A 72,089-nucleotide genomic window follows, 5' to 3' on the forward strand; every position below is an offset into this window, starting at 1 on the left:
TTAATTTTTATTGATTTTGACTTTGAAACTAAAAACAAAAAGTTTGGCCGGTTTGGGCAGGTTAATCCGACCAAACCGCTCAAACCATTGGTCGGTTTATAGATTTTTTTTTTAAAAAAAAAAAAATATTGGGCGGGTTGCACTTAAATTTTAGCAACCCGAACTTTAGATTGGCTTAGAAAATATGTAGAATAAACTGTCCAAACCGACCGATGTACAGCCCTACAGTCCTCCTTACTGATGCAGCCACAAGTTGTTGAGGAATATAACCCTTCCTACTCTATTAAAGACTCACGATCAAGGCTCACAATCACAATTCACAAGTTATGAACATGTTGCAATTTTACAGAAAAAAAATATGAGATTGGTCTGGAAGCTAGAGAGATTGGAGAGAGTGGAGAAACCGAAAAAAGCATATATCACATATATATGGAACAATTATTTAGGGTAAATCTTAATACTTAATACTCTTTAAAAGATTTTTCATATTCATATAAAACAGCTAGCAATTAACAATAGCAAAAGCATAATTGGTGGTGCTAGTGCCTATTCATATTCTATAACAACTAGAGTATTTAATATATATATATATAGAAAATAGTATAATTTGAATTAATATGTTAATATTTTTAAGGGAAAAAAACAAAAAAATACAAAAAAGGAAAAAAAATTACAAAAATACTTTGGGCCGGCCCATTAAACATTTATACAGTCCACATACAAATATTTACAAAAATACCATATGCACTAAGCCTTCAGCTGTACAGAACGAACCATGAAGATGAAAATACGCGCTCGTTTCAAAACCGCAAAACAACCAAAATGAAACCAAAACGAGAAAAATACAACTATTAATTCTGGCAAAAACAACTGGAAAAAAATACCTGCAATGATCTAAACTGAAAATGACGAAAAAAAAAATCAGAAAAACTGTGAAGAAACTGAAATTACACATTTGTTTTCTGTTTTATTCGATCAAAACAACTCCCCCTAATATCGAAATCCAGATTCATGAAATATAGATCTGTAACAAACAGATCTGGACCTCCCACCAAATTCAAAACAATGTATGATGTGAAAGTTTTAAAAAAACCTCATGAATAATACATCTACGTTATATACAGTTACATTTTGATTTATTTTTTGTTTTGGTTGCCTTATAGTTGCATTATCGTTTTATGATAGTTTATATATTATGCAAGAATTTAATTTGATGGGGACTAAGAAATAGTAGTTATACATAGTAAGTTTTGTGCAAATAGTTGCATATTAATTTTATAGTGAAATAACATATGCCAGTAGCAAAACTATAATAAAACTACAAAACAACTGTATGCAAGTGCAAATAGTTGCATTATCGTTTTATGATAGTTTATATATTATGCAAGAATTTAATTTGATGAGGACTAAAAAATAGGAGTTATACATAGTAAGTTTTGTGCAAACAGTTGCATATTAATTTTATAGTGAAATAACATATGCAAGTAGCAAAACTATAATAAAACTACAAAACAACTGTATACAAACTAAAATACAGGAAAAACTCTTTGAACATCAACATCCATGATAAATCTCATTGTTACCCATTGATGATATAAAAATGGACAGGAAACAACTAGATAAAAAATATATTAAAAAATACATATAGAAGGTGTAAAATTTCAAATATGGGAGAAAACCAAAAAGAAACCGAAAACAAACCTCGGTTCGAACATCAGCACCAACATTAGCTTTTTTCCCAGAAACGTTGACAATGAAATCTCTGCATTATTTGTTGAGCAAACATACATAAGAAGCACAATGATTTCTATACTCTTTCTGGCTTTATTCTCTACACAGTCGCTCCATATGTTATCAAGGTCCGTTTCTTCGTAAGAATATATAAGAAACTAGCTTTACAATTAAAAATAAAAAGAAAAGAAGAATTGTTATGTAAAAAAAATTAAAATTAAAAACTGAAATAAAATTAAAAATTAAAAATTAAAAACTCGAAATAAAATTAAAAATAAAAAGAAAAGAAAGAAAAAAAGAGAGTGAAATGATGGATTGATTGATAGAAGTCAATCCTAGACCTAAGCAACAATATATAAGAAACTAGCTTTACAATTAAAAATTAAAAATAAAACGAAAAGAAGAATAGTTATGGAAAAAAATTAAAAATTAAAAACTGAAAATAAAATTAAAAATAAAAAATTAAAAACTGAAATAAAATTAAAAATAAAAAATTAAAAACTAAAATAACATTAAAAATAAAAAGAAAAGAAAAAAAAAAGAGAGTGAAATGATGGATTGATTGATAGAAAATGAAAAAAGAGAGGGAAGAGAGTAGGATTTGATTGATGATGGATGGAATGATGACTAAGTGGTATTTGTGTAATAAAAACAACTTTGTAAGTAAAAATATAGTCATAGGCGTGTGTGAGTAATTTTGTAATAAATTGTGTAAAATGGATTTTTCATGTAAAAATTTCTATTTTTAAACCAAAAATTTACTTCATTATTTGATATTATCAAAAAATTAGCATAATTATAATTAATATTATATATATGGAAACAAACTTAATATAATTCTTAATACTATATATATATACATAATCAGAGACTAAATGGGGCGGGGAGTACTATTCCCGACTCCGCCCCGTCCCCGAATCGGGTAAAAAATATTAGCCTCATCCCTGCCCCAATCCCCGTCCCATTAGAGGCGGATCCTCGCGGGTCCCCGTCCCCGTGGAGTTTTTGTGCATCCCTAATTATAATACTACGGAGAGTGCTAGACACTAGTAGTGCCTTTTAGCAATTTTCTTCTTTAAAACATTCCCATTGGATATGCTCTTAGGCACTAGTAGTGCTTAACACCACTCAGAGGTGATATCTTACGATTGGTTAGTGACACTCCATAAAAATTATTACATTAAATTATTTAAAACTCAATACTTAATTTCACCAATAACAATATTACATCTTAAAAAATACTAAACACCATTAATATTTTTTAGCATTTATCCACCATAAACGCTACAAAATACTTAACAATAACACTTTCGATTTATTTAATCAAATATTATTTTAAATAACATAATCACAAAGCCAATAGTAATATTTTTCCAACCCTTTTGGAGAGCATAATCACAAAGCCAATAGTAAAAATAATATGTGGCACTATGGCATCATTTTAGAGGGAATTAAATCTTTGCAATAGATTATCATGACTAGCCTCTTCAATGCTAAGCTTATGTGCCTTAAATATAAAAGAGATTCTCCTAAATTATTCCATCTTGTAATCTCCTGTATATTATTCCCAGAATTGGACATGAATAATAGACCAAAAGCATTTTGCAAATTAATTCTTTAATGAGTGAAAATAGGTGATTATGGTTATGGAGTTAAAAGATGAATCCTAGTATCAAAATGAAATTTTGAAGCCATCCTTTAAGGGAATAGTTTTGATGGTATAATGTTAGGGAAATTTACATGGTATACTAACTTTTGCTATTTTTTTACAAAAATACTGCCAGACGGTATTTTTTACCTTTTTACTGTGTTTTTTTATAAGTTTCATCTCTTATGGTTATCTTTTGTGTTAAGTTTTCACTGGTGTTCTACTGGTGTTTTACTAGTGTTCTACTGTTGTTTTGAGTTGTTCTGCTTTGTGTTTTACTGGTGTTTTATAAAAACACAGTATTTTTGAAAAAATTTCCGTGTGATAGTATTTTTGTAAAAATTAACCTAAATTTCAATATTTTTGTAAATTTCCCTAATGTTACACTAAGGAGTACTTATTAGCTGGGCCGGTCCTCACTATTAATGGGTCCAAGAATATTTTGTGTGAATGTGTATGTTGTATTTAAAGTTGAGTGGAGTATTATTGGGTCTATTTCATAAAATTTTATAAAACTCCTACTTTTTCTTACTACATATGGTATAAAAATTTTGAGTGCAGAGTACGATAATAGGCGAAGCCAGAAATAAAATTTAAGTTGAGCAATTATGTATTTTTATTGTGAAATGATAAGAATATTTATGGTGCCTAGCAATTTAGTATCATAAGTTATTGGTACAATTCAATACGAATTTCACTTATTTTACTTTTAATAATAATTATAAAATATTAATGACTATTTATAGAGCGTCACTCATGCATGGTAATACTAAAAATTATAGTATTTTATAGCAATACTTATTCTTATATTATGTGGATATCAACATCTAATAAAAATTACAAAATTCACTATAATAAAATAATAAATAATTATGTTAAAATATTTTTTAGAGTAATGACATTTCAAATTTATTGCTAGGTTCAAAACCCGACAATAATACAAAAGATAAAATGAAGATGTTGAGTCTTGAACTCGTGATTTCTTTAAAATTTACATATGAATTTACCACTACACTAAATAATCAGGCCCGGCCCTAGGCATAGGCGGGCTAGGCCTGTGCCTAGGGCCCACCTATCCTAGGGGCCCAAAAAAAATATTTACCTTTTAAAATTATACCATCTTTTTTACTGATTTTGAAAAATAACATATTTTTTTCTAAATAAGGGCCCAAAATATTTTTTTTTCTATGGCCCACTAATAGTCGGGGCCGGCCCTGTAAATAATACAATCTAATAATATTTGACCAGATTAATATTTATATAAGAGCAAAAAAAAAAATTATTTAGAACTAAGCCCTAAATAATTTTGAATCGAGTCAAATTTGACGTGGGATGATTGTCTCACTTAGTTTGCATGGGCTTTGCCCATGAACACTGTCCTAACCTATTTTAGTTTAAAGTTGACATGTTTATTAGTAATTTGTTAGTATATAGAACTTATAAATATATAAATTATCTAGAGATTATGAAATGAAAAATACAACTTTAGTTGATTTTGGGAAGTTAACATGCAATTTAGCTTGGGAAATTTGAAAAAATATGCATGAAATACCTTAAAATTTTTTCTCTAATCTAATACATTTTAAAATTTAAAAAATATGACCACTTTACAATAAACCCAAAAATACCCCTCTCATTTTCAAACCTCAACTCTCTCTCTTCCTCTATCTCTCTCGGTTGTTCTCTCACCATCTCACCCTCACCAACCCTCTTTTTTTTTTTTTTTCGTCGGATGTGATTTGGGCAAAATCTGGATTTGGGGTTTGATTTCGTCAGGCCCGATGTCGGTCCGATGGTAACACAAAGAATTGAGGAAGACAAAGGCCCGATAGTGGGCCCGATGGTGGGCCCGATGCATGTGTAAAAAAAATAGAATTTGATATGGCTCGATGGGTCCGATGGGCCCGATGGTTGGCCCGATGGTTGGCCCGATGGAGCCCGATTGCGTGTGTAAAAAAATAGAATTTAATATGGCCCGATGGGTCCGATGGACACGATGGGCCCGATGGTGGGCCCGATGGTTGGCCCGATAGTGGGCCCGATGGGGCCCGATGGTCTACAGTGTAGTGAAAGAGAGAAGAAAAGATAGAGGGTAATGTAAATGGGGGTATTTTAGGAATATTATAAAATGTGTCATATCCCACAAATATCAAATATTATGAGTTTAAAGGAAAAATTTCAAAAATATGTAAGCATAAAAAATCAAATTTCCCTTTAGCTTTCTAGGAGAATGGTTTTGTGTTGCAGTTTCCCTCCTATCTTAGTCAATCCAATATCCTAACTTAATTACACTTTTAAGCACATACTATATTTCAACATATAAGTTAAAGAACCTTCAAATTAATTACGTCTTAGAATTTTCTCATCAACAAAGTATGTTCATCAATTTGTTGGATCAAATTGAATGATTTATTGTGTTAATTAGCAATATAAGTTAGTAATATGATCCATAATTAGCAATAACCAAAAAAGAAAAAAGAAAAAAAGAATTTATGGGGTGAGAGAGGCTCGAACTCTCGACCTCAGGATAACTCAGTAGCTATGAGACCTACGCGCTAGCCAACTGCGCCACCACCCCAATTGTGTTCACATTCTTAACATATTTATATCTAAACATTTTATATTAAGAGTAATAAAAGCACGTGTAGGGAAGAGAACGAAAGCCCTTACAAAAGTGCGAGACTCCTGGCCTCGTGTCTCGTCTACATACAAACCATCACCACCACCCTCCTCTCTCTCTCTCTCTCTCTCTCTCTCTCTCTCTCTCTACAAATTCTTCCATCACACCAAACCAACAACAAGGGGACTTCTTTCTTTGGCTTTTGCCCATTATCAACCTTTCTCTCACTTCTTTCAAGGTATATTATTATTATTATTATTATTCCATTTTGGCATTGTATATGTTTGTGTATTTGCGTTTTGTTTTCAAACTTTGAATGCGTTATTTTTCGAAACAGAAAACAAAAATCTGGTCTTTTGGGTATCTTTGAAAGCATCTAAATTTCTCTTTTTTCAGCCAAAGTTGCATTTTTTTTATGGAAAGATTTCATCAGTTTATATATGTAAAGAAAAAAAATGCTTGTAATTATGTAGTCATTACAAATTTTTTACTTTTCTGCGCTTAATTCTAATTCTATTACGAAAATGGCAAAAAAAGAAAATTTTTCTTGGGTTAGTTATTAATCTGGAGAATTCTTGTTATTGTTTACATATTTTTGTAGACTTCCTATTTTGAGATTAGAAAAAGTAAATATGTCCAACATTACCTTTTTACCATTTGTTTCTGTCTAATGTAGAGTTTTAGATAAGATCATCTCATCTCATCATAGTCTTGATAATTAATTTATGTTTAATGTGCTTTGATAAACTTTGCGATAGTATATGGATTTGAATTGGGAAAATAGAACTATAGTTTTATAAATTGAACCCTTTAATAATTCACCATTAATGAATTTAGGTCTGATCTTTTTGGTGGCAGATGGAACCATTTAATCCCATTTGATCTTGTTATACTTATTTGAACTCAATAATAAATTTCTCTCTCAAATTTATGTTACAAGTATATCCCCTTAATGTAAATCCAATGAGGTTAATTTTTTATTTTGTCAAAAAGAAAAAAGAAAAAAATAAATCACATTTCCATGTTTGTAGCTCTGCAAATTTCCCTTATGGAAAAAATGTTTGTAGATTATACTGAAATAAACTTGTTTGGTTTTGAGAACTGATCATTTCATTGTAATAAACACTATAAAGGGATTAGCTAATACTTTTATAGTTCATTGTATTTCTATACTTATCCACATGTGTTTCAATACCTCTAAAGCTTATGTTCAACATGTTAAAATATTTCAGACAAGATTTTTTTGTGTTAAAATCATCTCAAAGGATGAAATTGATAATAAAAAGAAGTAAGGGAAAATGGGGTTGGACAATTCATTTATACTAAAAGTATATTATATATGGCCATTGGATTGTTATCTGGTGATGTTATTTAAAGAAAATTATAGCTTAGAGAGATAAAAGAATTGGTTACAGAGTGTTATTGATGGTATTTTTTGTTTAGTAATTTTCTTCTTTTGATCTGTTTAATGCAGGTTTTGGTTTGCTAGAACAGTTTCGATCGTTCTCGAAGTGAGGAGTTATTATGAACTGAATGCTGAATGCATTAAATGGTAAGAAGCTGAAGCATGTTGTTTGAGTTCCTGAATGTGGAAGTTTCTTTTTCAGCTCACTTAATCGATTTTGTGGGCACAGGTTATAGCTTTTTATATCTTGAATGGAAAACGGACAAGATTGTTTAAGCATGGAAGTAGTTAATAATGAAAGAGGTGATTCCAAGAATCACAATGACATTGTAATGCGTCGAATGAAGAATAGAGAACGCCAGCGTAGATATAGAGCGAGGAAACGTCTTGAAGAAGATCTAAAGAAATCGAGCATGCCTAGCAGCATCATTGAACAGTCAATTATAGTGCACCAGCGTAGTACTTCACCAACATTGCCTGTAGTGGAACCCGAACCACAATCTAATGTCGTTGTTAGCAACTATAGCGCTCGCGTGCTTTGTAGAAGGAACTGGAAAAAAGATGCAAGGAGGGCTCATTCGTGTAAGGATTTACAAGTTTATCCTAATGATAATCTTGTCACTGCTCCTGTTTTGAGCAGCAACAGTCAGATATCAGAATTATCCTCACAAAGGGTATCGCGTCCTGATATGTCACACGGCGTTGTTAGTCATGCAACAACGCCAACAATGCAGCGAACCGGCTCTGGTCGAAGAGACTGGAAAGCAGAAGCAAGAAGGAAGCAAAACTGAAATAGGAAGGTGCCTCATAATCCTGGCTTTGCCCTTTTGATTGTATGGGAAGTAGATTAGGTATATGGTTTTCGGGAAACATTTCTTTCGGGTTTTTTTTCTGAAGACTTTGATCTTCTGCTGTTACAGATGTAGATGTAATGAAGGAATGAATTTGTGCAGAAAAAGAAGTATGCTGAGATTTTAGACATATATACATTAAATTAAAATACAGTAAAAAACCAGTCTTTGGCTTGAGTGAATTTTCCTAGAAAAGTCAGGTCATAGTCTTTTCTTCTTCTTCTTCTTGTTTAATAATGTATGGCAATGATGTAATACTAATATATGGTTTGGAAGGTTTTGATAACATAAATGCTCTAACTTTAGGTGTTATTCTAGTTAAATTTTCATAATACACATTCTTGTTCAACAAGGACAACAATGTCTGTATTTGTAATTAAAAACTTAGTCTTTTTTAACACCAACTCCTATTATAACAACTAACATTGGAGTTGGTGTAATAAAAATTAACTCCTATGAAAATTTGGTCAAGCTAAGATTGATGGAATTGTAGCTGTTTTGAATAAATTTACTAACATAAAGTTACTGATGTGCAAACATTATTAACAACCTCAAGATCAGTTCATGAAATCAATGTAGATGGGGGACCATAAACAAATAAAATGGTGCCCCAATGCTATTTATAAACTATTGACACTGATTAGAGAACTAGTAAATAAGTCTCTTTTGGATTGGAACTTAAACAATTTGATTTCAACAACACATTTTTAAATGGAATGTTATTAGAATTAGTATTGTATTGCATATGGGTCATAGAATCTGGCTTTTGTTTGGAAGCTCATTTAGGCATTAATATATGGCCTAAATAAGTTGAAACACAGTTTTCCTGTGGGGATTTAATTTATAACACTCACTCCTCACTCTTCATTTTCTCTCAACTACAATTTTTTTAAGCAAAAAAAAAAAAAGTTTAATTAAGAATTTATTTACCTTAAAGTTGTATAAGTTAGAAAACGTTTTGAGGAAATTTGATTACTCAGAAATACTCTAGCTAGGACCACTTTAGTTTTTCACACTAGTAAGATTAGATAGTATAGTAAAATGCTTACGATAACTACAATGTTTTGAAAGTTTGGGACCAAAATGAAAATTTTGAAGTTTTAAGGGATATTTTGTGGCGAAAGTTCCTTAATATTTATAATTTTTATACATATGACCCTAATTAAAAAGATAGCGGCAAAAATACTTTATCTTACAATTTTGTTGTAGTCGTAGCCTTCTTTTTTGGTCATTAAGTGCCAACTCAAAAACACGTGGCGACATATTATTAGACCACGTATTAAATAAGCTAAAGAAATATGCCACCACGTGTTTTTGAACTGACACTTAATGAGTTTAATTGGCGCTTAATAACTAAAAAAGGTACGACTGTAACAAAATCGTAAGATAAAATACTTTTGTTACTACCCTTTTTAATTAGGATCATATGTATAATAATTATAAATATTAAGAAAGTTTCGTTGCAAATATTTTAAATTTTAATAATAACAAATAGGGAGCAACTGTATATAATATGGCCTCACCTATATTTTTTTTTTCGTTATTATTTGTTTTTATTTTTATTTTGTTTTTTTGTTTTTTGTTTTGGAGAAAACTTACCAGAATTTTAAAAAATAAGTAACATTTTAGTCCAAATTGATCTCTTTAATATATCTTATAACAAATTTTTGAAAGAAAATCTTATTAAAACTTATAATAATTTGTAAATCTAATACACTCATTATTTACTATGTATACAACAACATAGTTGATGAAATGATGATTTTCTCAAAATTAAGATTTAAAATATATTTTAGTGGTGTAACATTACCTAAATTTTCAAAGTATAAATAATGATATGTTGCCATTAATGCTTGATTTCCTCACATTTTTACAACTTTTCCCACGTCTTTGTTCGAGTGCAAATTTTTCTCGCAAAGAATAACGACATGTTACTACTACCTAATTAATTCCTTACTCTATCACCATAAATATTACTCTCCAGTAAAATATTTAATTAATTCAGCGTATCAATTATTGTGACATGCTAATGCTGTTTATTGGAGAACATTGTCCCACATAGATTAAATGTAAAAGTATTGAGCCATATATAAAGAACATGAGCTACTCCACTCATTGCCAATTGGTTTTGAGATGGAACCCCATGATTCTCAACATAGTATCAAGGCCATATACCTAGCGGGTTTTCGATCCACACCTATCCAGAATTTGAGTGTGGTGGTATGGATTTGGAATGTGCGAGTGTGTTCCTCACGTGGTGAAATACGAAGCAAATTCAGTCATTGGTGAGAGAAAGAGTAGATCGAGTCATTTGTAGCACATGATGGATGGAGGCTTATCCAAAGGCAAGGGTGGAGGCCAAAACCATTAATCATTTTGATCATTCTCCCCTTATTTTGGATTTGATTGAGGATCGATCAAGAGCGAATTTATTTCCCCTTTCGATTCTTAGATGCTTGGAATCGGGACCCAGGGTGTCATAGAGTGATTGAGGAAGCTTGGAAGATTGTTGTCAGGGGCTCTGCTAGCTCTGGCCTTATGTCCAAAATTGGTGCCACGACAAAGGCCTTGTAGAAGTGGAATAAGGAGGTTTTTGGCCACTGTTTTGAGAAACTTAAGATTTTGAATGGTTTCTTAGTGGAAGTGAAAAATTGTCCTTTTTTAGTACAAAACCGTGAGCTCGAGGCTTCTATTTAGCTGGAAATTCTTGAGATTTCTCAAAGGTAGGCTTCTATTATCTCGAGAATTCTGGTTGAAGCAAGGTGACCAAAACTCGAGATTCTTTCACTTATCTACTCTGATTCGCATGAACCATAATCATATCCAGGCAATTTTCGAGGATGATCAACACTGGTTTTATAGTAGAGTAGGTATCGAGTTGTACATCTCTGATAATTTTAAAGAGATTTTTCAATCTTCTTTTCCACCAGAGTCTCATGACCTTCCTAATTTAATTCCTTCTATTATCTCGAAGGAGATGAATTAAAGAATTATTTTTCTACCTTAGTAGAGGAAATTAAAGAAGTTGTATGGTCTTTTCCCCTCCCTTAAAGTGTCTAGCCCTGATGAAATACCAACTAAGTTCTATCGAGAGCATTGGGAGATCGTAAGAGGTGATATCATCAATTTCGTTCAAGAGTTTTTTCGATTGGGTTAGTTTGCAAAGAGTGTTAATAGATCTTTCATTGTCCTCCAAAGAAGTAGAATTTCATTATTCAAATTGCTTTTTTATAAATTAAATATAGATATATATAATATTATAAAAAAATTATTTTTTTAAAAAATAAAAATTATTAGAGGCGACTAGTCAAAGTTTGATTTTTGACTCACTTTTTTAGGGGCGATTTGTTGCCTCTAATTGTTATTAGAGGAGAATTTGTGTAATTTTAGGAGCGACTTTTGTCGCTCCTAAATATCATATTTGTTGTAGTGACACTGCCCGACAAAAGCCACGAATCTTATATTTATGTTGAAAAGTCAACATTTTTATATGTTAGGGATTCATCATCTAATAAGCAATGGAAAGAGCAATTAGATTGTAGATGCCCTAAAAGCATCTTTAATGGAAGCACTTCATCTAAGTGCGTAAGTGGCCCTACTTATACCATTGAGCTAATCTAATATTTTTAGAAATAATAATAAAAAAAAACTATTGGCACCATAGCCAAGCAAATCAATAGCCATGTATGGTGCCTTATATAAGTCAACATATTAGATTACGCAACGTTGTCCTATAATTAGCTAGCAAGCCTGACTCTGAGCTAAGGTGGGCTAAGCTTATGTTTAGTATCCACCCAAATTCAGAGCCCAATAATTATATAAATTCTTTAAAATGTAAACTGAAAAAAATTAATAATATAACTAAACAGGTCCACATCCCAATTGGCTCACTCCAAATCCTATTGCAATATCATTTAAAAAGCTTATATCCTACTTAATTTATTTAACAAGCTAAGGAAAATATATATAAATAGGGCCATTTTTTTTTTTTAATTTTATCAAAATGGTCTTGGACCTACTTTTTTTTAAGGGCCAACCCTCATAATTAACTTAATGCCAAAATTTGGCACCGGTGCCAATGGTAAGACCACTTTTAGCTTTGTTTTTTATTGTTACTATTGAAGATGCTCTTATAAAACATCACAACTAAGAACATAATTTTGTTATAATTAGCCATGCATTTTGCATTGGTAATTTTCACGTCCCTTGTATAATATGCATGTGCCCTAGAAAAGGGGCCAATGATAAGAATGAATCACAATATAATTAAGAATTATTTAGGTAAGAACCAACATTACACAGGAATTTTACAAATATATAGCAAGGTTAGGTATGAGAGAAACATAGGCGTGTACATGCAAATAAGTGATACTTATAAATAATCAATGATTAATAACTGAAATTCATGATATATATAAGATCTCCAACCTATATATACATCTTATTTGCTTATGTTTTTAAAAGAAAAACCTTTCTATGATATCAATAAATAAACAAATCAATATATATTGGAAAATAAACAAGAGATAATTTTTGGCTTTTTTTTATCCATTGGGACAATTTTATTTTTTTTTAAAAAAAAAATCATAACTAATTTTTTTATATGACTATATATATTATAATTATAACATATATTTCACTTAATTTTAAAAAATAAAAAATAATTTATAGTATTGAAAAACAAGATTCAAATATTCAATTGCACGTGTATTTTTTTTTTAATATATGAGTGCAATTAATTATTTTAAACTCTATTTTAAGTATTATAAATTATTTAGAATTCTTAAAAAAACAAGTAAGATATCTATTATAAATATAATGTAAAGTACGTCATATAAAAAAAAATAGATTATAATTTCTCAAAATACCAAAAGTAAAGATGTTTCTACTGATAGGGTAAAAATTACACCCTAATTGCCTACTAGATATATTGATTTATTTCATTCATGATTAGCTAGATAGTTCTCCCTTTCTTCTCAATTCTTCCACTCAAATCCTCAAAGCTCCAATCCCTTCTCATCCCACAACTCCTAACCAATCTTGGCTCCTTGTTTATTCCATCAAAGGAGCCACTTGAAAAGTGATGCCTCCTATGTTGCCCTAACAAAGATTTTACCTGCAGCTTCTTTCGGGACACAGTCGTCATCCTGCCACCCTTCATTATTTCCACGTCTTTATTATTATTATGTGTCACCAGATTTCCCGACCAGCTTCTCTCAACGTTTGTCTGCAAGAGGCCTTCGCCATAATGGTTCCTTTCCAGGTCCGAGTTTGTCCTCTGAAAGACCTGGCAACTGAGACAATTTAGGCTCATGGCGAATAATTTCTAGTTACCTTGTTTTGCAAGAAAACTAGATCTCTTACAACAAAGAAGATGATGAGGTAGAGAAAAGTGTAGTTATTAGGGTTTGCATGATCATGCATGAGATCACATCAATGGGTTTGGAGTTTTAAGTTGGGTAGAGTCTCTTTCATATACTCTTCATGAAAAATTTGTTAAAGAAATGGATATTGTGAATAGGGTTGTGGGGAATTTTACCCACTAATTGGTTTTTTCTTTTATCTTTTCATTTCTTCTTTCAATAAAATTATAGCTAATGTGGATTATTTATTGTAAATTAGGGTGTGGAAATGTGGTTAGAAGGACACACCCTGAAATTCAGCCTGACCTATAGTTCTAATTTGGGTATTTTCCACAACATATAATATGTTCTAATCATCTGTGGCCTCTGATATATATGTAATATTTGTTCAGATATTTGCAACTGTTTCTACTTAATTTGTAATTTATTCTCCTTCAATATCGTTTGGAATAATATAGATAAATATGAAATTTTAATTATCATATATACTTTATAAGATCTAGAAGACCTTAATTATATTACAAGTACTTTATTAAAAATAATAACAATAATGATTATTGCTACTGAAATGAATGTTATATGTAAAACATTGGCTCCTTATTATACTGGGCCATTTCAAATTTAAAAAAGGGGAGAATTTTCATAAATATCATTTTTTATATTTATTTACAATTTTATAGCTTAAAATTTTTATTTATAAAAATATATTTGTAATTAGAATTATAAAATACACTTTATCTAAAAAAAAAAGTAAAAATAACTAAAAACAACGAGAAATCAATCTCACAACTAAATAAGAGATTTATCATTTTTACAGAATAGATATTTTTGTAAATAAAAAAATTCAAAGCTTAAAAATGAAAAAAAAATTCGTGTTTGAAGTAATTTTGTAATTTTTGTTTTTGAATTTTGCTAAATTATGTAAAATTTTCTTTTAAAAATGTATATGTATATAAATATATTTTAATACAAATTAAGTATATACATATTTTTTTTTTTAAAAAGGAAAATTATAAAGAATGCCCAGAGTTAGATGGAATTATTTATAAAAATATGGCCTCTAAAATAAGTTACAAATTAGCGATAATACTTAAAATTATTATAAAAATGAGACAAACATAGTTTAAAATTTATAGTTCAAATCAACCATTATAATAGAGTCCAAATCCAAATTCACCAATAAAATCCAAATCCAACAATACCACTAAAAACATAACACTACAAATCAAATAGTACACAACCAACTTTATAGTCCAAATATATATATACAAATAGCTAGTCCAATATATTCAACCATGTGATACATGATTCTTTCGAAAAAAATTATATATATATAAAAAAAATCATATTAGAAACTAATATTTATATAAAATAACTTAGTGAAAGAATAAATTTATTTTGACTCAACTCATTAGGAGGTCTCCAAAATCTTTAACTTCGTCTATATAGTGTTTCAACACAAGAGAAACATCGTACTCCAAATCAATCAGTTATTTGAGAAACTTTCTACGGTGTTTTTAGATGGTATATCCACATATTTATAATGATTTATCAATAATACGTTAAAAATTTCATTTCAATGTTCACAGCACATTGACAAACCATCAACTAACCATCGATAAATCATTACCATTCTATCGACAGAGCAAAAAACTAAGAACCCACCATAAAAAATCTGATTTTAAAGCGAACCCACAAACTAAATAAGCAGATTTGAATAAGAAATCCAGTACACAATACATATTATTACAACTAGTAGTAGACTGCGCCCCAAATACAAGCTTCGCATGTTGCTCTGTTGTAGCCCGAACTGCCACAATTGCTGCAGTTTTGAGGTATCGTAACTCATCACCAGAAGGGAAACACTTCCCTCGTCTTCTTCTAACATTGTTCTTCCTTGGACGACCTACTAATTTCTTCTCCACAAGTACCCCAACCTACACGTTCTTGATGGGTTTTGGGAGAATCCAATCATCCTCGTCACCAGCAAGATTAATAGTATTATCGTAAGTCTTCCTTCACGTATCTTTTGAATAATAAATAAAGAACATCATGTACATACTCGTATTCGTTTGCAATGTCGTGACACATGAATGAGTGCAAGGAAGTTTCAATAATATAAACACGCCACATGTGCATGTCCTTTCAACTAGGTTTACGTCATCGTCTCTTTCACCATTAAGTCCCCTACCAATGTTATACAAATTGGCTCCATTTTGTTTGACGCACCTTTTCCTCACATTATTATAGTTTTTGCCAAGTTTTTTTTTTTTTTTTTCAGAAAGAGTCGCTAAAAGATTGTGCATTTGTCTGCCTTTTCTAGGCAACTAGCGAGCCAAGATTGCAGTGTGAACCTGATATATTCAATCAAAGTAGTTTTTAGATATTTCCTAAACTCTTTGGTCACATTGTTGAAGCTTTCAGATGCGTTGCTCGTCATTATGTTGTACTGATTGCCCAGACAATAAGGTTGAGCCCACTTCTCAAACCCTATACTCTCCACATATGCAACAATGGCAGGTTCTATCTGTCTAAGCTTCTCAAACTGTCTATCACAATCAGTCTTAGACCACGAGTAAGCTATTTTCCATATCTGTGTGTGAAAAGCATCAGTCTTCAACTTGTAATTCACATTCATAATAATGTGGTGATAACATGTACAGTAGACTACTTTGGGGAACACAAGCTCTATGGCATGGTCAATGCTTTGATGTATATCCGACACAAATACTAAGTTCTCAACCACCTATATTGCTTCCCTCAATTTTTGTAAGAAATAGGTCCAATAGTTGTTGTTCTCACTTTCAACGATACCAAAAGCAATCAGAAATAGTTGGTTGTTTGCATCGTATGCAACGACAACTGTAACGTCCTAAGAAATAGGCATGTTACGACAACCAGTAATATAAGTTAATCCCGCTAAACCAGAATTACTAGAAAATAAGAGCGGGAAATTTAAAACTTTGATTACAATGGAATAAAAACATAACATGTAATAATTTAAACTTTACAACCAATCCAACAAGACAACATGATTCAGGATCCCATAAAACTTTTCTAAAATATAACAAGTTATTTTACACGTCGACCTAAGCGGCAAAATTTGCGATTACAAAGTATATCCACTAGTAGACCCAACCCGCTTGGTCTAGTATGGCTCGAACATGTACAATGTATCGCCAAGCCCTCAAACTCATGGTTGATTACAGACAGGTTTACTCTTTTCTGCACAGTAGAGCACCCGTGAGCCAAGTCCAACAAGACAGTATAAATATCAATATACACAATAAACAAATATCTCATAACTAATGATGACATTGCACACATTGCCTACTTGACATAGACCTGCGTGTTACGCTCACGTGCATACTTATATGTCTATGTGGCATAGATCCACGTGTCACGCTCACACGTCTATTTACAATAATACCTTAGAACGATTTATGTCATTTTTAATTACCGAGTCTAACCTAATTATGACTTGAACACATAATTCTTTACTTCAATATATATAGCATGGTATTGTATTCAAAATCATTTAATCACTAGGGTAATAACCCTAGGCCATATAACCCTCACTTTAGGGTAATATTCCTAATCCCTGTTCTCATTTAATCACCATTATAATATCAAACATGAGCACCACCGTGCTTAACTCTACGTGCTAGCTACTGTCTTACCTGATGTCCCAAGTACGTGGAGATTTTAAATCTCCGGGTGCTCCTGAACAAGTGTCGGTAATCCTAGTCACAGTTCTCGAGATTCACAAATATGGTTAATCCCTAAATCTATTTTCACATAATCATATAACTAGCATTTCAAATTCACAAAAATAAACAGAGCTCGGAATGAGCTTTTCAACGATATATGGAACATCCCAAATGGAGTTTTGATTGAAAAGTTATGAACAACCAACGTTTAACAAGCAATCTGCCCAAAAATACCCAGGCGGGCCGCGACACTCACAAAGCATGCCGCGACTTATGGGTAGAAAAACCAAGAATTCATGCAGGTGGGCCGCGACACTCCTAGAGCATGCCTCAACGGCTGGGTTGAAAACCCAGAAATGCCAAAACCAACCTACTCGAAATTAAACCCAAAAACACGCCACTTCACAACAAATCATGCTCCATATTAAATCATAATTCATCAACAAAAACCACTAACAACAATTAATCAAGTTGTTTCAATTCTTCCTTGTTTTTGTACAGATTGTCAAGTTGTATCTCCCCTAATTCCTTATTGTGTAAGGTAGTAGTAAGCTCATGATTTTCTATTATATCTTCCTTTGTCCACATAGGAGCTTTGAACTTAGTACAAACTTCAAACGACGAGAACGTTCACAAGTAAGCATGACGAGGAGGAGCATGTTCTTCTGCTCTGCCTTGTCTACTGGTGCTAGTTCTAGGAGTATTGTAATTTTCACTACGAGGGCGCCATTGTTGTTGTGTACCATTGTTTCTCAGTGCACACTCTAACCTCAAAGAAGGTACCTCTACAGCTTCATCAAATCCAAAATCATGTTCGTCATCCACATTCAACTCAACAATAGGATCATTATTGTAGAAGGGATGATCGAACTCCTCAAACTGACCAAATCCTGTCGCTTCCTGCTGTTGATCTAAATTGGTTGGAACCTCCTCATTAACACCAATCCTAACATTTGTTTCAGGCACGAAAGACCTTACCACACTTTGAGGAAGAGCATTACTAGGGGGCAGGCTCCAAATTCTATATTTTTCTTACCCTGGTCACAAATAATGGTATAAAATTTGTGTTCGTCATTGTAGCCCTCATCTCTAAGAACGTTTTTAGTTTGCGTTCTTTCTTAATAACCTCTAGCAGAACTATTTTCCCTTTCATGAACAAGGTAAAAATCTCTAATTTCAAATCATACACCAACAGATTAACCTCCAACTCTTTATATAAAATCTGACGCATTTGCTCTAAGGTTGTGATCAGTTTTTACAATTAATGTCAAACTGCCATTGCCCTTATATACCCAATTAAACCCCTGAACACTCCCAATATAACAAGAAGCACAGTCGATCCTATAATTTCAAACAAAAAAAAAGTAAAGAAAATATCAAAAACACTCAAATCTGTGTCCAAATATCAACAAATAATCGATTTAATGTAGACAAAATGTTGACATAGTGCCTAAAAAGTAGTCTGATATAAAACTCTAGAAAATCACCGATAAACTGTCGAGATACCATTGACAAATAATGAAATAATCAGAACAAGAAAAAATTATTAGGATATCGATAAATCGTCAAAAACATATCGACATACTATCAATAAATTGATTTTGCATGGCAATTAATGCTCATTAATGTTTGACATTTATTACTCCACTTGGTTTGTCGTGCGTGTATTTCATGTTTCACCCGAACTTACGAGACTTTTAAATTTTATGATTGTTATCCTAATCGTTTCATCTTTATTTATGTTTAAAAAATTTCACTTGTTTCAACCATTTTTTACCAAAACAATCATCTTTCCATAGTGTTGACAATATGTCGACAAACAACGTTTAAGCTGAGAAATTGAAATTTACCAAAAAAAAAAAAATTGACTAAATATCGACAAAGCATCGATAACTTTTGTACAAAAAAGTACTGAATATTGTCGATATTATGTTGACATACAATCAACAATCAATCGTAAATAAAATATTGTAAATAATATGTCCAGAAGCTATCGACATACTGTCAATATTAGTCCTGACCTATGCTTGCATACAATTGATATTACAATGACATATTATTGATAACCTATCGGTAAACTGTAAAAAAAATCTAAATTCTGAGAAAAAACTAAATCTTGCGTTTCAGACAAAAAAATATAGTAAATTAACACCAATTCAAACATACATACATACAAAAACAAACTACATACTATAAATGTTCCCATACAATCGATATCACATTGACATACTATTGATAACCCATCGGTAAACTGTAAAAAAACTTAAATTTTGAGAAAAAACCAGATCTTGCGTTTCAAACATAAAAATAATAAATTAACACCAATTCAAACATACATACATATAAAATAAACTACATACTATAAAAATTAGTTAAAATACAATTTACCCATTATAATAGTTGAATAATTTTTGAGGGATTGGGATGTGGTCCGTTTGTTCACTGTCCACCACATATAGAGAGGGATCGAGTGAGAGGGTGAGCTGAGAGCTGCGTGAGAGAGTGAGAGACTAAGTGAGAAGGTGAGACCGAGTGAGAGGGTGAGTTGAGAGCTGCGTGAGAGAGTGAGAGACCAAGTGAGAGAGTGAGGCCGAGTGAGAGGGTGAGCTGAGAGAGATTAGGGTCTGAGTTATTGACACTTTTTTTATTATTATTATTAAAGAAGGGTATAAAAAGGAAAATTTATGTAATAAAAGAAAAAATTAAATTGTACACATAAATTAGTAGGCATTATTTTAAAAGAGAATGTTTTATTAAGAATTGATATTGAAATTTCTCTTTTAGAGATTGAGCTATTTTTAACTCAATTGATGTGAGTACTCTACAATAAACTTTAGCATTTTCTTAATGTCAAGCATTAAACATGCTCAATTTATTTGATATAATAATGATTGCATTCACTGACTGTTAGTAGGAAACTAACATGATTTGAGAGAAGACTTTTAGGCAAAACAAAGAAAAAATTATTACACTCTTAATCAATCATTTTTCACAGTTGGCTTCCCTAAATTATTAATATGTTAAAATACATAAGTTTTAAAGGAGTTTATCCTTCAATATTTAACGTAAAATTTTATTTTATTTAATATACATTATATATAAACATTTTAATATTTTTCTTTGGATTATTTAAATATTATACAATTACAAATTTATTAATTAAAAAAATCTACAAAGAGTATTGAATAAAATATCAATTAAAAAACTACTGAAAGAGTGAAAAAAATTATAAAATATGTTTAATTCTCCACTATTCATTATAAATTATATATATTTTGCTAAAGATATATCTATAATCTAGTTCCTCATAACATTTACATCACATCACTTTTTTTTTATTGTATTTATCAAAATTATACTTTCTCAATTTTATAAACTTAAACTTTTACATTATACATTAATTTTTTTTTCTACATATAATTTAAATATTATAACTTTTTATAAATATCACTATAAAAAAATTTATTTGTAGTCACAACAAAACTTGTGACTAAAAGTAAAAAAAATTGTGACCAATTATAAATTATTATTCTTATGTTGTGACTAAAAAACCTGTGGCTAAAGAGTCTGGGGTCCGAGTCTTGAATAAAGTTTTTTTTAAAATAAATTAAAATAGGGTCAGATCAGATCCGATAAAAAAAAAAAAATTAAGTGGGGCGAAGCGAATCTAATCCAAGATCCAATAAGTATCCGAAGGTTTCAGATCATAGGTGATCCGTCAAATCGGAGCTCCAACCCGCCAGTGGCGAACCTAGGATTCAAAGTGAGGGGTGGGGCGTAATTTTTTTTGGTAAGTGAAGGGGGGCAAAAAAGTAAACTTAAAAAGAAAAAAAAAATGGATTTAATAGGATTAGAACCCTTGTCCTCTAACCTATATGCTAAGTAGCTTAACCATTACACCAAAGTTAATATTATGGTTATAAATATCATCTTTTTTTATAAATAAATGTTGTAACTAATTAAATTGCATATATATTTTTTCTCGATTTTTTTTTCAGGGGGGCGACTGCCCCACCTCGATTATATGTGGGTCCGCCCCTGAACCCGCTCCAACTAAATGGATCTTTTTGACATGGCTAAAGGTATTAGTCACAAAAATTATAATTTGTTGTGATTAAATGTATTTTTAGTCACAATACTTGTTGTGATTAAAACTAAATTAGTGACAACTTGTAATTAAATATTATGTTTTAGTCACAAATAATATTTTTTTGTGACTAAATGTGGCTTTTAGTAAAAAAAAAAAATTATCACTAAATTAGTAGCAGTTTTTTATGTATATACAAGTATGAGTAAAATAAATATTATTCTTTCTTGAACTAAACTAGCTCATATAATGGAGTTAACTTTTAATAATTTTTCTACCTTTCTTTTCTCTATTTAAAAGAAAATTAAATAACATAGCTTATTTCATGTAATTGCATTTTCACACAATTCTCTAAAAATAGCTAAAGAGTTATTTTAACTCATTTAAGGTAGAGCATCATTTTATGTTTTTCGTTACATTTATTAAATGTTTAAATTACACATTATGTATATTTTATATCAACCATACAATTTAAGTGATATCATTCATACCCCCAAAGAAAAGTGATATGTTTCTTATTACTTAATATTATTTATTCCTCAAATTAAATATAAATTATTATGTGTAAAAGATTTGTGTTTTTATTTAGTAAAATTTCATGTAATTTATTGATTAGTATATTAAAAAAGAGTCTTTATTTTTACAAAAATTCATATAGCAAACCACTTAGTAGCCAACAACGAAATAATTTAAATCGCAATCAAAATATACATAGCAACCTACATAAAAAATATTAAAGCAACACAAACTGTAAATTAAAAATAAAAAATAAAAAAATAAAATATAAAATAATTCTCTTATTAAAAAAAACATGCACTATTGAAATTTGATTTTAGAACCGTAAATTATTTCGATTTTTTTTTAAAAAAAACTAATAATATGTCTTCTATAATTATAATGCAGGTCATTATATACAAAAATTAATCATAATTTCTTATATGTAAACAAAGACATCCCACTAGTAAAAGCCAAAAAGTAATATATACTCCTATTTATGAAGCTTCAATATTTAACAATTAGTATTTAAAAATCAACAACCCTAGTGCATGAATGGAGGCTATCAATATTTAATATTTAATTGTTTGGTCATATTAAATGTGTTGTTTGACATATTGAGTCTAGGAAAATGACAAAGGAGGATAATGATGGGAATTAAATATGGTAAAATAAAAACATATAAATATGAAATTTTATATGCAAAGTAAGATGAGAATAAAGGTCCAAATGCAAATAATATAAAGATGTCCCTACCAAAATGAAATGGACAATAAAAAATGCCAAAATTGTACATCAGGCTAGTTACTGCACAAGAAAAATTTATGAGAATCGTAAAGAGGCATTAATGGACATTTACTGTGTATTTAAAAGTTGTTTAATTATAATAATAATAGCACTATTAATTAGGGTTCTTTTTTTTTTTTTTTTGAGAGATTATTAATTAGGGTTCGATTGATACATTATATAGGTTATATTTATTATAATATATAGTATTATATTTATTGTATTGTATAAGTTTATTCAATGTAATATTATGTTTGATATTGACTTATTAATAGGTTTGTAATTTTTTTTTTTTTTTGATTAATCAGAATTTTCATTACTCTACAAAACAAATGCCTTTACAATCTATAAGCACCTATCAAATAGGCCTTAACTTTAGCTATACAATTTACTTATATCAAATCAAACCAATCTCTATCTTTTTGTTTAATCCTTTTTGGCATTACAGAAACTACTCTATTCTTTACACTCCATTTTACTTGTTGAATCACTTTAGCTATGCCTTTTTTTTTTCCTTCCACAATTGCTCATTTCGAGCCTTCCACAGCAGGTATACAAGTGCTGCAACACTAGGGGTGTGCAGAAAGTCATCCAATCCAATCCCAACCGACCGATCCAATCCCAACCGATCCAATAGAATCGGATATCCAATCATAATTGGATCGGATCGGATGCAAATTTTAAAAATCCAATTGGATCGGATCGGATGTTGGATGAGACATCCGATCCAATGGATAACCGATCCAATCCAATCCAATATCATCCAATGTCCATCCAATCATATTTAATATTTATAATTTTATATATTTAATTATTTTATTTAATATTTTATATATTATTTTATTATCTATGTTAAATTATTAAGTTTTAAATTATGTTTTTTCATATATATATATTTTTTAATGAAATTAGCCTAAATAGTGGTTAAAATGGATTGGATTCATCCATGGGATCCATTGGATGGATCCAATGCAATCTAATAAAAAACCAGTTAAAGCATCCAATGGATGGAACCGATCCAATTCAATACATCCATTGGATCGGATCGGATGACTCAATTCAATTGGATTGGATTGGATGGGTCCAAATCCATTGGATGTGATCCAATGAACACCCCTATGCAACACCAGCTGCCAACACTCTTTTTTTGAAGCTGGAACAACTTGCTTTCCTCACCTTTCTCATGATAGTTTGAAGTGAACTATCTCTTATATTCCATCCAAACCAGGTCTTCACCTGTTCGAGGCAATCTGCAGCAAAAACACAGCCAAAAAATAGATGATATGCTGTTTCTACAGCAGAGTTGCAGAAGAGGCATGTTTCCATGTCGATCAAACCTTGCTTGAGTAACTGATCCCTGGTTTTGAGCCTATTCATCATAGCTAGAGTAACACTCTAATATATAGGAACACCACGTGTGTGATTTTATAAAACTAGTTTAATACTAATATATTAATTAATTATTAAAAACTGTGAGGATAATAAAAACTTGACTAAAATAAAACACTAAAAATGGACATTATAATGGCAGTAAAAAGGAGTTCCAGGAATCCCTGTTATAAAAGATTTATCCAAAAGATGATATACAACAACAATTCAAAACACAATTCAAAATACAGCAGACACAGCCAGTCTAAAACAACTCTTGGCAACTCAACACGCAGGCTGGTGGGGTCAATATGTACATTACTAGAGAAGACCGCCATCTCATGGTTGTTCTAACTTTGCCTTGCCCTTACCTGCACCACAAAGCACCCGTAAGTCACATAGACTCAACAAGAAAAGTAATAAAGAAGGAAACATTAAATAGCTAATTATACATTTCATTATCACAAAATGATTAAACTATAACATTCAATAGTAGGTACTATAACAAGTCATATGCATAGAAATAAATATGCCCATATATTTGCATTGCCTAATCAGGCAAGCTCGTGTCATAATGCAATATCATATATAATATCATTGCGCCACCTAATCAGGTGAGCCTGTGCCACAACTTGACACAAATATATCGCATCGTCTAATCAGACGAACTCGTACCTACGCTCGGTACTTATCATATGTCACTGACGCTCACCCGATACGTTGTCAGGAAGAAACCAAATAGTGGTTTCAATCTATGCCATAACCAGGCAATTTTATATCACTGATGCCCGTACCTACGCTCGATACATCGCTAGGAATATTGCATCACCTAATCAGGTGAGCCCATATATTGTGTCCATAGTATCATTACATTATAATTGCCTAATCAGACAATCGATAATTTCAGAACCTGTCATGCCATGTGGTACATTATACTTTTCTTACCTCAAGTTTCGGATCAGGTATGTTGGTCGACCTGCTTGAAGAACGATCGATAATCTCGGGGCCCTTGATACTTCTTTTGAATCTACAAAGAGTTTCCCCCAAAGCTATTACTTGATTATTTATTATTATTTTTTTTAAGAACTTATGAAATATACAGGAGGTGAAGGTTTTGGTGTTTATGCCGAAGGTCAAAGAGAAAGAAAGATGATATATAGATTATCTTTCAAACTTATCATATATGTATATCAATCATAATAAAAAAAATAATAGTAATAATAATTATTTTAATAACAATAATTATAATAATAATAATAATATTAATAATAATAATAATAATAATAATAATAATAATAATAATAATAATAATAAAATTTATTTAATAAAAGAATATTTTATTATTTCTTAGCCATTAAGAAATTTATACTTTTAGGACACTAGGCTAAATTTCACATACTCTTAATTACTCCAATACCTACATTATCAACTTATCACAATATTCCCAATAATTCTATCAATTAAGTCTGCCATGATATTTCTGGTCACCGATCGAGTCTCCAAGGTCGCCTAACATAAAAATATTTTTATTCCATATATAGTTCATATTAAATTCACACATACTATATAAATCTCCGTAATTTAAAAATTACACTTATTTATCCACTTATAGAAAATTTAAAATTTATGTTGAACTCGATTAGTAGGATCATAATCTCACTCATTACCTGGTTAACTCATAAATTAAATATAAACCTTAATTATTAATTATTAGGCTTATTGGGATATTACAGCTAGCCATAGTAGGAAGTTATGTTTTGGGATGTTCAACCTAGACCACACTTCATTGCTCCATGGTACCTTCTCAAACTCTAACGCAAACCAAGCTTGTCCCTCTGCAATTCTGTAACCATTGGCAGTGAACACATTATGTTGAACATAATTTTTGATTTTGTCTTTAAGTTCTACCATCTTTCTCCAATACCAACTTCCACTCAAAGGAACCTTGTACTCCCACCAAGTTTGATGCTTAATATAAACACTATGGACCCATTTTACCCACAAATTATCCTTCTTTTTTTCAATTGCCCATACATGTTTCACCATAGCTGCTGCATTCCAATTATACATCAGCCCTAGATCTCTTACTTTTTTTGGACAGCACAACTTTTCCCATGCTACAGCCCCTGCTCCATTCATCATACTTTTTCCTGTCCATGGAAAACTCCTACATATTGCTTCAAGCTCTCTAATTATTTGCTTAGGAAGGAACATAATTTGGCACCAAGGGACGTGGATTGAGAGAATGACTGATTTAATCAAAACCAATCTTCCTGCAAATGACAAGTGCCTCGAGCTCCAAATCCTATTCTAGCTGCCATTTTCTGCACTAAGCTACTGCAATCAGTAGCCGAGATCTTCCTAGCACAGATGGGTACTCCTAGATACTTTAAAGGCTCTTGTTGCTTTGTAAAACCTGACATGTCAAGCACCCTTCTAGCCTCATATTCACTCATTCCACTACAATACAATGTTGATTTAGCATTATTAGGCACCAAACCTGAGGTTATAGAGAACAATTTGAGAGCTTGCATCATTAAGTAAATGCTTTTGAAGCCCCCTCTACAAAACATTAGAACATCATCCGCAAAACTTAAATGATTCAATTCCATTTCAGCACACCTCATGAAATCCAAATTCTTTTTTCTTCCCAACCTTCCTCATTATTCTACTAAAGTATTCCATGCCTAGCACAAATAACAATGGCAACATTGGATCTCCCTGCCTAAGCCCTCTCTTAGTTTCAAAAAAATAGGTTAGTAAAATTAAACTATTTTTACTACAAATTCGAACTTATGTATTAAATAATACGATTTGTATTGTATTAAAATTTGTGATCATAGTAATTAATACAATACAAAGTCTTATCCAAATATATTGTGTTCCTTCTTATTTAATACAATGCGATATTTATGTGACCTACCAACCAAGCCCTTATGATATTGTGTCTTGCAAATAATTAATGATTTTTATAATAATAATTAGGCTAATTAGGATTTTTGTCCCCTGATTTTTGACAAGTACCAAATCATGTCCTCTGAACTTTTCTGGCCGCTAATTAGATTTAAGGACTTTTGTCCAATTTCATTCAATTTTACTTATTTGGTGATTGTCCAAGTACTAAAATATGTTTCCCAGACTTTGATATCTAACAAATTATACTACTTGAACTTTGACATGTCCCAAATTATATTCCCTGAATTTTATCCATGTTAGACCTTTTTTTACTAAAATTGGAAAAAAGTACCCTTAAATTCAACAATCTCAATAGTTCAAGGAAAATTTTAAAGTCTTAAAAGTTTAGGGGATATAATTTGATACATGCCAAAATTTGGGAGAGAAAAATTCTAATTAACTAGCCTAATAATTAAATTAAAATATATAAGTATCAATACTCACTACAAAAACAGCTACTTTTAGTGACAATTTTTTAGTCACAACATAATTTTTTTGTGACTAAATATGACTTTTAGTCACAACAAAATGTTACTTGTGACTAAAACATAGTATTTAGTTACAAATTGTCACTAATTTAGTTTTAGTCACAACAAGTATTGTGACTACTTGTTGTGACTAAAGATACATTTAGTCACAACAAATTGTAATTTTTGTGACTAATACTTTTATCCACGGACTTTTTAGTCACAATATAGGAATCATGATTTATAATTAGTCACAATTTTTTCGCTTTTAGTCACAAGTTTTGCAAATTAACAGTACATGAGTAGAGACAAACGTACACTTGCGGGATGAAAACCGAGTTTTTGCAAATGTCAATTATATATACGAAAATATAAAACTGTATGCGTCTGCAGAAGCAGAAAGTAATTCTGTTACCGCAGAAACCAGTTTTGCAGTGACAAAACAAAACAGACAGAATATAAAATATTTGCAGAAAAATATATAACTTGACACAAAAGATTTATACGTGGTATCAGTGTTCTCCCGAACACTCCTAGCCCACGGGGCCACGCCCAGAGAATGAAATCAATTGATAAAGTATCAAAATTACAAAGACAATTGACTTAAACAAGTTTAGACTCCCTCTAAAGTATTGTCGCAATCCTTTGTAATCCACTTTATGAATCTGACTTCTTGAAACACCTTCAAGCCCGAACTCCCTTCGTCTTTGAAGTGTGAGTGCTTACTTCCTCCCGAAGTAAGGCTTCAACAAGTCTTCTCCCGAAGACCAAGTGCTTACTTCCTCCCGAAGTAAGGCTTTATCAAGTCTTCTCACGAAGACCAATCTCTTGTTCAATCAAGTTGTTCTTCACAAACTCTAGGACAAAGTAAGAACAGAAATAAAATACTAGAACCTAGATGAACAACTAGGCTCTCACAAAACAAAGAAACTCTCTTCTCTCAAATAAGATAAGTGCAAAAAATGAATAATGGAAGAGCTAATTCGAATGGCTGCTCTCTAGGCTCTATTTATAGAACATAGAAACTTTAGAGACAGTCACAAGATCGAATCTACAGCTGTACAAAAACTTTTCTAAGAAAACATGATCTGCAACATCAGATTCCGATGCTGACGCAACAGATTAGACCAGAAACGGGAAACTTGCTCTAATCGGGTCCGATCCTCTATTAATGCTTGATTCCTGCAAAAAACAGATAAGATATTCTGATTGTATCAAGATACAATCGAAATCAATAAGGAAAAGGCAATAATCAAAGTTTCCTTAAAAAAGACAACTTTCCATAAGCAATAGCTGAAATGTGTATAACTTTCCTAAGAAAGAAAAGAGCAACTAAAACCGAAAACTCAAGGTAAGAATTCGGGTATGTATGCAAAACAATCTTATCATTAATGAAAAAATATTTTGTTAACTAATTTACCAAAAAAAGACTTTACACGGGAAATTATCTTTTCTTGTAAAGATTGTCTCTACGTGGCAACTTTTTACGAGACTGTACTCGTATTTCTAGACGAAAAATCGCACTATAACATATAATCTCTTCGCTTGCTTTGCTCAAGATTGACTCCCATCGAAGTTTTTTTTGAAAAAAAAATAATAAATTTAAGTGCAAAATTTTAACAAAATGAAAAGTCAAACCCCTAACCTCACCAATTATAACATTAAATTCCTTATTGCCAGGCCAAGTTCTTTTTTTTTTTTTTTTTTTTTTTGAAAAGCAAGGTTAATATTATAAGAAATACCTACTGGCCCAAACAAAATACATCACTTGACATAGAGACGATCTCTAAATATCCAATAAAGTTTACAGCTAATGCTCTTTTGGCAACATAATAAGCCATAAAATTAGAAAAAATCTATGAGTTCTAGTAATAAAATTACAGTCTAACAACAAATTAGAATCATTCAAAAAGGCACAGTAACATAATTTTGCACCTCCTAACTACTTGGCATGATTCCCTTCGTAACATTAATCACAATCTCTGAATCACTTCCAACTATTACATATTTATGCTTTTGATCCACTGCTGAATTCAAAGCCAACAGACAAGTCTCACCTATAGACAAAGTTAGTTTATTGTTATAAGAATGTATTAATTTATATTTATATAAACATTATTAATTAAAAATTTTAAAAATTAGATTATCACTTTTTCTTTCACATCACACATTCCAATTCTCACTACATTTTTGTGACTGCTATACCTTCTCATTTTACTTTGTAGTTAATCAAAAAAATTCTTCATTTTTCTCTTATTCTTGAAAAGAAAAAAAAAATATCCCCATAATTTTACGTGGCTTTGGCCCTATTTTTGGCCCCAAATATATATTAGAGATTTTGTTTTTGTTTAATTTGGAAAAGTGAATATGCCAAAAGAAAAAGACTTTGGTGAAGTCATAATCTAATTTTGCATAGCAAGTGAGTGGTGTATTATTAGTAAGAAAATAAAAATAAATAATGGTGTCAGATTCCCACTACTGAACAGTACGGATAATGATATATGATTTGAATAACAACCACGTGTTTTTTGCAACCCTAGGCTTAGCTTAAATAGATTGGGGTCTGTTTCTGAATACAGTTCTGTACTGTTCAGTACCTGTACGGTTCATACAATTCACCAATTTAATTCATCACGTGCCAATATTATTATATTATATGCACCAATCTTATCTTTTATTATTCTTAATATAACATAAATTATTTCACTATAACTCTCCTTTTCTAAAATAAATTAAGGTTAAAGCTTACATATTAGGAAAATTTATATCTTTTTTATTGATGTTTGTTAGAAAAAAAGAAATCGTAATTTACCAAATTAGTTATGTAAAGTTTACAAATTTATAAAAGTTGTTTATAAATATGAAACAGCTAGGAATGAAATTTGTGTTTTTTTAGTTTTTTTTTTTTAAAAAAAAATTATAAGATTTATTAATTAATAAATTCGTTCAAAATAATAGAACGTACTTCAGAGGAACACTCCTCCAACTGAAACACACAACTTGTAGAGAAACAAGAGTCTCTTGCCAAGCAATGAACCAACTTATTTGTAGATCGTTTTACAAAACACAAATTGTGAAAGTATAAAATACCGCTCTGAATCGCTTGGACACACATCAAACTATCTGTTTCCAACATGACTCTATCACACGAATGAATTGCAATCCAACTCAATGTTTCTTTAATGCCTATTATCTCATCAATTTTGGGTTGAACACATCTAATCTTCCCCTTCTTGAATGCTTCTACTATAGAACCATGATGATTCTGAGCTACATAACCCATGCCAAAAGACAAGACCCAAACCAGAAAAAACTAAAAGGAAAAGACTAAAAAATCATATCAAAAGACAAGACTAAAGAACCATGTCAAAAGACAAGAGTAAAGAACCATGTCAAAAGACAAGACTAAAGAACCATGTCTAAAGATAAGACTAATGGAAAAACTAAATTAGTTCCAACACATAAACACGATCACAGCATTAAAATTAATTAAGGAATAAACTCTTTATAATTCTAACCCCATAAGAACATTAATTGGAATTAAACTAATAATATTAAATTAATAAATGAAAACAAAAATCTGAAACGGAGGACGTCGTTGAGCCGAACCGTGTTGGGTTTTATGCCCTAAATAAAACTCATTTCAATATAATCAGATTTACTTATTAATATAGATCAGAAATAACATTTAATGTTGCATGGTTCACATGATTTATTTCATGATTATATGTACATAATGTATAAATTCATCTGAAACCCTTTTCACATACTTGATCTTGTTTATTGTGCCGTCAACACATTGGAAAGTAAACATGACTATGTGAATAAAGTTTTCTAGATTTATCAGACATAGGGTTTTACTGATATGATAATCTACAACAGAGTTTACTTGCATTTGGAGAAGTGCTATAATCTTTTCAGAGCATTGGTTAAAGTAAAGCTCAGGTTGGATGCATGGAGTATGCATCGGAAGGGACCGATATTGAACTTTGACTTAGATTTATTAAACTTACCGTAATATCGCCTAAAAGTTGATCCTAGATCAAATGTTCTTAATCCTGTTATGATTAGGCTCAATCTTGAAAGACTATTCGTGTTCTTTGATTTGTTAGTTAAGCCTACTTTTAGGTCAGGGTGATACGTACATTTTGGGAACACGGTAGTGCAATTGAGTGGGAGCGCTAGCATAAACATGGAATCTATAGCTTCTATCTGGCAAATAGTAAGCAAAGGATGATCTCCTTCGAGCTTGACCAAACGGACATAAATGGTGGAGTACTCATTTTACATAAGCTGAAATATCATTTATACGGGCTCAAGTGTTTTAAGGATAAAATACATTGTAGGGTGTAACGGTAATCTAATCCCTTTACAGTGTAGATCATTCATATAGAGGATCATTGATCACATTAGGATTATAACAATGGATAACTAATGATGCATCTATATGGTGGAACATATAGAGCATTCTATATACTGAGAGTGCAATTCTAAGTTCTATGCGTGGATTCAACGAAGAATTAATAAGTTAGTGAATTTTAGTGCTAAATTCTTGATCTACTTATTGGAAGCTCGGTTATATAGACCCATGGTCCCTGCACTAGTTGAGATAATATTGCTTGTAAGACTCATGTAATTGGTTTTGATTAATCAATTATAATTCTCAAATTAGACTATGTCTATTTGTGAATTTTTCACTAAGTAAGGGCGAAATTGTAAAGAAAGAGTTTTAGGGGCATATTTGTTAATTATGATACTTTGTATGGTTCAATTAATAACTATGATGAATGACAATATTATTTAATAATTATTTATAGTTATTAAATAGTTAGAATTGGCATTTAAATGGTTGAATTAGAAAATTGGCGTTTTTGAGAAAATCAGATGCAGAAAAGATAAAACTGCAAAATTACAAAAAGTGAGACCCAAATCCACTTGTATAGGGCCGGCCACTTTTGTAGGAAATTTAAACTGATATTTTCATTATTTTAATGCCAAATAATTCAAACCTAACCCTAGTGGAATGCTATGAATAGATAGTGAAGGCTTCAGGAAATTTACACTTAAATTTCACACTTCTGATTCAGAAAAAACTGAGCCTCTCTCTCTCTCCCTATCTTTAGCCGCCACTTGCCTATTCTTTTCTTCTTCAATATTTCGAAATTCTTAGTGTGAGAATAGTGCCCACACAGAGCAAGTGATACCTCAACCATAGTGAGGAAGATCGTGAAGAAAGACTTTCAGCAAGAAAGAGTTTTCAGCACTAAAGAATCAGAGAACGACATCTAGGTTCAGATATTGATAATGCTCTGCTACAGAAAGGAATCAAGGCCTAGATATCTGAACGGAAGGAGACATTTAATTCCGCTGCACCCAATGTAAGGTTTACAAAACTTTATATGTGTTTATTTCATCGTTTTAGAAAGTTCATATTTAGGGTGTTAATCAACATACTTGTGAGTAGATCTAAGATCCTGGTAAAATAATTTCCAACAACCGAACCACTCTCAGACGACTGCTTTTGAACCCCTTAAAATTTGTGTTCTTAATTATCAATAAAATTTGTATTATTTTGTATTTTTAAAGAAAAATTCATATTTTACAAAGTTTCTATATTTTAGTTTTTTCCTTAAAAAAATTAAGGAATAATTGAACTTAATACTTAAACCTCAACAAAAAAATAACATATGCATATATTGGATTTTACTAATGTAAAATGACTATAAGGTTACATAATGAAGCACTATCATAACTAATAATGACCACAACCTGACAATTTACATATTCAAATTTATATGTTTTATATATAAACATATATACCTGTGATGTACTTGATAGTTGAGCCATTTATTAAGATATTATGATATGAATAATTGTTATTAGGTATTAGTGGTGTCTAGCACATTCTAAATGTGTTACTTTACGTTTGTTAACGATATTCACAAAAAGTTATTATTAATATATATAGAACCTGATATTTAGTTGGACAAAAAGTAATATTGATACGTAAAAAGGTGCTAGACACTACTGATGTCTTTTAGCGTTTCTTTTTATCAAGGTTATTAGTATACTTAGATTATTTACAATCCGACCCTAGGCTAAGGTGGGCTAGGCTCACGCCTAGGGCTCACTCCTATTAGGAGTCTAAATAAAAAAAAAATTAATAAATATACATATGTTTTTTAATAATTTTTAAAAATATCATTTATTCTTATAAAAAGGGCCTAAAAAGTTATTTTAATAAGGGCCCAAATTAACTCAGGATCGGTCCTGTTCCAATGGTTACACCAATTTGGTGTAAAATCTACACTAATTCAATGTAAATTTTTTTTACTTTTGGTACAACAACTCCAATGTTTTACACCAAACATTACATTAAATATCTCATAAAATAAATATATTTTACTTGAAAGATCTCGTATTTTATATTATTTACATTAATAACCCTGTTATCCCAAAATTTACAAATCTAATGTGGCACTTATACGTGGCATAATCTAGCCAGCTATTTAACATGGCAATGATCTTTCGAGCAGAAGTGTGCCTGACAGGTCCCATACGGAGCTGACATCCATAAGATGCAGATGGTCCATGAAGCCTTTGGCTGGGTCATCAACATGTCGGCCAGAGAAGATAGGAGTAACACCTTGGAAGAGAAGCTCCACAAGTAATCTCACAAGAAAGACAAGTCTCGAAGAAGGCCTGGCCAGGTGATTAACCTGCCGACCAGAAACAACATTGATAGGAGTACCGGAAAAGGCTACACGAGCCTTGATTTCTTCTTCAACAAGCTTCTATAAATATCTCGAATTGAATCCTACAAATTTGGATCCAACCAGTCTATCCGAGAATAAGGAGATTCAAGAGAATGTAACTACACCCTAAAATATAGGGAAATTTGACCTTTAATCACTAATTTTACGGAGCTAAATGTAACAATCTTCCCCTATAAATAGTGAATGAATTCACAAGGGGAAGGGGACTAGACCTAAAATCGTACTCACGCATCAAAGAGCCCTTTGCTAGAAGATATTCTATGTAAACACTGTGACAGTCGTAGCTTGAATTCACTTTGTCTTTCTTAGTGATATGCATGGTATTATCTCAAAAAATAATACAATTAAAAGGGGAGTAGGTCATTACCCATATACAAGGGGGCCAAACCTCCATAAATTTATTTTTTTCTTCTGTCTATTTATTAATCCTAACTCCTTTTTGGTGATTAATGAGTGATTATTTGACTCCAAGTCAGTTGATTATTTTTCCAATTGATATTTTTAGTACTTTCATTGAGAGCTTCAACATTCTTATGAAGATCTCATCTCTTTTCACATAATAATCACCATGGTTCTTACAAGAGGAGCATGTCCACAGAGCCCCAAGATCTGATGGTTGTGGATCCTAATGTCCAAGTTCCACCAACTGGTGACAACTAGGGCAACTCCATCTGTAGGATCAGACCCAGAGGCCCATGACAACTCCAACTTGATAATTCGTCAGCTTTAGATAGCTCAACGAATAGTCTTGTACTATATTCATTGAGCTAAAAAAATAAATAATAACTCAAATTTAGCTCATTTGATAAATTGTTATTTTTATTATATTTTCTTTATATTTTAAAAAATCATGAGCTATAATAACTCAAGTTTACCACACATAATAAAAGTGCTTTTACATGTCCATGTTGTATATAATGTTAAAATTGAAACAATAGTACACAGAGTACATACTTTTAAGGAGGGCTGGACCTCAGTATAGGCGAGCTAGGCCTGTGCCTAGGGCCCACCTAGCTCAGGGGCCCAAAAAAAATTTATCCCTTTTTAGAATTACACATTTTTTAATCAATTTTGAAAAATATTATATTTTTTTCTAAATGAGGGTCCAAAAATATTTTTTTTCCCCATGGCCCACTAAATTTCAAGGCCGGCCCTGCTTCTAAGGAGCATTCGCTAAGAGAAATTTAAAGTAATTTGATTGCCTCGAATATATGGCAATTTTAATTATATTTGGTTTATTTATTTTTGTTCAAAAACTTATTTCTATCTTTAACTTTAAGTACTAAAGGCAACTTTAGAAAGTAGTTTTAGTAGTCATTAAGCTTTTAGATTTTTCTAACAAAGTGTTTTTTTTTTTTTATCAAATCTTTAGATTTATAGTGTGTTTTAAGTGAACACTTTTGAAATTCAATTCATAATATTTCATGGCTGTTATAGGCTCTTAAATGGATGTAAATTATCATAATGGTTACATAATAGAGCAGTTGAACATTTTCTCCATTAGGCTGTGCTTCATGCAACATGTTTTGTGGCACTAGGAGATATGTGGCCTAATGTTACCAGAATTTATAAATTTGAGGTTAATAAGTGATACACGAATATATCAAATCAATTCTAAACCATTTTAATCTCATTTCCATTAATTCAATTATCCTAAGAGCTATATATAATCATATAGCATCAAATTTTAACAATTCAATTGTATCATGGTTACAAATCTTTTACTACAACCGTGACTTATATTTTTACTGAAAACAAATTATATGGTATACTCTCCGAAAAAGTACATATATAATACATGGTATATTTATTGCACTAAATAAATTATACGCTAATTAAGATTTTAACTTTTTAGGTTATTAAAAAAAAATTGGACTATTGAGATAGTTGAATTTAAAGATTTTTGTTTAATTTTATTCAATTTTCTTAATACTATATTGTGCTCCCAAACTTTGATATTTACAAAATTATGTCTCTTAAACTTTAACATGTACAGAATTATGATCCTTAAATTTTAATCCACGTTAGATTTTTTTAGTAAAATTAGACCAAAGCTCTTAAATCTAATAATTTAAGAGCATAATTTGGTACATATCAAAATTTAAGGGATAAAAATTTAAATTAACTTAAATTATATGTACAAATAATATATCGATTTTTATTATTTGAAAAATAAATAACTTTAATCAAATATTTATTTATACCAATAATTTAGAATTAGACATATTAAACATGTTTAGTTTAGGTATAATTTTTCATTTTGGAAATCATATAATAAAATAATAAATATATAAGCGGGGCACAAGATGGCCCTACGCCCAACCAAGTGGCCAACAATCAATATACTAATAAATTTAGCATTGTGCCGTATATTAGATTTGCTCCAACAACAAAAATCTTTGCTTCTCTTTCAAAAAAAAAAAATATAATAATACAAAGTCTACCAATATGCTTCATGCAAAACATGGGAAAAATAAAATTTAAAAAAAAAAAAAAAACAGAACATAAGTCCAAAATACACCCAATAAAATTTCGAATAATTATATAATACACTCATTTTTTTTTTGTAAATTTTTACATTTTTATGTTTAATTTTTTTAGTATTCTATAAAAACAACACTAAAATAACAAAAAAATTACATAAAAGTAATAGAAAAACAACATCAAAACAATAATAAAACAACAACAAAAAATAACATATAGTTAATAAAAAATCAACAATAAATTAAAAGAAGTACAACATAAAAATACATCAAAAGACCGTAAAATCTGTAAATAAAATTGTAAAAATCATTAAAAAATATTAAAATTTCGTGCAACCATATTTTTATAATTTTTGTGTATTTGTGAAGTAATCTCATAAAATTATTTTCACAATCTTATACATTATAATTATTTACCACTACTAAAATTTTTAGAAATTTAAATAATTTTTACTATCAAAAAATTATTTACCTCACAAATATATTTTTTTTGGAAGAAACCTCACAAATATATTTAAATATATATATAAAGTGATATGTTTAACAAAATATAAATAAATTTTATTTTTGGCATTATTAATTATTTAATTTTTTTTTAAAAAAAAAACCACCATAAACAAAATAATTGTGCCAAAAGACTTTTCTAGATTGTATCAAAATCCATTACTTAACTACAAATATGTCCTAAATTATCTATCAAATTTTAGTTTTAAGAGAACTGAAGTATTGGAAAAATAAATAAATAAAAGAAAGAAAGATAAACTTCTTTCAGTTGTATTAACAGAATTTGGGCTATTAAGTTGGGTGTATAAATATAGTATAAGACAAGGTCAAGAAAAGGAAAGCTTAACTGTTAAAGATACTAATAATCATGCTTAAACAATGCTCTTTACACTTTTATCTTTTGATCTTTACATATTCATAGCAACTCACACATACTCAAAACATATCCCTTTTATATTAAATATATTACCTATTTTAATAACCAAATATCCAACAACAAAGCAAATATGTAAACTTAACAATACAAAAATTGAATGATATTTTCAAATCATTCTTTCTTTCCTATCTTAATTTCTTAAACAAGGAATTAATATCTACATAGGACATAGTTTCATAATAAATATATATAAATATATATAGATAGATTGTAACTCAATTACATACATGCACAATGCCTTGAAGCATGTTCAAATTTTATGACATATATATACAAAGGAAAAACCATCATAAGATTACACTAAAAGAAGAAAAAGAAGAAGAAGAAGAAGAAGAAGAAGCTAGTTTGGCTTGATGGGAGCTGGAAAAGAATCTGGAAACTAGTCGAATGAGCTCAGCTCCTCTCAAAACTCGACCTTTTTTTTTAACTAAAACATAAGACTAACCAACAACAAGAAAAAAGAAAGGTTTTTTTTCTGCATTTTCTTTAACAAAGGTTGCAGCTTTAGTGGGGAGCCTTAAAATGTCCCAACAAAGAGCTCTACTACTTACTTGATGAACTCTTTTCCTACCCAATTCTTTAACCTATCGGGTATCGCCGCCAACTTTGGATGTTAAGGCTACCCTGAGCTGTTCCTGCGTGTAAAACCGACTCCCCATTTTCACTGTTGCTTGTTGGATCATCAAATCGTTAACTACTGAGACACTGGCATGGTGAACATCCAAGTCTAGCTCCATTAGAGCTGCCATTACCCTTGCAGCTGGGTGGTTCTTCTTACTACATTGAATCCTAATCATGGCATCCCAACCTATGATTTTCACGTCTATATCCAAATCTATAAGCTTGCTTCCACCACCAAGGTTAGACACCATCGAAAGGTCTTGATCAGCTGACGAAGAACGCGAATCTTTGCTAGCTAATTCCCTTTTCATAGAATCCATTTGTTTCTGGAGATCCTCCTTGTCTGTTTCTGTAGTTTGAAGCTTCGATTTGAGCTCGTTGATGTAAGAAATCGCGTCGCCGAGTAGGGAAGCTTTGTCCATCTTTGAAACGTTGGGAACAACAGCTCTAAGAGCATAAAACCTCTGGTTAAGCTTCTCTCTTCTCTGTCTTTCAGCTTCAACATGATTCAATGGCTCTTCTCTTCCATTAGCTGGCTTTCTACCTCTCTTTCTGGGCCTTTTCTCTGGCTCTACTACTCTGCTACTGTCAGCTTCTCTAACCACCGAAGCTTCAAGATCAGAGTGGTCAGAATCACCTGTTCCACCGCTCGATTTTATGACACCACTGGATGGTAAAACAACCCCAGAAGTAAAAGATAACATCCCTTCTTCGTTATTACTTCCCCTTGAAGTTGGAGATTTCTTCTTCTTATTAGTACCATTAGTAGTGGTGTTGTTGATGTTGTTGTTGTTTTCTTCTGCTGCGAATTGGGATTGCCCAGAAAACAAATTCCCATTAGCACTGTAAGAACTCCTCTTACTTTCCCCAAAATTCAATATCTCCCCTGATTCAGGCTTCAAGGAATGAGAATTTCCGTTGTTCTTGACACTGTTCCCATCAAATCCATAATCAGAGAAATTCAATTCTTTGGTGAAAAAGCTTTGGGTAGTCTGTGCTTGTTGTTGTCTCTGAATCGTGCTGGGATTGTCGGTCAAGCTACTAGAGCTAGGGTTTTCGAACTGGACAGTTGATTTAGAAGTCTGTTGCTGGTTTGTTGAGCTCGGAACCGAAGCCGACGGAGCTGCTCCGGTGGTTACAGAATCTTTTACTTCGACGGTGGTAGAAGTTGGGTCATTAAGCCAAAACGAAGGATCGTTTTCTCCTTGATCAGGAGCTCCACCACCGCTTAAAAGACAAGAACCAACTTCAAGATTACTGAAATTAAACAAGAATCTAACCTTGTTCATCAGATCCGAGCTCTGGAAGATGACTTCTGTAGACCCTAATTCCACAACACCATTCTCAGAAGGAATACAAACTATCGTCTGTAACCCAAAGATCTGACCTTGTCGAGCCCTCTCACATGTCGAAGAGGTTAGGTTATCTCTTCCCGTAACCCAAACAGGGTTTGAATTGAAAAACGCCTGACCAGGTAACCCGCCGCCATTAACGAACGACTGAGTCATCGAAACCAAAAAGAACCACTCCGTATCAGTAACTTCCTCATCAACAGCCTCATCCGGCGCCGGAGCGGATCCAGAAATCAAAGAATTAAGCTCACGAAGGACTTTTTTCCGGTGCTCCTGTTCAGCAGGAGAAGAGTAAGACGCCTTAGCCTTACCTCTCCCTTTATCTTCTTCACCCTTGTAATACCCATCACCCCAACCAAGAACAGAAGCACCAGAATAATCATACGAAGACTGCCAGAAAATCGCGTAAGTCCAGCTCTCCCGTGCTCCTTCAATCAAAGCCTGGAGTCGTTGCTGAAGAGTCTCCTGGTTAAAAGGCGCAACCTGAGGAGGAGGAGGAGGGGGAAGAGGAGGAGGTTGTTGTTGTTGTTGAGGGGCGGCGGAAGTGGAAGCGGCGGAGTGAAGGGGTTGAAGGGGTTGGGTTGAGGTGGTGGTGGTGGTGGTGGGTGTAGCAGCAGCCCATAAAGAAGAAAGATCTGAAGAACTCATGAAAGCTTCCATCATGGAAGCGTTGTCGTCAGTCCAGAGATTCATGGTGGATTGTATTCTGTAGTCCGTCATTCATACAACGGAAATGGGTTTAGAGAGAGAAAACGGCGGCAGAGAAGAAAGAGAGAGAGAAAGAAAGATGATGATGATATGGGATTGGTGGTTTGCTTTGCTGAATTATTATAATTATTTATTATTATTATTTATTTTTAATAATAATAATAATAATACATATCTGAATTTTGGAGCTCACTTTGATGATGATGATGATGATGAGCAGTTATTGGTTTTATTTTTAATATTTGATAATAATAATAAGAAGTAGAGTTGGAGAAGTGAGTTTGGATTGGGTGGTAGTGGTGGTATTAGGAGAAGTTATTTGAAGAGAAGAAAGGTTTGGATGAAAACGAGTAAATGAAATGAAATGAAATGAAAGTGAGTGTAATAATAATAATAATAATAATAATAATAATAATAATAAGGGGAGTTATATTTGCACCCCTTAAACTTATAAATACACCCTATTATTAAAAAAAATATAAACTTAAATAATTTTTAAAAATTACTCTTAATATTTTTTTAAAATTTTTTCTTCACATTATTTTATGTTAATCTTAATACTTATTTTGATTTTATTTTCATAATTTTTTCTAACTCATGTGTATTTTTTTTTTATTTTTCTCTTAAAAAATTTCACATAATTTTTTATTTTAATTTTTTTATCATAATATTTAAAATACACTTTATTTTTGTTTGATAGGTATATTTTTTAAGAATATGAATTTAAAGAAAAAAGTTAAAAAAAATTAGTACAATTAAAAATATAAATTTTATATAAAACAAAAATTATCAAAATGGGGTGCCTTTAAAACTTTTTGGGGTGTAAATAAAATTTTCCTAATAATAATAAGAAGAAGAAGAGTTTTGGGAAGGAGTGTGGGACAGATGAGTTGGCGGTTTCTACGAAACTGGCCATACTTACTTTACTCCCCACTATTTACAAGTATTTTTCTAATTTTTATTTAATTAAAATAAATGTAGTGGATATTATAGTAATATTGTTATTAGTATTATGGAATTTTATTTACGCTCCAAAAATTTTTAAATACACCTAATTTAATAATTTTTATTTTATATAAAATTTATATCTTTAATTTTACTGAGTATTTTTAACTTTTTTCTTTCAATTTATATTCTTAAAAAATATACCTATCAAACAAAATTAAATTACATTTTAAAAATTATGACAAAAAAATTATATGAAATTTTCTTAGAAAAAAATAAAAAAATATATACATGAGTTAGAAAAAATTATAAAAATAAAATCAAAATAGGTATTGAAATTAACATAAAATAATGTGAGGAAAAAAAATTAAAAAATATTAAGAATAATTTTTAAAAATTATTTAAGTTTATATTTTTTTTAATAATGGGGTGTATTTATAATTTTATAGGGTGCAAACATAACTCCCCTTAGTATTATTATAAGTGGCATTTTAGGATTAATTAGTAATATTCTCAACTAGTTCTTTTCTTAAATTATATGAGATTTAATATTTAATTATACTAATAGCAATATGACACTAAAGCATCACTAATAATAAAACTTTAGAGGATGCTTAGTGAGGTAGACATATTATGTGGCAAAATATTGAGATGCTATAACATTAAAGACAAAAGAATGATATCTAAAAATTTACATAGATGTTATGTTGTGGCATTGATGTTATTCATTTGTTTTTAATAAAAAAATAAAGCTAAAAAGTAGAGCTGAGCATTGGTCAGTTTAGTCGGTTTTTTTCTATATAAAAATCTGAAATTCAATTTTCGGTATGGATTAGTGCAATTTGAAAACCGACCGATCAATTCAGAACCTATCTTAAAACCGGCCGTTTTGAACCTCAGTTTGGTCGGTTTAAACTGCCCAAACCGAATTTTTTTTTTTTAAAAAAAAAAATGATCCAATTTATTCTATAAACACATTATTCTATATTTTACAACAACAAACATACAAATTAATTGTTCAAAAACTAATTATCTTATTCTTTTAACTTTAATATTAATAAAATAATAATATATTATTTTTATATATTATTAGTAAGTATAATACATGAAAAAAAAACTTAATAAATTAGTATATATATGTATATAACGGTCGGTTTCGATTTTTTCGGTCAGTTTATTAACTGTCAATGGTTTTTTCGTTTTCGTCGGTTTCGATTCCAACAGTGTTCGGTAGGTCGGTTTGAACGATTTTTTTAGTTTTCTGGATTTTATGCTCAACCCTACTAAAAAGTTATTGTAGCTAAAATTTAAGATATATATTAAATAATAATGTATAAGATCATAATTATAATATCTTTAGAGAGTGTTATACATTGAAGTATTTTTAGAAGTAAAAGTGCCAAAAATAATGTGGAAGAGAAATAAAATAAAATATTATATTTTTAAATGATGTGTAAATTTTTAGCATCTTTAAATAATGCTACCATTGGAGATGCTCTAAAGAGACTATCACTTTAACATAAGTTTATTGTTGGAGTGAAAAAAACTAAAAAAAAAATATTATACACTGAGAATGACACGAAGATACACTGGCACAATTAGAATCTACTATGTAAATCCAAAGCTTCAAGTGGTATGGAATTTCGCTCTTTCATTCACTTGAATCAAGATTTTTTGGCGAAGCAAGCTTGGCGAATTTTGTAAAATCCAAATTCTCTTCTCAGCAAGGTGTTAAAGAGTCAATAACACCCACACAATGCTTTCCTAGAAGCATAACCAGGGTACTCTCCTGATCTTATGAGGTCGTGAGTTGTTGGAACTTAGTTTACGTTGGAAAATTTGTGATAGGAGATCAGTTAGATGTGGTTCGATTCCTTGGATCCAGGTCACACTTCTTTTCTTTCTTTCTCTTATGTTGGGCCTATGAATGGTGTGGTAGCAAACTTGATAACAGAGGAGCGCCAATAGAATATACCCCTGTTGCAATAATATTATTTTCTCTCTTGGTGTGAAAAGAATTCTTACTATATTATTGAGTTTTCTTAAACTCGAATATCCTTATTTGGCATCATCACAACGCTGCCCAGTACACTGTTAAATCGGGTTTCCACTTGGCTTATTTGATTGAAGATGTCCATCTCTCCTCTACCTTTGTTTAATCATGATCATGGTGGGGTTATTTCTAGTCTCTTAACTTACCACAAAAAATCAAAATCTTTGCTTGGCGGGTGGTTCACAATGCTCTACATGTGACCACAAATCTTGCTAGAGAAAAGGTTATAACTGATGTTGCTTGCTTGGTTTGTTATCGGCTTGCGAGTCAATAGGACATGCTATGTTAGGCTGTAAGTATGCCAATTCCGTTTGGCATAGCATAGGTTTGGTCTTTGATTGGCATCTTTCTTCTTCCATGACCAAAGGAGATTATCTTGTTCATCTATCTACACTTCTCACAAAGATTGAAATTGAAACCTATTATATGTACTCTGTGGTGTATTTAGACGGAAAGGAATAACGTTATTCATGACAGACTATCTGAGTTTACTGTAATTTTTCTTGAAAACTTTAGATCTGCCAGACTCAAACACAGTCTAGTCGCACCTACAACACAAGGTAATACTTCCTCGTCCACAACTCAGCTGCATATTGCATTATAGTCGTAGCTGCCACCAAGTTCAGGTAATTTTAAACTGAATGTGAACGCTGCTTTGGATGCTTCTAGGAGTATCATTGGTGTTAGTGTTGTTGTTAGAGATGCTCATGGTCACGTTGTGGCTGCTCTATCCAAGCCAAGTGTTGGGAGCTTAGAATCGTATGAGATGGATATATTTCATGCTCTAAATTTACTTCTTCAATTAGAGGTATCTATTGCCCAAATTGAGACAGATATTTTAATGGTATCGAATGCTTTGAACAAGCCACAAACTGGGATCTTATCTTTTCATGATTTAATTGTAAAGATTTTAAGTTTTTTGTTCTTTTTCTTTAGAGTTACTTTTTTTCATGTCAAATGCAGTGTCAACATGACACCTCACATTTTGACTCGGTATGTTTTAGAGTTGGATGAAAATTATTTTTTTGTTGAAGACTATATCTCTACCCATATATTTTGTTACTGTAAATGATTTCCATTTTAATTTATAATAACAAAGTATTTATCTTAAAATTCATAGTATTTTATCTTTATTTTGTATATCCTACCTTATTACATTTCTGTTTTGACCCTTTTAAAATTTAGTTATTTATTTATCTCATTGTTTGGTTTTTCTTTTACATCTTTATATCTTTTTGTCTTAACAATTGCGTAAAAGATTTATATAAACATGTACCATATGTGTTATTTGTATATAAGAAGAGGAGTGTGATGTGCTGTCTGCATAACTTTATTAAGTTTTTGTATTATTTTAATGAATAGTTGAGATGCTTTAAAATATTTGGTAGGTTGTCAATATAATAATTATTTACTAATGCTAATTAATTTTTTAGAATTAAAAGAATAATATTGGTATAATTTTTAAATGTATATTTATATATGCACAAACTAGGAATACAAGGGAAGTATAAATAGATAGAAAATTAAATAAACCGAAGATATTAATTTGCATAGAATCTAAAATATAATTATTATTATTATTATTATAATAATAATAATGGGAAAATTCTACAATACACCCCCTTATAATAGATATATTGATGCACGTTTATCTATTTTAGTATTCGAAATAATTTTTTAGTCATATTTTTTCTCATGGTCGTGTACGTTATAGTTATTTAAGACATCCTCCAAAATTTAAGAAATTCGAAAAAGTTTAACACACCAAAAATTACGTTCAAACTGTGTGTTGCACGCGTGACTATTTTATTTTATATGCGTGTAAAATAGACTATTTAAGCATTGTTTTATATATTATAAATTATTCTGAATTTCTCAAAATTTTGTAAGATATCTTAAATAGCTATAACGTACATGAATATGAAAAAAAAATTAGACTAAAAAATTCTTCTGGATACCGAAATAAGTTAAGAATGCATTAGTATATCCATTTTAAGTGAGTGCATTGTAGATACAACCTAGATTATATACCTATTTTTTTTAGGAAAAGTCTCAACCACCAAACACTGAAAGCACTAAGAGCAACAAGCAATCTACTAAAGTGGGGGGTGAGAATTTATTCAACTATAGCATCCGCTATTATTAAGTTTTAAATACAAGTAGGATTCTTTGGCCACCAAATTACACTTTTTCATGAAGTCAAAACAATTTTAGCTAAAATATGGGCAACACCATTATAAGATCTATTACAATGCACAAAAGTAATATCTTGGAGCCTATTACAAAGACCAATAATGTCATTTAAAACAAGACCCAAAGAAGTAATAATAGAAGCCTTAGGGCTCGTTTGGAACGTCGTATTAGGTCGTATTGTATTGTATTGTATTGTATTATATTGAATTGGATTATATATTATATTTTTATATAATACTATGTTAAACTTTAATTTATACTAAAATATTATATATTTAGGTGTCCATAAAATTAATGCAACATATAATTTTACATAAAAATATTGCATAAAATACAATTTAATATAATAATATACAATATAATACGGTGTGATACAGCGTACCAAACGAACCCTTAATTTTCAGCTTAATCACAATACTCAAAAAGTCACATAGACTCAATAATAATATGTCCATATCCAAAGGAGATGCATTAAAATAGCGAGTTGCGGATAGCTAAGGCTTCTGCCATTTCAAGATCAAAATAACCATCCAAATGCTAATTTGTCGAAGCTACAATGATTCCAAACTGATCACGAATCACCATATACCCAAGCCACTACTACAAATACCCAGAGAACAAATATCAGCATCTGTATTGACTTTGAGAAAATTAAGCGGAGAGATTTCCATTTTAGAACCACCCAAAGAGGGAGTATTTGAGTCACCAAGCTAAGGAGACACTGTCGAAGTCTGTTTATTGTAAAACGTCCTAAGGTAAGCACGAGCCTAACGCACAATGAGCACATGAGGCAAATCAATGTTGTTATGGTCTAAATATCCATAACAATTATCACAATTTGATAGTACAATACTAATACTATCAACTAAATTTTTTTCGCTACATTTCTAAATTAAAACTAGTTTTATTTTATCTAATTATCAAAAGGTATACAATAGTAATGAGACCGTATGTATTTATAGAATTAAGAGGAAGCTTAACTACATAACTCTAGTTGAACTGAGTCTGCTCATCAAAGACTTCAGTTAACTAGAAAAGCTCACACTTCTGCTTCAACTAGACTTTACGTACATAGATGCTAAGCCCATTAGCCATTGATCACTAATAATATGAGTTAATATCTCCAATGGGAGATGTAAAAATTGTGCTATATTTAGTATAAAAAATAGTTTTGTGGTAAATTTACACCAAATTTTAATTTTGTGCTCCAATGCGTAATTGTAAAATTTTGATATAAAATCTAATATCTAATTAATATTTTATTAAAAAAATAAAATCTAATAACTTTATAATTAATTTTATTATTATTTTAATATGTAAGACAATAAAAAAAATAATATAAATCTTTCATAATTTAATGTGTTTGTTAAATATACTAATAAAATAATAGAAGTGACATAAATGTAAATAAAAAAGTAGTGTATATATTGTGATATAAATTTTACATCATAACAAATGTTGTGCCAAATTTGACATAAAATTTGCTATGTGCCAAATTTACAACACTTTTTGGCACACCATTGGAACACACTTTTTATTAAATGAACTATATTTTAGTTGTTCACCACTTATTTACACTTCCATTAGAGATGTTCTAACACATCAAAAAATTATTTAATCAACTCATATTTTATTAAAACCAATAAAAATTAATATTAACTCAAATAAATATAAATATATACTTTATATATGTGCAATTCTTTGTTTGATTTAATTTGATGCTTTGACTTTAAGAACTTTATGTGAAATTGAATACTTTGTTTGATTTCATTATTTTATTGGGTGCTTAATAATTATCATCATCAAAGACAACAATGTGGTCCATTAATTCTCAAATAAAATTTAAACAGTGATTATTAAAAATAAAATAATTTGAGCATGTGGTTATTAATCTTACCTATCAAGCATACATGTCACATTACCCTCATTTGTTTTTTCATATTGTACCTTATTTAAATTATTAATATTTTTTAGCTTAGCTTAGCTTAGGGCATGTATCACATTGTATCTCACGGCCATTATTTCTATAATTTGTTCCCTTATTTTTACACTTGTTTGCCTTTATGATTATAAATAATTTTTTTAATTATTAATAATAAAATAATAATAATAATAATAATGTCACAATAGAACCATGCATAAATAATAAATTGGAGAACCAATTTGGGCTTTCACCCCTAGTGTTCGTCGAGCTCTTCGGTTTGATGAGTCTTTTTCTGTTGTAATTAAATTTTTTTTTTTGTAAAAATACAGTATATATATATAATTTGGTAGTTTTGAAAGAAAATAAGCATTTAAAAAAAAAAAAAAAAAACCAGTTGTCCTTGTTAATAATAAACCACCATTTTTTGTTTTTTTGAAGCAAATAAACCACTATTCTTATTATTTTTAAATAAAATAGACTCAAATCATGTGTTAAGTTTAAAAGCTTTATATTAATAACATACATAGGAATAATAGGAGCAAAATAAGAAGAACCTTCACTGTGTAATTACTTAATTTATGTAGTGTACTCCATTCAGGTTTGATAATAATAATTGCATGTTTTATTACAAGTACTGTTTATTAATGACTTTTGTTATCATATATATGTAAATGCTCTTTATCTAATTAATATATTATATTAAAGAAGCTTAACAAAATGAGTAAAAATGACAGCTGTTAAACGTTATTTAATAAGTATGTGCACATCTTTAATTGTTATTTATTAGTGGTAAAAATAAATAATCATAATTTAATTTAATTGCTTTTGAAACCAATTAATTAAATATTTTTTTTTGAAAGAAAATTCATTAATTCAATTAATAGTTACAGGCAAGTCATTCATAATCCCATGAGTACAAGAGGTACAATCCCAATCCATATAACTCTAATTTTGGATTTCAATACTTAAGCAGAACCTTTGTGTCACATATATTTTAAATTATATATTTTAGATGTTGGGTGACATTTTTTTTTAACTTTTAAAATTTATATTTGGAGAAGTATGTTTGAGGCTAAGGAGTTAGTTGGGGCTGGGATTGGGCGGTTGGTGGGTGATGGTTCTACCGTAAATATTTTGTCTGAGCCTTGGCTTACTGATGAGATGAACCCTTTCATTAAATCTGTCCATCTAGGTCTTGTGGGAAAGTCGGTCGACTCTTTAATGAAAGTCGAACGGGTTGAATGGGATGGGGAAGTATTAGCTGATCTACTCACTGCTAGAGATCGAGCTTTGGTGTGGAAGATTCCGCTCAGTAGTCATATGAGTACTGATTTGTGGTACTGGTTACATGATGCATCAGGAGTTTTCACTGTTAGGAGTGCATATTCTCTGCTTCAATCAATGAAACCCAGCAGAGATATTCCAGAAAGCTCTGGAATCTGGCGGCTCTTATGGCAGTTGCAGCTCCCTCCAAAGGTTCTTAATTTTATGTGGAGAGCTTCTACCAACAGTCTCCCAACTCGGTTTAATCTTTCCACAAAACATGTTCCAATTGCTGCAACGTGTCCGTTCTGCCTTGCTGCTCCTGAGACGATTCTGCATGTGCTGGTGCAGTCCTCTTTTGCTCAAAGTTGCTGGAGCAAGGTTCCAATTTCTGTTGTGGCGCCTGATGCAATGATGTTCTCGAGTTGGTTCGAAGCGGGTTTGGTATCGTGGAACTCAGTCGAGGCTTTTGAGGCTGGTATGGTCTGTTGGTCAGTTTGGACTCATCGGAACGAGTTAGTTTGGAACTCCAAGCACCCTGATGCGAGTGAGGTAGTGGCAATGGCAAAGTTAAATTATGGTGAATGGTTTAATGCTCAAAAAGTTAATGTCACACATGCAAGCTTAAACTGGGTGACGACATTGCCTGTGGAGCAATGGACAGCTCCCGATTTCCCTTTTGTCAAAGTTAATGTGGATGGTGCACTTTTTTCTGCCTAAGAGCAGTATGGATTGGGCTTGGTTGCAAGGTCTGCTGCGGGGTTGGTCTTGGGGGCCAGAAGTTTATCTAGAGAGGGTTCTTTGCAACCTCATATTGTCGAAGACAATGGTATCAAGGAAGCTCTCTCTTGGAGTAAAGCAAATGGATGGTCACATATTGTTGTTGAGTCAGATTGTTTAAGGGTCATTAATGATTTGCTAAAGTTCAAAAATATGGTTTCTCCTTATGGCTATATTCTTTATGATTGTATGACTTTGGTTGCTCATTTTGATGTTGTTTCTTTTAATTTTGCTAAGCGGTCTGTTAATAAGGTTGCGCATGCCTTGGCGCGATCTTATCTTTTTGAGGCTAACCGTATTTTTAGTAGGGACTCCTTATCTTTTGTTTTTACATCCTTGATTTTGGATGATTTAGTTTAATGAAATTTAATCATTATTCAAAAAAAATTATTCAATTAACCCAGAACAAATAATATTAGTATTTATATATATTTAAATTAATTTAAAATAAATAATATTAATATTTATATATATATATAAAACTAATCCTACTAACACGATTAAATTTAATGAAATATTTTTATATTCTTAAAATATTTTATTAAACTAACAAAAATCGATACATAGCCACATTTTATATATAAAAATATTTAAATTAATCTAAAATAAATAATATTAATATTTTATATATATTTATAAAACTAATCCTAGTAACACAGTTAAATTTAACGAAATATTTTTATATTCTTAAAATATTTTGCTAAACTAACAAAAAAATCGTTACATAACTAATTTTATATATAAAGATATATATATTTTTTTAGAATATATATTTAGAGATTTAAAAATTGTAACTTGTACATGTAAAATTTTAGTTTATAACAAAATATTGTATGTGTATAAATGCATTATATTTTCAATTAAAGTTTTTCTTTTAACAATTTTTTTAAAAATAATTTCAACCTCTAGCCCACCTTTATTTTTTAAGATTTTAATTTTCTTAATAATTAATATTAGAAATTATTTTTGTAATTTGGTGAAATCTAATACGAAAATTTTGTGTCAATTTTTTCTTTTTAGTAAATTAGATAAATATATTACCACTAAAAAAAATTACTATTTATAAAATATAAACTAAGCAACACCGCTTTTAAAAAGGCATGAAGATCTTTATTATAATTCCTTAAACTAATTTATGGGCCTATTTGGTACAGCTTTTAGAAAAGTTAAAAGTTATTTTTTGAAGAAAAAAAAATTGTGATAAAAAGGTATTTGGTAAGTAATTAAAAAACGGTTTATTGAAGAACTTATAAAAAAACTACAACTAAAAACTAAATAAGGTACAACTCAATTTTTAGAAAAAAAAAACTATTTTGGCTAAAAGACTCTATAATGATTTTTTTTTACTAAAAATATATTTAATTATTTATTATATATTACAAAAAGATAAAAATATTTTTTTAAAGGAAAAACATATTTAACATAAATAATATTTAATTTTTTATTTTGCTTACAAAATATTTTATATTTAATTTTTTTATATTATTAACAAACAACATCAACTTAAGTTTCTTATAACTTATAATTTTTTACAAGTGATAAAAAATATAATTTAAATATTATAAATTATTTTAATCAAAAATACATATAAATTTATAAAATAGGAATAAAATAATTAAAAAATATATAGAAAATATAAAAATTTGTATAACATAACTTTATATATATTTGTGATTATAATGAACTAGATTATTATTATCATTGTATAATAGAATCTTAACTACTCGCAACACTTAAATTTATAATTTATCAAACACTCAATTCAGCTTTTTTTCATAGTTATGCTATAGCAGTTTTTTCTCACAGCACAACTACAGCTATGTCAAACTGGCATTATATCTTTTTGAGCAACGTTTTTAGGCATAAAGCCTCTACTTCTACTTCTTACATCAACTTTGATTGTCTTTACGATAGAGTTTATTGTATAAATTTTTAATTTTCAAAACATATCATTCCTCCTTCTCTACATATAATTCACAAGTCAATATTATTACGACGAGGCTTGAAAAATCTTCAGATTTACAGGAGTGTTTGAACCCTAAAATTTTTCTTAGCAATTGAGGAATGAGATTACAACCCTTTGCATGGGTTGATGTTCTTATATTTATAATGCTAGGATTCTTATTTGCTTTTCACTTTGCCCCTTGATGGGGTAAATCGTAAATACAAATAACATATTGATTTGGGCTGATATGGTAGAGTTCGACCCATAAAGTACCGACGTATGCTGATGTGGATATCACATCATATTGATATTTGTCCAATTCGTGTCCTATAATTGTGGATAATAAAGACACATTTAATGCTTGATACATAATTACTATCTTTCCATATTGGGGAAGATACAATCCGCGAAATAGATCTTGAGAGTGAAATCCTAATATCGTCTGACAATTAATGAGCATGATACGGAGCTAGTTTTCTAGACGTCTGCTGACTACTTCTCAGGACACTCCAAATAATCTCTTCCAGATTCTCATTGTGTTGGAGAATTATCTCGCCTGGACGAGTTGTCTATCCGTCATCCAGAAAATCTAACTTCGCTATTAGACGAGTTGTAATTTCCAAAGCCATTCACATTTTGAGGGATCTCTAAATTTTTATATAAACCCCTTCTTTTATGGATCGATCTTTCATTAGGTTTGTCCATTCTGTGGTTGGTTTTGTTATTCTTTTTTATTCTACTATGAATAATTTGGGTGTCGTTACTCAATTTTTATTGAAAGATCTTTGGTTGATAGTCATCGATATATGTGTAATTTATTACGTGTTCATTCGAGATGAGAATCTAACATTCTTCACTCTTTTTATGATTCATTATGAATCATTTAGTTGAAGATATTGTTAAATTTTTTTTCCTAATTATTATAAATGGCTTAGTTAATCTATTTTTATTGATTCTACTTAATTAACAATATTTGCATGTATTAATAAATTATATATGATTTACTTATTGTTTGGACATTTCTATTTACCTTTACCAAAGAAAAATGTCACCTAATTACTTTAATTTTTTTAGTAGAGTTAGTGATGAAGGACTATTGCTGAAAAAATAATAAAAAAATGGACTATTTCATTTCAAAAGTGTTGTAATTGTAATGAAAGGTGATTACAATCAAATAGTAAATGGACAATGATTATTACATGAATTACAAATACATAACAAAATTAAACCTAAAGAGTGAGTACTATTACCCCTTCCTCTCTCTCTCTATTTCTGAATACATTATAAATATAAAATTTAAAAATAAAAGTAGAATAGTCACTATAAAAATTATTATTTTTAGTGACAATTTTTTAGTTTCAATAATTTTTTTTTTGTAATTAAATGTAATTTTTAGTCACCACATAATAATTACTTGTGACTAAATATATTATTTAGACACAAATTATCATTAATTTAATTTTAGCCACAACAAGTATTGTCCCTAAAAACACATTTAATCACAGCAAATTGTGATTTTTATGACTAATACTTTTAGCCACGGACTTTTTAGTCACAACGTAAGAATAATAATTTATAATTAATCACAATTTTTTCACTTTTAATCATAAGTTTTGTTGTAACTAAAAATAAATTTTTTTGTAGTGAGTTTTGTATAAATATTAATTCCATTCTCATACTATTGTAAACAAAATAATTCTTTCTTATAATGTTTATTTCAATAAACCAAACACCAATATTCACATAATTCATTACGTACTATTCTTATTACTTATACCAAATACTACCTTAGAGTTAAAATAAGAGTAAATACTATTTCACAATTTTTATTTTTTAAAAAATTATTTTGTCAAATAATAATTTAAATTTTTTATATTTTTAAAATGGTCCAAAATAATACTTTAAGAGATCATTTGGTACGTTGTATTAGATCGTATTATATTACATTATATTAAATTTAATTATATATTATATTTTTATATAATACTATATTAAATTTTAATTTATACTAAATTATTATATATATTTTTTTTAGGGAAAATTATTATATATTTAAGTACTCATTTTATATAAAAGTATTACATGAAATATAATTTAATATAATACTATACAATACAATAATACGATGTAGTACGACGTACTAAACAAATCTTAATTAAGCTCAATTTTAATTAAAATAAAATAGTAAGAGGACCTTGGCTTGAAATTGGTTAGATTTGTATTATTTTGACAAAATAGAAAGTCTAAAATATAATTTAGCAAAACAAAAAGTAAAATTAGTAAGGAGACAAATAATAGATTACAGGGAAGTTAATTGGGTAAATACTATTTTGGACCCTGTGTTTTGTAAAAGTTACCGACTGGACCATGTGTTTTGTTAAATGACAAAATGGACCATGTATTTTTCAAAATAGTAAAAATAAGGCCCTGTGCTTAATTTTTGACAACTTTTTTTTTTTTTAATATAATCAACTTGAAAACAATTCCTAGTACGAACAGATACAGAAAATGTAAACAATCATGTCATAACACTTTTAGATTGAATTATAATTAAATTTTATTTTGACAAAAAATCAATTCAAGGTCCTATTTGTACCATTTTAGAAAATACAGGGTCCATTTTATCATTTAACAAAATAGAGGGTCCAATTGATAACTTTTACAAAACACAGGGTCCAAAATAGTATTTACCCAAGTTAATTTGATTAGCGCAAAATTTTTTATTGAGTAATTTGTGGCATAAATGCTTAAGTTTATTTTCGATTGTTAATAAATATATAAGTTTAATTTTTTGGCGATAATAATACCTAAATTATATTTCTGCAACTTGTAAGTACATGACTGTTAAATATTAAATTATTAATAAAAATTTATTTAATACTTAATAGTTAGATAAATTTTAAAATTAACTTAAATATTATTATCATGTAAATTAAATTTAAATATTTATTTATAATTAAAAGTTAAATTTAAATATTTATAAATTATGCATTATTATTTTCAGAGACAAAACCCATAAACGCTAAATGACGAATTTCAGGTCCTTTCATAGATAACTGCCACGTCATTATTATTATTATTATTATTATGAGCCACCCTCCAAAAAGTCGGCGAGGACCAAATAATCGGCAAAGTCAGTTTGACCAAAGTTCTTATTATTTGTTAAAACAAAAAATCATATTACTATATTATTATTATTGGGATAATCTAATTAATTACCATTTGTAGTTTTGTTATCTAAAACATTATATTTTATTTCACATGTAATATTATATAGAGTATTGTTACACTTGTATACGAGTGACGTTATAAAATTAGTTAGCGATACTTTTAAAAAATTATTTTTTATATGATATATTAAAAAGACATCAATAGTACATTTTAGTATTTTTCTATCGTATATGGTAGTTATTATAACAAAAATTTGATTATTATAATTCTAATTAATTTATAGAATTAAAAATAAAATGTAAAATCATTAATTATACCACACAACTAACTGTTTATATTCTATTTTATTGATGATAAATTATTTAAAAATTAAACAAAATATTTATATTACCTACCATAATTATAATGTAATTAAACTACTATTTATTATTAAACGCATGAGAAATCACATGCTTGCTCAAATATTTTCTTAGCAATATTTATTATAGTTATAATATTATCTTATAAATTTTAAAAATTTTCAAATAGTTACATTATTAAAAATAAAGTTCTTAATATTTCAATTTAAAATGCGTATTCAAAAAATTTCAAAATACATTTTCAATATTGTAAATAATTCAAAAAAGTTTAAAAATTTATAAAAATAATATTTTAAGTATAACAAATAATCCCTTCATAAAATATTTAATATGTATTTTCCAACCAAAAAATGGACTAAAATATCACAATAGTATAGTACATCAAAGTCCAACATCAAAACTATGTGTACTATTAATATTAATTTTAATAATTATCATTAAAACCTATTAATTACAAGCAAGGTGTGTCAATGTGTTATTAGGCTCCAATAGTAACTAATATTAATTACTCTAGCTATTATTATTTTTTAAATTTTACTGCGGTGAATTGGTGAGTAATTAATATAAGGGTAAATACTATTTTGGACCCTGTATTTTGCAAAAGTTACAGATTGGACCATGTGTTTTGGTAAATGACAAAATGGACCCTGTATTTTCTAAAATAGTAAAAATAGGACCCTGAACTTAGTTTTTGACAACTTTTTTTTTAATACAAACAACTTGAAGACAATGCTTAATACGAACAGATACAAAAAATGTAAACAGTTTTGTCATAGCACTTTTAGATGGGATTATAATTAAACTTTATTTTGACAAAAAATCAATTCAGGGTCCTATTTGTACTATTTTAGAAAATACAGGGTCTATTTTGTCATTTAATAAAATACAGGGTCCAATTGGTAACTTTTGTAAAACAGATGGTCCAAAATAGTATTTACCCTTAATATAATAATAATTTGTAATGATTAATAAAACAAACCAATTAAAAGAGCAGACAGAACAAAAAAAACACAAAAAGCAAAGCGAGTAGAACGCGTTGGCCTAATGAGATTGAATCCTGGCCCTTCAATTTGGTCTCTCTTTTTTTATCTACCTTATTATTGTACACATGATTTGACAATATTATTTAATAAATTAATACATATCTCAAGTTGAAATTAAAATTAATTTTATTAATTAATAATAAAAAAATAGGTAATTATTGAAGCACGTTTTGCTTGATGCGTGTAGTGGAAATAACGTTTTTATAATATCATGATATTTAATTATTTATAATATTTATTATTTTTGTTAGGCACGTGTATGTACCAACTTTCCCATGTGAAAAACCACCACCACTCAATTTTATTTTTAAATTGGCTAACTTTTTATTTCTTTTTTTTCTAAATTGCCCTTATACTTTTCTGCATTTGCACTCATACCCTTAAACCTAATTTAAATTTATAATTCTAATCTAATTATTCTCTAATTAACATATTAATATGCTTACAACCTTTTACAAGAAATAATTATTCTTAACCAAAAAAAAACAAACAAAAAAACAAAATTACAAACTTTATATACACAAACATAATATGGGGTGTCTATTTTTTTATTTATTTATTTTTTAATGTGGAGTACTTATTCTTATTACGTGGCGTACAAATATAATTAATGGATATATTTTGTCTTTTACTTTGAACCATTAAAAATAAATAAAAACAAAAAACTGAAGCATCTAATATACAATTTAATATAAATTAGTTTTAATTTATACATGTTTTAATTTAGTATAGTTGAGATAGACCAGCATCTGTTTTAGTGGTTTGCCCAGCTGAACAAGAGTGTCAAAAGTTTCTATGCACTAATCATATATTTATACAATATAAATTAGGGTAAATGTTTGATTATTGGTTTTTCTATACATTTATTATATGTTCAGGAGAATTTTTTTAGTGTATTTTTTTTTTATAATTATATATATTGTAATAATTTAAAGATTACTTCTAATTTTTTAAAAAATTTTGAGTGGTATGCAATTTTGAAAATAAAATTTACATATTTTGTTATACGCGTAACTATTTTTTCTTATACGCGTGGTAAGTAACTATTAAAATCTTATTTTTGACACTGTAAATTATTCTGAATTTTTTAAAAAATTTACAAATGGTTTTAAATAGCTACAACCATTACAAATAATGTGTACTTTTATTAACAATCTTTTAGTTACAATATATATTTTTTGTGACTAAATGTGATTTTTAATCATAATAAAAAGTTACTTGTGACTAAAATATGATATTTGGATACAAGTTCTCACTAATTTAGTTTTAACCACAACTATATTGTGACTAAAAACATATTTAGTCACAACAAATTATAATTTTTATAACTAATACTTTTAGTCACAGACTTTTTAGTGACAACATAAGAATGATAATTTATAATTAGTCATAATTTTTTCAATTTTAATCATAAATTTTGTTATGACTAAAAGTAAAAAAAAAACTTGTTAGCAAACGTATTCTATTATAAAAAAAAATAAATTAAAAAATTCTCAAAAAAAAAAAATAAAAAAATCTATCAAAATGATTCTTTAGAGATCTACTACACATATTTTTATAATTTATATTTAATTTCATGTAACATTTTTAAATATTGTTAAGGATCTTAATTATATACCATTGCTTTACAGTGTAGCAATTGGTAAGTAAAGTGTCTCCCTCTTTTTTATTATTATTATTAATTAAATTATTCTTACGCTATTAATTTATAAATATTAGAAGTATATTACAAACTTACTAACAACTACAGTTCACTTGCTATATATTATATAATATATTTTGTTATTATTTATTTATTTATTTATTTATGTAGCTAAATAATGGAATCTATCAGAAGTTGGTTGACTGTTGGCAATGGCATTAAAGGGCTAATATTTGAAAACGACAACAATTTTGTGCAATAACTAATTAACTGTTGAAAACTGTAGATTAAAATAAAATAAAATAAGATGAAGAAAATATGAAAACTTTTTATTTATTTACTTTATATAAAAAGAAAGGAAAATAAAGTTGGAGAGATTATATCATTCTTCACATGTCTTAGCTAGTAAGGTGGGCCAACTTCATCTTTTATTTTGCATATCTACCCTTTTAGTTTGGGATTTTACAAAATGCCCCACTTTTCTAATTGTTTAGCAAAATATCATAAAAGTGCACCACCTCCTCTCCAACTAGAGTATCTCACCATTTAACAAATGGAAATCTTCCAAGGAGATAATTTTCCCAAGAGCGATGTTACCCAAAGGTAGGGTCGGCCTTAAGTATAGGCGATTTAGGCCCGTGTTTAGGACATACTTTTTGGGGGCGCAAAATAAAAAAATAAAAAATTTTATTAGGCTTTTATTTAAATAAAATTTAAGTGTATTGTAATAGCTTAGTTGGTTGAGGTATATAACATATTATACAATGTTATGAGTTTAAATTCCATAACACTCTTTTTTTAATATTTCTGAGGGCCATAAAATCTAATTCGCCTTACGCTTATATATTCTCAGAGCCAGGCCTGCCCGAAGGGCAACAGTATTATTCTTTTCCGGAATAGATCCCAAAACTCTGAGAACTTTTAAAACTTGAAGTGTTTTGACCAAGGGCTTCCGAGAAAGATGTCCGAAGCTCAAAACATTATGTTAGAAATTACTCTTTTAACCTACACACAACAAAAACAAATCAAGTTCCCTCCAAGGTCAAAATTGACATTTCACCTTGAGTCAAAGCTCGATTGACTCCTTTGATTTATGAGTTAAACAACAAAAGCAAACCAAAACGCTAAGTCGTTTGAACTCAACCCCAAAATAACCCTTTGAACCCTCTAGAACCAAACACATACTCAGAACACAAAACACAACTCGAAAGCCTAGCAAAGCTTCGAGTTCCTTCTCAAGAAACTCGAAGACTGCATCGCAATCTAAAAATCCAATAGATCCTTTCCCAGATCAAAAACAGCCCCTAGAACTATACACAAACAGATTAAAATTGTAAGAGCAAAGAAAAATAAAGAGATTGCACCAGGATTTTATAGAGGTTCCCCAAATGTTGGGTACATCCTCTTTGAGTTCGCCTCAAAAAATAGCTCGTTTCCACTATAAGATCTTTAAGATCAAAGAGTTACAAAGCAGGATTCCAAATCACAGGTACGATTGGTAATCCATTTTATTTTGCATTTATTTTTCTCTCTTTCTCTTTGAATATTTTGCTAACTCCCTCTTCTTTCTTTTCCTGTGTATATCTCTGTCTTAGGTTGGATCTCCGAGCCCTAAAGCTAGGGCTCCAAGACTTAACCACTGTAAGCCTTTGCCTCTCCAATTTCTTTCTTATCTGATCTGATCTGTATTTTCCAGCTGACTTTGCATGTATTTATAGTAGGGGTGTTAAACAAAATTTACAAACTATCCAACCTAAATAAACTACACAAACCAAATCGAATAAACCGACAAAAAATACAACTCGAAATAATACAATAAAAATCTAAACCGCCCAATTAACCCGAATAAACCGAATTAAATTGATTAATATATTTTTCTTAATAGAAGTGTATATAATATATTACATAAATTATAATTATTAGTCAAACTATTTTGTATTTAAAGTTTGAATATTTTAGTATTTAACTTAAAATCTAGACTTTATAGTTAATAATTTTTATTGTATTTGGATATTGAAGTTGAAGTTTAAAATCTATATCATATTATTACTTTTTTTTTATTATTCAATTATTTCATGTTTACTCAATTATATTTATTTTATATTAATGTTTTTAAAATTAATTTAAACTATAGCATTTTTTTAACTTGAAATATATAAATAATGTATTTTTTATTTTTTTAAATATAATTTTTTGAATTAAAAACTAAGAATAATAATTATAATAAAAAAAATGAAGAACGGTTTGGACGAATTAACCCAACCAAACCGACGAAATTATTGGACAAGTTGAACTTTTTCTAATTTTAAATTAGACGGGTTATAATTGAATATTTGCAACCTGATATTTATATTGAATTGATAAAAATATATTATAACCCGACTAAACCGACTGACGTACACCCCTAATTAGTAGTAGGATAGAAGAGAGAGCTGCTAGTTAGTTGCAACAATTTTAACAAATTTTGCGACTAACTACTAGTTCTGTCACAGTAGGTTATTAGAGGCCGAAGACCACTCATAGATTTTATACTTTGTAATTCTTGTTATTGCTAATCTGAACAATGCATGCGGGGATTTATTTTAACACATTCCAACGTGTCCCATCAAAAATCAGGAACAACAAATATCAATCTAACATATAACATTATATTTCTCTAGCTAGAGCTAAATTAGATAGTTTAAATGTTAAATCTATTTATAATTTTGATATCTATATCATTTGAAACACGTAGAAAAGAAATGATTCCATGTCACGCGTGGAATTATAGATTTGGGTCATTTTATTAACTTTATATAGAATTAGTTGATGAGATACTAATAAGGCAACTCATGTTGACAAGAACATCCTCAAAATTCTTTCTTGTACGTGTGACTATGAAAAGAAACTTGGTAAGAAACTTCTCACCCACCTGAAAATAGAAAATTAAAATATATTTAATTTCTTGTTTTCCACTACCAACCTTTACTACTTATATTCAATCTATGTATTCTTTTTCAGTATATATATATACACATATAATGATGATTATTCAATTAAAGTTCTTGAATTCGTTGAGCAGTCAACCTTGACTCAACTCACTCATAATTAGTATTTGAAAGGCTCTATATTTAAGAATATTGATTCACCCACCTGCTAAATTAACAAAGCGTGTAGAATATTTGTATATAAATATGTATATTTATTTCCATGTTTTTTTTTTATATATATTATATAAAAAAGATGGAATCTTGACTCTTATATATTTACCCATTAATTGAGAAACTTTTATTAAGGAGGTAGAAATATTTGTTGGAGGTAAAATGGAAATAAAACAAGACATTGTTAAGGCTTCTAAGTACTATATATCTCAATTTGATGATGAATTTTTCTTTGTTGTGGATTGATATATTTGGGGAGAGATGATGAATCAAATAGTTCATACAAATTTATTTATAAGTTATTTAATGAATATAGTCAATGTTCGAGACCTAAGGAAACATAGTGTGTCTTCGAAATGATAGATTATTCCGCATTAAGGAGCTTATAAAATAAATGTCATAATGTTGATGCTACTAAAAATATGCTTGGGTCATGTTTATGCAAAACAACAAATACTTACTTGGTATGGTTTTTATAACATTAATGTTTCTTTCTCATGTGTAGTCCTTATGTATGCCTTGGATCAATTTTTTGGTAACTTAATTTATGATGGTGATGAGGTATGAATGTCTTTTGATTATGGTGTATATTTTTACTATTTTGAGGAGTTGTTGCTGTCCTCATCTTTTGAAGGTAGTAATTATTATTTATGTTAGACAATGAAATTCCGTATTTTAATATTCTCAGTTTGATTATTTAATTAAGTGATTAATTAAATGCGGAATAATGAAACTGGTACTGAAAACAGTTTTTCCGTAGTTACAGAATACAACTCTGTAACTCCAGAGAAACCTTAAAAACAAACGAGGCATAAAAGTAAAAACACACAAGATTTTTGTACGTAGTTTCAACAATCCTTTCAGATTGTTACTAGTCCACGGGGCCACGCCCAGAGATAAGATTCATTAGATCGGTATCAAAAATACAAAGTAATTGACTTATGCATAAATAGACTCCCTCTTATTGTATGCCGCAAGCTTGATGTATTCCACCTACTAACCGAATCTTGATAAAACTCCAAGGCTATCTCCCGAAAGCCTATACAACCATCTCCGGAAGGTTGTGTGCTTGTATCATCCCGATGCAAGACTTAAAAAGCAATCTCCCGAAAGCTTGTAAAACCCTTCTCCCGAAGGTGTGCTTGTATCCTCCCGATGCAAGACTTCAAAAGCAATCTCCCGAAAGCTTGTAAATACCCTTCTCCCGAAGGTGCACTGATGTTCTTCTTCGTTGTAGACTTGAATACAGACTCAAGACAATACAAACAACAAATAAACAGAGTAAGAGTAGAACAACTCTTCTCTACATAACAAAGACACTCTTTTCTTAAGATATGAAAGTGAATAAAAGAGTTTAACAAAACAAAGACACTCTTTCCTTAAGATATGAATACAATTCTAAGTGTGTGAAAGAGATACAAAACCTAGCAGCTATAGGATGTATTTATAATGAATATACATCTCATAGACAGCTTACATTCGGTCTGAACAAGACCTCAACCCACTAGAAACTTCCTTAAAATAATTCTTCAATCGATTCAGAATTTCCGTTTCGTACCTACGGAATCGTGCGATAACTACAACTTTCCTTTTATAGAAAAGGAAAGTTTAGCTCCGGTTTTCTCTTCAAGAAACCTGATCTTAGAAAATGGGAAACTCAACACAAGATCAGAATAACAGCTGGTTAGCAAAGAATCAATGTGAAATCAAAACTTACCATATTTACCTCAATTTCCATAAATAGGAAAGCTAGTCAACTTTCCTTCCAAGTTTAGATATACACAAATAGGGAAACCATATCAATATATGCCAGCCGAAATATACAAAGAATAATAAAATATTTTTGTCAATTAAATATGCCAAAAATGGAATTAACAATCTCCTCCTTCGGCACTTTGATTGACAAAACATTTTATTATGAGAAAACCTGCATCAAGTGTTAGAAACCAAAGCAAATAGCTTTTTAAAGATACAAGAGTATAGAAAATACCCCCCTGCATGAAAGCTCTCTAACACATAAAACATAGAACTTTTTTTGGACGGAAAAGCTTACAAACCGAAAACACAGCAACTTTTTAAACAGAAAAGTGCACAAATCACAAACAAGACAACTCCCCCTAAAACAAGGATCCAGAGTTGCGACACACAATCTTAAAAAAAGTTACTACTCCCCCTTTTTGTCTATCAATGAGCCAAAGATAACAAAAAATTATGAACAAAGTCATAATAGTTTAAGCACACATAAAAAGCAAGAGAAAACAAAGAGACACATAAAGCACTAATCACCACTTAAGAGCAAAAAAATAGTGTCTAAGAATATAATGAAACATAACAAGAAAAATAACAAAAAATTTTAAGAAAGCTCAATTGACAAACTCAGCCACAATTTTTTTTTATTTTTTATTTTTGATTAAAAGACAGAAAAATAAAATAACCTTGATATTTTTGTAACTAGAATTCACAATGTCCGCTTGTCTTTGTCCCTGATGAAAAAATCAAACTCATAAGAATAGTCAGAAATTATTTTATCAAGCTAATGAAGTAGTAGAATGAGGTTATACCGGTTACACAGGAAAAATTGACTCAGTCATCAAGAATATTAAAGCAAATCAAATAGTATGTAACAGCTTTATAACACCATTTTCGAGGATAAATTTTTTTTTTACCACAAACTGTGTCAAGCATAAGTGTGTGAAAGTGTAAGCAGGGAACATTGCCCAATTTGTCAAAAAAGACTTTTTCTGATAAATTGTAACCATAGGAGACGCTGTCACACTACCTCAATGGTAGCCCTTTTCAATGGTAGCGTATCTTCTACATAACTCCTAATTACATAGTTCCAACTTACCCAGAGATGGCTTTCACACATTGAGATAGGTAGCTCTATTCATCCAATGGAGCTTGAACACACAGTTTTTAAACATCATTATTCGAAAATGGTAGCTTACATAACACTGTTTGATGAACCCGAATATTCCTGTGAGGAGTGAACAATTTTCCTGACAAACCTGTATGACACCATAACATTACAACATTAGCAATAAAATAATGATTGTAATTCTTATAAGGTTGAGATTTTCTTCTAGGACAAGGACAAGACATTATGAACTCTAAGACAACTCAAATATCAAGGATTAAGAAGAACAAAAACATTAAACAGTACAAACCCCTAAGGATTTCCTTAGAGAAATAAAATGGACCGAGTCAAGAGCTTTAGTAAAAATATCTGCAATTTGTTTGCTAGTTTCAACATATTCTAAGACAAGAATTTTATTTTCCACAAGCTCTCTAATAAAGTGATGACGAATGTCTATGTGCTTTGTGCGAGAGTGTTGAACAGGATTCTTAGAAATATTTATAGCACTAGTATTATCACAAAAGATGGTTAAAGTTTTCAAATCAAACCCATAATCTGCCATCATTTGTTTCATCCATAACAATTGGGTACAACAACTACCCGCAATAATATACTCAGCCTCAGCTGTGGACAGAGAGATTGAGTTTTGCTTCTTGTTGTGCCATGAAACAAGATTGTTTCCAAGATAGAAACATCCACCACTAGTACTTTTTCTATCATCTGCATTACCTGCCCAATCAGCATCACTATTATTTTTGAAGATCCACTTGGTTTCAATGATGATTACAAATGGTGGTCTTGGAATCATTTTCCAGACTTTGTTTCGAACAAACTGATGTAGCTCATCCTGCATAGTAAGAAACCAATCTTCATCCATTAGTGCTTCTTTTACAGATTTTGGTTCTAACGAAGAAATAAAACATAAAAATTGAATTGTATTAGCATATTTTCTTCTTGTAACCATGCTCTCATCCAAGTTTCCAAGGATGAGATCTGAAGGATGATTCTTTTTAACCCTGGAGGATGGTTCCCTCTGAATTGGATCAGTGATTGAATTTGAAGAATGCTCGAATTCTTTTGTTGTTGAAGTTTCTGTAGCAACAGAGTCCTGCACTGCAGCCTCGACAGCAGCTTCTGTAGCTTCGTCAGGTTCCTTTTCCTCGGCAGCAGGCTTTTCCAACAAGTCTTCAATCTCTTCTTCTCTTGAAAACTTAGACAAATCTTTTAGATCATCAACAACAACATTAGCAGATTCCATAACAGTTTGGGTTCTCATGTTATACACACGATATGCCCTACTATTGGTGGAATATCCTAAGAAAACACCTTCATCACTTTTAGCATCACGATCTCTTAAAATATAACAAACACATCCAAAAACATGAAAGTGACTTACATTTGGTTTCTTACCTTTCCAGATTTCATATGGTGTTTTGTGAGTACCTGAACGTAAGAACACTCTGTTGATGGTATAGCAAGCAGTGTTAATTGCTTCGTAAGCTTCTTGCTATTCAACATTACTCTAGCCATTTCTGTTAGAGTACGATTCTTTCTTTCAACCACTCCATTTTGTTCAAGAGTTTTAGGAGTAGAAAATTCATGAGAAATACCGTTAGATTTACAAAACTCATCATATATAGTATTTTCAAATTCTTTTCCATGATCACTCCTAATCCGAACAATCTTACCAATGTTACAATCTTTCTCAACTCTCAATTTTAAACACAGAGATTGAAAAGCCTCAAAAGTATTAGATTTTTCTCTCAAAAAATCCACCCATGAAAAACGAGAAAAATCATCAACACACACAAAAATATACCTCTTACGTTCAAGCTTTCAACCTGGATTGGACCCATTAAGTCCATATGTAGGAGTTCGAGAACTCTGGAAGTATTCACATCAGAAACACTCTTATGAGAAATTTTCAGTTGCTTACCAAGCTGACATGGTCCACATTTTCCTAAAGACTCCTTACCTAATTTAGGTAATCCTCGAACAATTCCTACATTAGACAATCTTCTCAGATTTTTAAAATGAATATGACCAAGTTTTTCATGCCATAAATCAGTAATATTATCATTGACAGAATGACAAGTAGCATATGTAGTGAGAGTATAACAATTGTCACTATATCTGAGCCCTTGCAAGACAATTTTATCAAGAATATTATACACATAACAATGATTACTATCAAAGCTCACAGTATAACCCTGATCACAAATCTGACTAATGCTAAGAAGATTGCTTTTAGTCCATCAACCAACATGACATTCTTTAGTCTAGGAAGCCCTTCAAAATTGAGAGTTCCTATCCCTATGACTTTTCCAACGAGACCATTACCAAAAGTAACTTCTTCACACTGCATAGGTCTAATGTTCACAATATATCTTTTTTCACCTGTCATGTGTCTAGAACAACCACTATCAAAGTACCACATGTTAGTAGCAATAGTGTTAAAACAAAAAGAACCTACCAAGCATTTATTTTTGACAACCCATTTTTGTTTTTGTAAAACATGTTTATTTCCAAGGTAATTAGATTTAAACATGTTTTGCATAGTGATGCATTTAGGTCGAATGTGACCTTTTCTCCCACAAAAATGGCAAACAGGGATGAAACGTCTTCCATTCCCTTTGGAATTGTCAAACTTACCGTGGTGCTTCTTTTCAGAATAACAGAAAGTGCTTTCTTTGTAGAGACAGAAACCTGCGAGGTAGAAACAGTTCTTCCAGAAACAACTATTAGTTTTAACAAAAGTGGTATTAGAATTAGGTTGATTAGAAACATAACCCAGACCAGCATGATTGGTTTGGCCAGATTTTTGAATTTTTTCAAAGATGGTGGAACCTGGATTTAGCAATTTCACATTCTTTTTAATGTTATCAAGTTCCTTGGTTAAAGAAATAATTTTAGACTCTTTTAAAGATAGTTCAGATTCACAACATTTAAGTTTATCTTCCAACTAATTAATGTTGTTACACAAGACTTTATTATCTTTATACAGGGAGCGATTTTCAACACATGTTTCCATCAACTTACCAAACATTACCTTGTAGGATTCAGCCATAGAATTCTCATCAATTTCTGACTCATCTGATTCGGATCTAGATTCTTCCTTGTTGTCATCGATCGAGGTATTATTCATGCACATGAATTTTCCTTTTTCCTGCAAATTTCTTGACAAAACACTTGTTAGAGCAACTTTTTCTTTTTCATCTTCACTACTTTCAGAATCATCACTCCAAGTAACATTCAATCCCTTTTTATTTTTCTTTAAGGTATTGGCACATTCAGATTGAATATGACCGTACCCTTCACATGCTCTGCAACGAATATCTTTGTTAGATGAAAAAGGTTTAGAGGGATTGTTACCTGAAATGTTACCATTTGAGTTCTTTGAAAAGTTCATTTTATTTCCAACAGATTTCATGTATCTTTGGAAATTTTTTGCTAACAAGGCCATTTCATCATCATTTTCATCATCAGAAACAATATTTTCAGAATCATTGAAAGCAATACCTTTGATTTTCTCATTCGAGAGACTTTGCTTACTCTTTTTCTTGATCTGTTGATTCAACTCAAAAGTTCTTAAAGACCCCATGAGTTCCTCAACCTTCATTTTGCCAAAGTCTTTTGCCTCTTCCATTGCAAGCAATTTTGTGTCAAACCTGTCAGGAAGAACTCGAACAATCTTTCGAACCAAGACAGATTCATCTAATTTTTCTCCCAAGGCAAAAAACTCATTAGAAATATCAGATAATCTTTCATAAAAATCATTTAAAGTTTCAGTTTCTGACATTCTCAATTCATCAAATCTAGTTTGCAACATGGTAAATCGTGATCTCTTTACATCAGCAGTACCTTCAAATTGAATTTGAAGAATTTCCCATGCTTCCTTTGCAGATTCACAAGATGAGATTAATTTAATAAAGCCTTCACCAACACTATTAAAAATAGCATGTAAAGCCTTATTATTATAACCAGACAATTTTTCATCTTCAGTGGTCCAACTGAGTTCAGATTTTACCCGAGTATTACCTTTTCCATCATTTTCAGTAGGTTGAGACCACCCTGTAAGAATAGCTCTCCATGCCTTCTCATCTTGCGATTTGATGAATGCTCTCATCCTGACCTTCCAATAAGTATAATTCGACTCATTTAACAGAGGAGGTCGAGAGATAGAGCTTCCTTCTGCAAACAAAGACATCTCACACAAAACAAGTTAAACGGAATAACCTCAAGATCTCACTAAGAATTTAGTGACTTGCTCTGATACCAATTAAAATTCCGTATTTTAATATTCCCAGTTTGATTATTTAATTAAGTGATTAATTAAATGCGGAATAATTAAACCTGCATCGAAAACGCTTTTCCGTAGTTACAGAATACAACTCTGTAACTCCAGAGAAACCCAGAAAAACAAACAGTGTATAAAAGTAAAAACACACAAGATTTTTGTACGTGGTTTCAACAATCCTTTCAGATTGTTACTAGTCTACGGGGCCACGCCCAGAGATAAGATTCATTAGATCGGTATCAAAAATACAAAGTAATTGACTTATGCATAAATAGACTCCCTCTTATTGTATGCCGCAAGCTTGATGTATTCCACCTACTAACCGAATCTTGATAAAACTCCAAGAGCTCGAACTCCCTTCGATCACCTTGAAAAGTGCTTGAATCCTCCCGATTCAAGGCTTAAAGGCTATCTCCCGAAAGCCTATACAAACATCTCCGGAAGGTTGTGTGCTTGTATCATCCCGATGCAAGACTTCAAAAGCAATCTCCCGAAAGCTTGTAAAACCCTTCTCCCGAAGGTGCGCTTGTATCCTCCCGATGCAAGACTTCAAAAGCAATCTCCCGAAAGCTTGTAAATACCCTTCTCCCGAAGGTGCACTGATGTTCTTCTTCGTTGTAAACTTGAATACAGACTCAAGACAATACAAACAACAAATAAACAGAGTAAGAGTAGAACAACTCTTCTCTACATAACAAAGACACTCTTTTCTTAAGATATGAAAGTGAATAAAAGAGTTTAACAAAACAAAGACACTCTTTCCTTAAGATATGAATACAATTCTAAGTGTGTGAAAGAGATACAAAACCTAGCAGCTATAGGATGTATTTATAATGAATATACATCTCATAGACAGCTTACATTCGGTCTGAACAAGACCTCAACCCACTAGAAACTTCCCTAAAATAATTCTTCAATCAGTCCAGGAATTTCCGTTTCTGTACCTACAGAATCGTGGGCAGTAACTACAACTTTCCTTTTATAGAAAAGGAAAGTTTAGCTCCGGTTTTCTCTTCAAGAAACCTGATTTTAGAAAATGGGAAACTCAACACAAGATCAGAATAACAGCTGGTTAGCAAAGAATCAATGTGAAATCAAAACTTACCATATTTACCTCAATTTCCATAAATAGGAAAGCTAGTCAACTTTCCTTCCAAGTTTAGATATACACAAATAGGGAAACCATATCAATATATGCCAGCCGAAATATACAAAGAATAATAAAATATTTTTGTCAATTAAATATGCCAAAAATGGAATTAACAGACAATTTTAAAGACAAATAATTCAGGTGTGGTTGCTCTCACAGTGTAAGTTGATCTTTAAGTTTTTATAGTTTCTGTCCTTTTTTTTAGTTTAGGTACTCTTATATCTAGTGATTGATACCTTACACTTTTCTTATGACATTGAATGTCAAAACCTATCTGGTTTTGTTGCTAAACGATTTACACTAGTTAGGATTTTGGGGTATTATGCTTTCTTGTAAGTTTAATTATTACTAGTAGGTAGTTTATTTTTACAAATTGCTTGCTTGCAAAAGTTTTATGGAGTTGGTTCATCATTTTAACATGAAGAATTTACACTCAATATTTTAAAACATTATTTGAAAAATATAGCAGTTTTTAATATGCCTATTTTTTATGAGATTAGACTAATTTTTACTTTTTTATTGTGTTTTTATGCCATATTTTTGTTATATTTTCTTTTAAATACCATATTTTTATTAAATAATAGTAATATAATGTATTTCTATAACGTGTATGGGTGCTTCTATTCACTGTTTTTGGCACATGTAATAATTACACTACAAAAAAATTTAGCATATTCATGAATTATGATTTTTGTAGGATTTTGTGTTTTTTAATTTTTTATTGCTGGGAAAATTTTCTACGTACCGATGTATATAAATCATTATTACAAATATCTGTTTTCACATATTTTGTTTATTCTTTTTAAATAATTTACTTATAGCTATAAATTACATGTATATAAAAGAATCTATTTAATAATTTTAAGTTAGGTACATAAAATTTAATTTATTAACATTCAACATATAAATATTAACTCTAAAAATATATCATATATATTTTCATAAGCAATTATTTAGACTGCTATTTTTTTATTTATTTTTTGATTGGACTCTTAAAAATTTAACATCACGTTAAATTGCTTACAAAAATAAACATGTAACAGCAGGAAGATATTTATAGTGATTTTTGTACAGTTCAAAAAGAATTTTCGCAGCAAAAAAAATTCAGGACAAAACTACTCTATAAAAATCATAGTTCAAGAAGAAAATTGTCTTTATTCTTATAAATAATATGTATACGTTATTATTAAAATTAAAAGACAAAAAAGTGGGACGAAACTACCTAATCTTTTTTCACCCTATTCCTATAGTCTCTCAAGATAAGATTTATTAGAGTTTCAAACTTAATATTTTCAAAAAAAAAAAAAAAAAAATCTAAAATGAAATAATAAAACATTTTGATTGGCTCAAAATATTTATAATGGGTAGCCCACGAAGCAATTGTTACGAGAGGTAAGTTGAAAAATACTATTTTTATTAATCAATTCATCAAATTTATCTCTAATTTTATATTTAATTGAAGCATACCTATTTTTATATGTATTGTACCCAAAATACCCAGACATAAAAGAGTCACATGGAGAGTATCTTAAAGTGAAAGGGGCAAAATTGGTTCAATGTTTAAAAAAAGAGATAAAAATAATAGATTTTATTAAATTATTCTTACGCTATTAATATATAAATTAGAAGTATATTACAAACTTACTAACAACTACAGTTCACTTGCTATTTATTTATTTATGTAGCTAAATAAATAATGGAATCTATCAGAAGTTGGTTGACTGTTGGCAATGGCATTAAAGGGCTAATATTTGAAAACGACATCAATTTTGTGCAATAACTAATTAACTGTTGAAAACTGTAGATTAAAATAAAATAAAATAAAATAAGATGAAGAAAATATGAAAAGTTTTTATTTATTTACTTTATATAAAAAGAAAGGAAAATAAAGTTGGAGAGATTATATCATTCTTCACATGTCTTAGCTAGTAAGGTGGGCCAACTTCATCTTTTATTTTGCATATCTACCCTTTTAGTTTGGGATTTTACAAAATGCCCCACTATTCTAATTGTTTAGCAAAATATCATAAAAGTGCACCACCTCCTCTCCAACTAGAGTATCTCACCATTTAACAAATGGAAATCTTCCAAGGAGATAATTTTCCCAAGAGCGATGTTACCCAAAGGTAGGGTCGGCCTTAGGTATAGGCGATTTAGGCCCGTATTTAGGACACACTTTTTGGGGGCGCAAAATAAAAAAATAAAAAATTTCATTAGGCTTTTATTTAAATAAAATTTAAGTGTATTGTAATAGTTTAGTTGGTTGAGGTATATAACATATTATACAATGTTATGAGTTTAAATTCCATAACACTCTTTTTTTAATATTTCTTAGGGCCATAAAATCTAATTCGCCTTACGCTTATATATTCTCAGAGCCAGGCCTGCCCGAAGGGCAACAGTATTATTCTTTTCCGGAATAGATCCCAAAACTCTGAGAACTTTTAAAACCTGAAGTGTTTTGACCAAGGGCTTCTAAGAAAGATGCCCGAAGCTCAAAACATTCTGTTGGAAATTACTCTTTTAACCTACACACAACAAAAACAAATCAAGTTCCCTCCAAGGTCAAAATTGACATTTCACCTTGAGTCAAAGCTCGATTGACTCCTTTAATTTATGAGTTAAACAACAAAAGCAAACCAAAACCCCAAGTCGTTTGAACTCAACCCCAAAATAACCCTTTGAACCCTCTAGAACCAAACACATACTCAGAACACAAAACACAACTCGAAAGCCAAGTAAAGCTTCGAGTTCCTTCTCAAGAAACTCGAAGACTGCATCTCAATCTAAAAATCCAATAGATCCTTTCCCAGATCAAAAACAGCCCCTAGAACTATACACAAATAGATTAAAATTGTAAGAGCAAAGAAAAATAAAGAGATTGCACCAGGATTTTATAAAGGTTCCCCAAATGTTGGGTACATCCTCTTTGAGCTCGCCTCAAAAAATAGCTCGTTTCCA

General features: G+C 30.1%; 2 protein-coding genes, 1 long non-coding RNA gene and 1 other non-coding gene across 4 annotated transcripts; 1 reads left to right on the plus strand and 3 right to left on the minus strand.

Moving 5' to 3' along the window:
* Positions 1-5,872: 5,872 nt before the first annotated feature.
* Positions 5,873-5,957, minus strand: TRNAM-CAU (transfer RNA methionine (anticodon CAU)). The gene is given in 2 exon segments: positions 5,873-5,908; positions 5,920-5,957. It is a non-coding gene; the product is annotated as a tRNA-Met (tRNA).
* Positions 5,958-6,046: 89 nt separating this feature from the next.
* On the plus strand, positions 6,047-8,450 carry LOC115717367 (uncharacterized). Its single transcript, XM_030646335.2, has 3 exons — positions 6,047-6,237; positions 7,474-7,551; positions 7,634-8,450. Exon 3 carries the CDS (start codon positions 7,656-7,658, stop codon positions 8,193-8,195), a length of 540 nt encoding a protein of 179 aa, XP_030502195.2. The 5' UTR covers positions 6,047-6,237; positions 7,474-7,551; positions 7,634-7,655; the 3' UTR covers positions 8,196-8,450.
* Positions 8,451-24,190: 15,740 nt separating this feature from the next.
* Positions 24,191-25,197, minus strand: LOC133037688 (uncharacterized). Its single transcript, XR_009687735.1, has 2 exons — positions 25,010-25,197; positions 24,191-24,435 (listed from the first exon to the last, which is right to left on the minus strand). It is a non-coding gene; the product is annotated as an uncharacterized LOC133037688 (long non-coding RNA).
* Positions 25,198-37,857: 12,660 nt separating this feature from the next.
* On the minus strand, positions 37,858-40,738 carry LOC115717079 (transcription factor MYC2). Its single transcript, XM_030646017.2, has one exon. The coding sequence runs from the start codon at positions 40,376-40,378 to the stop codon at positions 38,270-38,272; it is 2,109 nt and encodes a 702-aa protein (XP_030501877.1). The 5' UTR covers positions 40,379-40,738; the 3' UTR covers positions 37,858-38,269.
* Between the last annotated feature and the right edge of the window lie 31,351 nt (positions 40,739-72,089).

This window comes from Cannabis sativa, chromosome 5 (genome assembly GCF_029168945.1).
Source record: "Cannabis sativa cultivar Pink pepper isolate KNU-18-1 chromosome 5, ASM2916894v1, whole genome shotgun sequence".
In the NCBI taxonomy this organism is placed as follows: domain Eukaryota; kingdom Viridiplantae; phylum Streptophyta; class Magnoliopsida; order Rosales; family Cannabaceae; genus Cannabis; species Cannabis sativa.

What these genes read in the sequence shown, in the direction of transcription:
- LOC115717079 (XM_030646017.2), bottom strand. Translation starts at nt 40,378, where the DNA reads ATGACGGACTACAGAATACAATCCACCATGAATCTCTGGACTGACGAC.
- LOC115717367 (XM_030646335.2), top strand. Translation starts at nt 7,656, where the DNA reads ATGGAAAACGGACAAGATTGTTTAAGCATGGAAGTAGTTAATAATGAA.